Source organism: Gadus morhua, chromosome 13 (assembly GCF_902167405.1).
Source record: "Gadus morhua chromosome 13, gadMor3.0, whole genome shotgun sequence".
In the NCBI taxonomy this organism is placed as follows: Eukaryota; Metazoa; Chordata; class Actinopteri; order Gadiformes; family Gadidae; genus Gadus; species Gadus morhua.
Window position 1 is genome coordinate 27,843,870 of NC_044060.1, and position 66,445 is coordinate 27,910,314.

A 66,445-nucleotide genomic window follows, 5' to 3' on the forward strand; every position below is an offset into this window, starting at 1 on the left:
CGGGGCCCCGAGAACGACATATCCAAGATTTGTAGTTCTAGCCCATAGAGAAAAAAAGTTTTCCCAAATGGACTGTCATTTGGACAAAGCCCCTTCAGAAGTGTTGCCTGCGAGACCTAATGGTTCAGAATGTGGTGGAAAAACAGTTTTTGAGATAGGAAGGTCCTACCGCCCTGAAATTTGAATACCATATTCTAGGGCCTAACTGGGACCCCCGCACCGAAACTTGGCCCGGTCGGACCCCGAGTGCAGGAAGGGGGGGCCTGGACTTTCATAATCTTCGCTCGGTGAATGTAAAGGATGTTTGGTCGGATGTTATGACGAAGAATCATAATGTGAATGGGAATATTCTATTAATGTCTTGATATCATCTTTCGTCTCAACACTTCTGCTGCAGCCGCTTAAAGTCTCACTCCGAGAACCTTAAAATATGAATCAATCCATTAGAAGTATGAAAATATCTTCCCGGTCGTGCAACAGGGCAAACAAGGTGTCCTTTGACATCTACGTTTCGAGACGATTGCAACAGTGCCACACATGATCATATTTGAATATGTTTCGGGGTAGTAATTAGCTGTCGTTTTTGAAGGCCTTTATCAATAATGACCAGCTATAGATTTGCTTCCCGATGGAGATTTTTGACAAATTACATGTTAATTAGCATCTACACGTTAAGCTGAGTCCAATGAGATCAAGCTCGCCCTCTTGCTACACCGAGATCATGTCCTAGACCTAGGTGTACCATGTAAAATACATGTTACCATTAGCTAGAGTGTCATGCTTGGTGTCATTGGACTCAGCTCAATGTGTAGATGCTAAATAACATGTCATTTGTCACAAATTTTTATCGGGAAGCAAATCAATAGCTGCTCATTATTGATTAAGGCCTCCAATTTCGACAGCTAATTACTACCATTAAACATGTTTGAATATGCTCATGTGTGGCACCGTTGCAATCGCCTGGAAGCGTAGATGTTGAAGGACACCTTGTTCGTCCTCCTACGCCACCGGGAAGATATTTACATGCTTCTGATTGACTAATGAATTGATTCAGCTATTCCCCCAGAAGTCTGGGGTCAAAAGGTCAAAAGGAGACGGCACCAGCCCCGTTGAAAAGAATAGAATACCACCCAACACACTCAGGAGATTAATGATATTTAAATTATTATGACCATGAAGTCTTTATTTGCATGGGTTTACATTTCGTTCTGTGTAGCATGGAAAAATCGGAGAAACACTCCCATTCAGAATGCATTGGTTTACATTTCGTTCTTTGGAAAACGGTTCTTTAGTAATAATATTTGAGGGAATATTTTTTTGTTGTTGTTTTAGCAGCGAAATGCACCGTGTGCGTGTGTGTGTGTGTGTGTGTGTGTGTGTGTGTGTGTGTGTGTGTGTGTGTCTGTGCGTGCGTGTGCGTGTGTGTGCTTGCGTGTGTGTGCGTGCGTGTGTGTGTATAACACGCTATTTTATGTTGAAATGCGACGTAATCCAGTGTTCACGAAACGTACACTGTCAACGTATGCTTTTGGCGACTGGGTTGTCTCTCAGATATACGTGTTTCTAACAAGATGATATCATTAAAAGTTACATAAAGTAACAGTTTAATAACACAAACGCAGGAAGCACGTGAGCTGCTAGTTTAGCGAAGGCAGCGTCCCTATTCCTAACAACCTGACGTCGTTGAAACATGCGAGCGAGCCGATCAAATCCTAATAACTATAAAACTAAAGATCAGACACAATCACTGACTGAAGATTATGCAAGTAAAAAGTATATTTCTCGCTAGAAATGTTATTAGAAACACGTTTAACGGTGAATCGGTCCGAAAAATATTGCATTTCCCATTCAGATAATAAAGATCATACACATTCACTGACTGAAGATTATGTAAGGAAAATGTACATTTCTCGCTAGAAATGTCATTAGAAACGCGTTTAATGGTGTATCTCTCCTAAAATATTGCATTTCCCATTCAGATAATAAAGATTAATATCGGCTACGCCGTGTTCCGGAGCCGCGGGGGATTCTGGGAATTGGGGTTGTCAGTTGACAAAAGGGGCTTTTGTTAACTTGTTTTGTTGTTAAGATTAAGTGGGGTTAATGGGTTCGGGATGTTATGTGGTTGTGTGTTGTTCTATTAACATTGTTCGTGTGTTCATTGTTGTCGACACCGTCACCGAGAGTGACGTGACCATCGTTTCGTGCAGCTGTTCCGTGTTGAAGTCTCGTTCAATAAAAACCAACTCTCGTTGTCGAGCGTTCAATAAAAACCAACTCTCGTTGTCGAGCGTGCCCCCCCCCCCTACAAACGTGTCTCCCCCCCCCCGCTCAACAAACGTGTCGCCCCCCCCCTTCCCCCCCCCCCCCCGGTCAACAACAGTCTACTTCCCCCCCCCCCCCCCTAAACAATCGTGTGCCGCGAAAGCCGTGAAACCCAAACCCCGAAACCCGCCTCCACAGCGGCACGCGTGGATACTGTAGGTATAACATGCTATTTTTTACGTTGAAATGCTACGTATCCAGTGTTCATGGAAACGTACACCGTCAACGTTTTTTCTTGGCGACTGGGTTGATGTGTGTGTGTGTGTGTGTGTGTGTGTGTGTGTGTGTGTGTGTGTGTGTGTGTGTGTGTGTGTGTGTGTGTGTGTGTGTGTGTGTGTGTGTGTGTGCCTAACCCCCCACACAGGCTGTCCCTCTCAGAAAAGGTGGACCTGAAGAAGTTACGTTTCTTCACGGACGGTTCCTCTGTCCCCGCTCTGTCGTGACCTCGCCCGTCAGCTCCTCCACGTCCAGAGACAGGTGTGTGTGTGTGTGTGTGTGTGTGTGTGTGTGTGTGTGTGTGTTTGGAGGCGTCAGGCGGAACCTGCCTGGGAAGTATCCCTTCAGAGGCCATAAAAGTATTAGGGAAAGGCTCCTAATGGGAGGGAGGTGTGGGAGGGAGGGAGGGGAGAATAAAGAATGTGCTGCTTTAATTGTAACTTCAACACTCTGTACAACAGTAAACATAAAGGTTCACACGCAGCATCAGCGCTAGAATGACGAGCTTCCTACTGAGCCTCGTGGAGACACAGAGCCAGGCTAGCATGGTTAGGGATGAGCATTACGCTAACCGGGAGGGAGGGAGGGAGGGAAGGAGGGAGGGAGGGAGGGAACGTGCAGCAGTGGCGAAGCTAGACCTCGAGCTTCTAGCTCGAAGTCTAGCTTCGCCACTGCTGCACACCTGGTCTGGGTCTGATTGGACTTTGGAATTAGTGTGGAACGGTGGGTCTAGGGCGGGCTATGTTCTCACCTTTCTCCTTTGTAAAGTGCATTGCATTGCCTTTGGGCCGATATGAAGTTAACTGCGCTCATTCGTTTTGCCGCGGCACTCCAAACAATTAATTTCGTTCCCACATTCGTCCAATCCACTCCAATAGTGGTCCTGCATTGAGTTTGAATCCAACTCTAACGAATAAATGGTCCAGTTTTAAGTTTCATAGAATATTAATACATTCCCAGGGCATGTTAGATAAGTGCACGCCCGGCCACTCGTAACACAACGTCAACTGATGGAATGGGCTATTTCATACATCCTCACAACCAGAAATTGGAATTAATCAAATAAATTACATGATACTGAAATGGCTACTTTTTGGTTGAACATGTTGAACTGAAGTTGGCGCCACTGATTGATAGACTGTCGGAATGGTGGTAGTAAGAGGTTTCGGAATGGCAGCATGTCGGAATGGCGGCATGTCGGAATGGCAGCGTGTAACCGATAATGGCATAACAACGTTAAACGCCATGGCAGCTCGTCTACAGCACAGTTCAATACATACATGTGTTATTCCATTCTCTATGAGGTACCCATTGCAGGTCTCCCAACCTGAACCATACCTTGATCTGCAGGTGTTATGAAGAGCGCTGACTAAATGGCCTACCGTTGGAGGCGGACCTCTTCCCCTTGCGGGCCAGGGTGAGCTGGACCTGCTGCTGGACCCGGACGCTCCGGTCGACGGAGTGGAACCTGGCCGGGCTCAGGAGGCTGTGCTCGGCCGGCAGGGCCAGCCTGCTGTCGTCCAGGACCTGAGGGGGGAGAACGGACTTGAAGCAACCCTCGTCCCCCATCCCGGATCCTTCCGGTGTCGGTCCACGACGGCTGGTCGTCTCCCCCTGTTGTGAGGGCATCACTTCTCCGGTATCGGTTACTTATTGTCGTCCGCCTGTGTGTGTTTTATGGGACAGACCAGGTGCGCGGTCCCAGTGAAGTGCGCCAGGACGGTGTAAAGTTGCTATGCTTTGTTTCAGGGCGTCACCCGGTGTCATTTTACCCGAGGCTCTGTTAAAGCGAGACGCCCCGTTCCGCGGGTTCAGGTGAGAAGCTGAACGACAGTTGAGTCATTCGCGTAGCGAGGGAATGACGGCGGTGGATGACACTGAGTGGTGTTGTTTTTTTACTTGAAATTGTAGATTAAAGCACACACGAACACGTGCACACACACACACACACACACACACACAGACACAGACACATACACACACACATACACACACACGTATTTCTGTGTGTGTGTGTGTGTGTGTGTGAGAGCCATGATGTATTAGATCCAGAATTGATAAGCCCCCTTCATGGCGGTCGACAGACGGCTTCCTTCCTCCTTCACAGGTCTGTCCTGTTATCCCCCCTCCACCGCCATGGAGGACTCCGAGTCCATCTACTACCCCTGCTGGTCGGTGGTCATACTGCAGCTCAATTAAGATCCCTGACAATATATTGCTTGAATTTTCCCGATGGTAACCTTTCTTTCTGTTTTCTTCTTTAAGGCGAACAATTTGTCTGTCTTTTGTTTAATTTTGTTTGGAACTTCGTCATCAAGGAATAATCCTTATATTCGTTTTTACGAGCTGTAGTGGACGACACGTGACCCTAGGGGGCAGTAAGGAAGCATACAAGTCATTCTTTGAACTTTCATGTGTCATTAAAACTACATTTAGATTAACATCAGACTAGCTCTTAGAAATCATACGTTTTACACATACACACAACCCTACATCTGTGTGAACTACATCCTGAGGAACCGACAAAAACGGGGGGCACGTATCGACGTCTGATGTCGCAAAAGGGTTGGTGATGAAATGGCCTGTGATGGATGAGCGGTTTATCACAGCCGGTGTTAAAATAAGGGCCCCTCTTTCGATGAGACAGAGCTGAACATCATAGTCATACAGCTATTAGTTCATAATAATAAAGAATATTCCATATAATGGTTATGGATTTATTTGATTTGTCAAATAAGGTTTAAACGACCGGATATGCACATTTTTAGGTTTGCCACCAAACCAACTGACATTTTTTTTGCACAAGAGTGTTTTCATTTCGTCGATTGACGTAACATCTGTAGTCTCTCTCCCTCTCTCTCCCACACATACAAAATAAACGGGGTCACATGTCGATTATCAAATCCTTTCTTCTTATTTTTCCTTCTCATAAATCTGATTCCAGTATTACAAACAGATTCCGACAAGTTTTGGGTAACATTTTGTTCCATGTGCCACTGTTGATAAATCCGCCATAATAATGCCATAAGTTCACGATGCTCACGTAGCTGCCACGGCTATCGCCATCCGGCTTAAACCCCGCCCTACTATAAGGGTACTGTTGGCGGTGGAAACACGAGCCGTAACTGAGCTGGGCTATACGGCGCCCTCACCACTGGGCTGGGGCGTGCTGGGTCCGGAGCGTACCCGCCGGTGGACCAGCGATGGAGCCGTAGTCGGGTTAATACAGGAGTGAATGGGCTGCTGGAGCACCCGCTCTGAACGTCAAACATCAACGGGGATGGCGTTACATTGTAGTGGGTTGAACCCCCTCTCCGTCTGCAGACAACGCCAAAGGGTCCTTTTCCCGCCAGCGACCGACACCAAAGTGCCCTTGCCAACAGTGGGTATTTGATGGAGTGAGACTGTGTTGCTTCAACAAAGCTCACAGTGGCTGCATTTAAAGATTCCCCCCATGTGTGTGAGTACTGTGACTTTGTCTGGTCAGCTCTTCTCTCCTCTCCATCCTCTCCTCTCCTCTCCTCTCCTCTCCTCGCTCTTCTCCTCCCCTCTCCTCTCCTCGCTCTTCTCCTCCCCTCCCTTCTTCTCCTCGCTCTTCTCCTCCCCTCCCTTCTTCTCCTCCTCCTCTCTCTTATCTCTGCTCTCCTCTCTAGCCCATCCACCCCATTTAGATGTGTGAATCTAAAATAGATGTAGTACAGCTGAACCCCCACTGGGGGAGCCAGGCTTTGTGTACATCCGGGGCTTAGCCCTGGGGGGGGGGGGGGGGGGGGGGGGGTGGTCTGGGGCTCCTCCCCCAGAAACTTTAACATTTCTAAGATTTCTTTCCTGCATTCTATTTCATATTCTAGGTCACCCCATTTTAGGGTGACCTGCTGGACTTTGGCAAATCCTAAATCCCTTCTAGTTCTAGATTTTCAGTTGCAGGGCCCGCTCAAGACAATTATGTTTCATGGAAAGAAACAATAACCACTTAACTATTGAACTCTAGAGATTTTTATGTAAACTACAATTGAGACTTATACATTCGAGAGCAACTTTCAGTAGATTCAAAGTAGGATTGCAGAGAATTGTTTGTTTATTTGTTTGTTTGTTGGCCTTTTAGTAATACTTTTAGCATTAGTATTTTTATGCTGGTGTGCTTGGCCAATAATAGGCCCATGATTTTGTATCGAAGTATTATCCATGCTGTTGCATGTCCTTTCCACTAGATGGCAAAAAACTCAAGAATGGTGACAATTGTTAGCTAATGTACTTTAACACCTTAGAAGTAATTTTTCACAAAAAAAAAAGTAGGCCTATGGGGCTTTTGAGGTGAGATTCTGGGCTTCAGTCCCGGAATGTCCCCCGCACCTCCCCTGTTCCAGCTGAACGGTGGTTTGATCCCCAGTGTCTGCAGCCTAACCTACAGCATCTTATAGAGCAAGATGCCCCCTAGGTTAACCCCTCCCTGTTCCATTACCACATATATCCTTAAACACTGTCTAACCCCTCCCTGTTCCATTACCACATATATCCTTAAACACTGTCTAACCCCTCCCTGCTCCATTACCACATATATCCTTAAACACTGTCTAACCCCTCCCTGCTCCATTACCACATATATCATTAAACACTGTCTAACCCCTCCCTGATCCATTACCACATATATCCTTGAACACTGTCTAACCCCTCCCTGCTCCATTACCACATATATCCTTAAACACTGTCTAACCCCTCCCTGCTCCTGGCAGTTTGCAGACAAATGTCAAACACAAAGAGGGTCTACATATGAGGGCGGGCTGTCGGTCCACAGCCGCAACAAATCATAAGGAAATGACACATTTAAACTCTTCAATCATCAGAGACACCTGGGGACAGGTTGAACCAGAATAAGGAGGAGCTTGAATTTCTTATTTATCTGTCTCTTAATATTATGACTTCCTTATCATTGATCATTATACAGTTATTAAGGATCAATTATTCTTGACTCTGACTGAAGGACCGTTATTCATCTGTCGGTTATAGCCCCGCCTCCTCCCTCATCCACTAACAGGTAGCCCCGCCTCCTCCCTCATCCACTAACAGGTAGCCCCGCCTCCTCCCTCATCCACTAACAGGTAGCCCCGCCTCCACCCTCATCCACTAACAGGTAGCCCCGCCTCCTCCCTCATCCACTAACAGGTAGCCCCGCCTCCTCCCTCATCCACTAACAGGTAGCCCCGCCTCCTCCCTCATCCACTAACAGGTAGCCCCGCCTCCTCCCTCATCCACTAACAGGTAGCCCCGCCTCCTTCCTCATCCACTAACAGGTAGCCCCGCCTCCTCCCTCATCCACTAACAGGTAGCCCCGCCTCCTCCCTCATAGACTAACAGGTAGCCCCGCCTCCTCCCTCATCCACTAACACGAAGCCCCGCCTCCACCCTCATCCACTAACAGGTAGCCCCGCCTCCACCCTCATAGACTAACAGGTAGCCCCGCCTCCTCCCTCATCCACTAACAGGTAGCCCCGCCTCCACCCTCATCCACTAACAGGTAGCCCCGCCTCCTCCCTCATAGACTAACAGGTAGCCCCGCCTCCTCCCTCATAGACTAACAGGTAGCCCCGCCTCCACCCTCATCCACTAACAGGTAGCCCCGCCTCCACCCTCATAGACTAACAGGTAGCCCCGCCTCCTCCCTCATCCACTAACAGGTAGCCCCGCCTCCTCCCTCATCCACTAAGAGGTAGCCCCGCCTCCTCCCTCATCGACTAACAGTAGCCCCGCCTCCACCCTCACTCAGCGTTCGGCGTTTGGGGGTCAAACCCCCGGTCAGGGGTCACCTCACAGAGAGGTCAAAGGTCAAGGGTCGCTCTGTGAAGGTTTAACCCGGACTGTTATAGAAGATTAACCGAGATATAAAACACTTAGACTAATTTAGGAGAGAGAGAGTAAAATAAAACGAGGGGTCCGGAGCAAGAATTGACAAAAGACTTTATCGTGCAGCAAAACAACAACGATAACAGCCGAGTAAATCTGCAGAGCCACTGTCGAACATAGACTCCAGCTCCTCTTTATGCACATACACACATACAAGAATTTCTTTGTTACAATGGAGATTCCCTTTGTTCCAATGGGGTTTCCGCCCAGTCAATCTTCGTCTCAGCATGTTATCAACCGCGCCCTGGTCTGAGGTCAGCATGGATTGACCTCGTTAGCCAAGATGACCCAAGGCTGACAGGCTGAGGTCAACATGACTTGACCCCGCAGTTCCCAGGACATTTCTGTTTACCATCTGTTCTGAACCCAGATTCTGCAAGCACAATGCTTTCCACAATTAAAAATATAAAACCTATTAATAATCATGGTTTACCATAGAATATACTCACTAATTTCTACCACACTGTCAACAGAGTGTTGGTAGTATGTAGCGGTGTGAGTCCCAGCAGTGGTGCTGTGTGGATACATAAACATATATACTGTATATACAGCATATATATATGTATAAATCTGATGTTAGTCCTAGACCATGTCCTGGTCCCGGTCCGGGTCCGGGTCCCGATCCTGGTCCTGTGTAAGTGTGTGTGTGTGTTTGTGTGTTTGTGTGTCTGTGTGTGTGTGTGTGTGTGTGTGTGTGTGTGTGTGTGTGTGTGTGTGTGTGTGTGTGTGTGTGTGTGTGTGTGTGTGTGTGTGTATGTGTGTGTGTGTCTGTGTGTGTGTGTTTGTGTGTTTGTGTGAAAGAATATTGAAATGAAAAGTCATGGGAAAGTAGTTGAGTAGCCCTGCAAAAAATGATGTAACGAAAAGATATCCACAAATCCTAACTTCCAGATGGTGTTTTTTTTTCAGAAGGAGGAGAGAGCTGACTTAATCAAGCACAAGTCACGCCTCCTCCTACTACAAGTTACGCCTCCGTCTTGCAGGACGCAGACAGACCATGGACATATTATAAAATGGACAACGGATTCAAAAATGGCGCCTATTCATTCCTATGTAAACTGCTCAGTGGCGCAGGGCAACATCAAGGAGCGATATGCTTCCGCATCATGGGTCTATGGCTATGCCCTACTTCATGACGTACCGGATGCAGAAATATTCTTGTTTTTTAGCATTGTTAGCATTGTAGCATAATAAGCGAGAGGCCTGACATGTGGAGAAACAAGACCGATACCAAAGTAAAACAGGTAACACACCAAAACAAGACAAGGAAACCGACAGACCATGACATGATCGCCAGCAGAGGACCGTGAGAGTTATTGAGCAGCAGATGAACCAGTCCAAAAATCGGACACGTTAACGGAGCACTGAACTAGGCCCTCTCGGATGCCATTTGTTTCACTACGACTCCTTTCAGCTGCACACCCCTCTTCTCCAGCAAAAAATAATTAGGCTAATAAAACGCTTGAGATGGCGTTTTGAAAAGAAAAAAATACTTTTTTTTAGGACATGGCATGAAGGTAATAATGAGCCTTTGATTGATATCCAGACATTTTTTGCGGAGACACATTCCTGTTCCCCACTTGTATTGGAGTGAACGGAGATATCTACTTCTGGGTCCCATGATTTGAGGGACCCGTCCACAGCCCGCTTAAACAGCTGCAATACCAGGCTTGGCCGCTGAGCACTGGTGGATTGCGGAAGTATGCAGTGTTCCTGGGGTCTTGCTTGAAACAGACCCTCCAATAGATATAATATAGAACACTAGATACGCCATGCCCCTCTCAGCCGCGGCACACGGAGCCGCCATCTTGTGTGGGTCATGGACTGTCAGACAGCCATAGATATATGTGTTCACATCTCTCATTTCCCAAAAAACAACAACAATGCCAGTTCATTGTGCTGCTTTCGGGTGTGTACACCGTCGTTCAGTACACACCAGACGAGAGGGAATCACTTTCAACAGGTGAGATTCATTTTTTTAAGTACATTTTTTAGTCATCATTAGCTAGCTTACATTGTGGAGAACTACGGTGAAAGTGAATCGTTCGCGCTAGTAACCGATGGTTAAACGTCTGCTTATTTTAATATTTACAAAATTCAATTTCCCCTGTAACTTAAGTTTGGTAACCTTTTTTTCCAATTTAACTATGTATGGTTTAGGGGTGTGAACGTATACAAACATGTCTAACGCTTACACGACTGCAATGTTTTCATGTAGGCCTACACGTTTAACCGTTTCGTATGGCGGGGGAGATGTTTTTTTTTTCCATCTGACAGACTGACAGACTGATTGACAGAGTTAGTCCGAGAGATCTTTATTTTTATAATTTTACTGTTTGACTTCAAAGTGATCATCTGACTTTAGACTGACTCCCGCTGTCACGGAGACAAAACTTTCGGAAACAAGAGGGAAACAAAGTGATACTGAAGGGGGAGCAGTTAAATAGAAATGAATAGCCTAAATATTGTTATCAAACTCAATTAATGGTCACGTTGCCCCTCCCTCAAAATGTATCCCTTACCCTAACACAAGACCAAATTTTGAAAATGTTCTAGAAATGTGGAAACAAAGGGCTGACCCCATCTGAAACTATTTTTGCCAAGGAGGTCAATACAAAGTGAAATGATTTGCTCCCCCTTAACCCTAGCTTGAGTTTAAATGGCATGGTTCATTGTGCCAGACAGGCTGGTCTAAGTATTTCAGAAACTGCTGATCTACTGGGATCACTCACAACCATCTCTAGGGTTTACAGAGAATGGTAAGTGCAATTGAGTTGGTAAAAAAATAAAATCTAAATATTGAAAAAATAAAAGGGAGCAAGACAATAGGTCATGGGCCGTATTCACAAAGCATTTTATCTTACCGCTATGAGTGATCCTAACTCGCGCTAAAGCATTTTACATTGGAGTTTTGTCTTAAAAGTTATTCACAAAGCCGCTGAGACCTACTCTTAGTAAGGATGAATCACTAAGAGTGAACTAAGAGTGACGCGCCGTTGCTATGGATTACGTCGATTCTCGTGCACGAGTTTAGAAGCGGTCAGTGCGGTGATTGGTTGTTCAGACGATCCCACTAAATCACCGAAAAACTAGGAAATAGCCTAGGCTAGAAATTAATTCCTATTAATTGTGTTGATCAGGAAACTAATAATAATAATAATAATGCATTGAATTTATATAGCGCTTTTTCCTAGACACTCAAAGACGCTTTACATTGAAGGGGGGGACCTCACTCACCACCACCAGTGTGTAGCACCCACTAGGGGTGATGCACGGCAGCCAATCTGCGCCAGAAGGCTCACCACACACCAGCTCGAGGTGGAGGGTGAGGGAATTAATGAGTCAGCCAATTATACAATTATACAGGGGGATGATTAGGGGGCCAGATTGAATGAGCCTGGTTGGGCCAGGACACCGGGGGAACCCCTACTCTTTGCGATAAGTGCCCTGGGATCTTTTATGACCTCAGTGAGTCAGGACCTCGGTTTTACGTCTCCTCCGAAGGACGGAAACTAAACTAAACATTCCTAGAAACCAAATCAATCCGACGTGGAAGCAGTTCTCTCTTTCAGGAGGACAATAAAAACACATTTTGAAACCAATAGTCAGACACAGACAGGAACAACAACAAGGTGAGAAACACAGAACAACTTTATTAGAAGTTAAATCTCTTTTCCGATTATGGAAATGAAATACAATGGGATTGTTCAATACATAAACCTTGTCATCTGTGTCTAGGAATGGCCTCTGCTAACACTTCCTGGTCTGAGGAGAATTTTTCATGTTCCATCTGTCTGTATGTGTTCAGCAGCCCAGTTTCCACACCATGTGGACACAATTTCTGCAGAACCTGTGTTACAAAGTTTTGGGATGATCAAGTCCAGTACAAATGTCCTGTTTGCAACAAGCTTTTTCAAACTAGACCCTTTCTACGAGTCAATACCCTCTTATCAGAGCTGGCCGCTCAGTTTAGAACATCCATACGAGTAAAAGAGCAGCTTTGTGTTAAACCAGGAGAAGTTCCCTGTGACGTCTGCACTGGGACCCAGCTGAAGGCCGTGAAGTCCTGCCTAGTGTGTCTTATCTCTTACTGCCAAACCCACCTGGAGCCACATCAGAGAGTCGCAGGCCTGAAGAAACATCGACTGGTCGATCCTATGGATCGTCTGGAAGACAGGATGTGTAAGAAACACGACCGACTTCTGGAGCTCTTCTGCCATACTGAACAGGTGTGTGTGTCAGTTCTGCACAGAGGGTGACCACAAGTCACATCCTGTTATACCTCTAAAGGAGGAATATGAAGTGAAGACGGCCCAGCTGGGGAAGATAGAGGCTGAAGTTCAACAGATGATCCAGGAGAGACAAAAAAATATTCAGGAGATTAAAGACACAGTTAAACACAGCAAAGCAGATGCAGATAGAGAGATAGCTGGTGGTTTGCAGGTCATCACTGCTCTGATGCGCTGCATTGAATAGTGCCAAGATGATCTCAACCAAATGGTTAAAGAGAGAATGAAAGACACAGAGAAAGAAGCTGAAGACCTCATCAAAGAGCTGGAGCAGGAAATAGAGGTTCTGACCAATAGAAGCTCAGAGGTGAAGCAGCTCTCACAAACTAAAGACCACCTCCACTTCCTCCAGGGCTACAAATCGCTGAAGAATTCTCCTAGCACCAGGGACTGGACAACAGTGGAGGTCTGTCCTCCGTCACACGTAGGGACCTTGAGGAGATCCCTGGATCCACTTGAGGAGACACTTAACATTGAGATGAAGAAGCTGCGTGATGCAGAACTGAAGAGGGTCCAGCAGTATGAGGTAGATGTGACTCTGGATCCTGATACAGCTAGTCCCAGTCTCATCCTGTATGAGGATGGGAAACAAGTACATGATGGAGATGTAGTGAAGAAACTCCCAGAAGATCCTAAGAGATTAACACATGATATGCATGTTCTGCCTGACCTGAAACCAGGTCTAAAGAAGTGTAAATGTTAAATTGTTGTTTTATAAATTATTAACAATGATTATAATTAAGCAATAGATCACGCCAGGCTGTGGTATGTGCTCATTATACCACTGTTAAGGGGCGTTGTCCGGCCCCGACGCGCAGCGGAGGGCCGGCGACCCCCTTCACAGTGGTATAATGAGCACATTCCACTGACTGAAGTGATCTATTGCTTTTATACAACTAACTGTTACTGTTATGGCGAAACGAAAGTCATGGACACACTACATTTAAAAAGAAACAAAGAAAGTCAAAGTAGCCGTTTTGTTAAAGAATACAAAAAAGTAGTCCCTCCTGGCTGCCGCTATGCATCGACGGTCGCTATGCAACACACTTTAGCGTCCCTCCGAGAGAAGGCTCCGATAGAGCGGTTCGCCGGCAATTTATCCTATGGAGCAGTTCACTCGCCGTGTGCCTAAGCTTTCGTTAGTCTCTCCATCGCCTTGCTCACTCCCGGAGTAACAACATTTACACCCTCTCCATCATCCAACACATGTTTTACTTTGTAACTGTTTCTACTTCCAGGCGTGGAGTGATATGCAAACTTTCACAAAATGATCGGGCGTCATAGCAGTTATGTATATGCTCATTATACAACAGTTGGGAACCAATCAGATCGCTGGAATTAGGTCCCCCGTTGTATAAGTAGTATTTTATTGTTACACACAATTTAATAATAATTTATAATAATAATAATTTTACCATCATTATTAATAATAGTAATTAATAATTACTGTTACATATATTATGTGTGTATTCTATTTTAACTATTTTGTTTAAATCATTATTGTTATTAGGCCTTTTAACGTTTGCTCATAATATTTGCTAATCATTTTTAGGAATGTGTCTGGATTCATATTCGATAATTAAAAAGTTAACATTATTCATTACTATCATTATTATACATGACCTAATCATATAACTAAACAGGTTATTTATTTTTTATTTAAAAAATACATAGAAATATAATGGATATAAAATAACTTAAAAAAAACAGTGGAAAACTGTATATAATAATACTGATTGCTCCAAAATGTTGTAAATTACTACCTCATCAGCGTATTTCTGTCTAGTTAAACGGCCTCTCTGTCTGAGGACAACAGGAAGGTGATGCAGCTTGGAATAACACAGAGGTATCCTGACCACCCACAAAGATTTGACTACCATAGGTGTTGTGTAGAGAGGGTCTGAGTGGGCGCTGTTACTAGGAGGTAGAGTGGGAAGGAGGGGTGGGTATAGGAGTGACATACAGACGAATGCATAGGAGAGGAATGTATGCTGACGCTGCGCTTGGACATAATATACATTCGTGGTGTCTTCATTGTAATGATGGTCGTGTTGATAGTTTTGGTGAAGATTATTGCTCTGCCTGGTACAACGGTATTCAAACAGCATTGGCTCCCCCCCCCTATCACTTCAACAGAATAGGAGTGTATCTGCACCGATCTGCTGGCACTCTGTCCTTCTACAATGTGTCCCCAGATGTAGGAGGCTCCTCAGGCAAACTGACACACATCCACACCTTCCATTCAACGTTCACTCACAACCTCTACCCTGGGTTTCTGTTTTGGGGTTCTGATTCCACAGTGTCTCTGTGTCGGTTGTAGTCTCTCTCTCCCTCCCTCCCTCCCTCCCTCATTTAGTGCATGGCAGGATTTTGTTTTCTACAGATTGAGGGACTGTTGTATAATTTGTGTGGTGATAATCTATAGTCATGTTCAGAGGTGGGTAGGAACGCGCTACATTTACTCCGTTACAAATACTTGAGTAACTTTTTGGATAAATTGAAATTTTAGGAGTAGTTTTATTGCAACATACTTTTACTTTTACTTGAGTAAATATTTGAAGAAAGAACGGTACTTTTACGCCGTTCCATTTGGCTACGTGACGGTCGTTACTTTGTTTTTTTAGATCTTTTCTTTTATTACATGCGAGATCTATTTTTATCACGTGAATATTCCTTAGCCCAAGTGAAGGAGTTCAAGTACCTCGGGGTCTTGTTCGCGAGTGAGGGTACTATGGAGCGTGAGATTGGCCGGAGAATTGGAGCAGCGGGGGCGGTATTGCGTTCGCTTTACCGCACCGTTGTTACGAAAAGAGAGCTGAGTCGCAAGGCAAAGCTCTCGATCTACCGGTCGATTTTCGTTCCTATCCTCACCTATGGTCATGAGGGTTGGGTGATGACCGAAAGGACGAGATCGCGGGTACAAGCGGCCGAGAGGCAATTGAATAACGCCTGCACACACACACAGGCACGCACGCACACGCAGAGTGGTAATCGGGAGAGTTGGGAGAATTCCCTGTGGCCCGTTAACGTTTCGGGGGGCGCCGGGTCAATGTCGCAACCAATTCGCTTTTGTCTAGAGGGGAGTAACTGAGCGCCCCCTCCTGAAGTGGCACAGCCCAGGTCGGCCTTGAACTGCGATTGGTCAGAAAGACGTAACAGCTAATGACAACATTGAACTCTCATGCAGGCTCGAACAGAGTGACACACACACACACACACACACACACACACACACACACACACACACACACACACACACACACACACACACACACACACACACACACACACACACACACGAACATTTTATTTTTAAAACTCTTATTTATTTTATTTAAAAGGATGTTATTTACATTATCTTTATTTGAACATTGCTGTTTTATATTTTGTTGGTGTCTATTTTATACCGTTTGTGTTGCTCTGTTTATTTAAAAAATAAATCGGAGAAACTCAGTACTTGTACTTGAGTAGTCTTTTCACTGCATACTTTTTTACTCTTACTTGGGTAATTATTTTTACGAGTACTTTTACTTCTACTTGAGTAATTATAATCTTAAAGTAACAGTACTTTTACTTGAGTAAATTTTTTAGCTACTCTGCCCACCACTGGTCATGTTGTTGTTTTGGAGGGGGGGTCTTGTGGTCTTTGTGGCCAGCCAGCCGTCACTGGGCAGCACTTATATTTGGTCAAAATGACAGAGTTGACCAAAATCACACCGAAACACCGTACAGTCTGTCCACAACATGGTCAAGTGATAATTGTAGACTATTTTCGGAACAAAGAGAAAAAGTAAAAAGCCAGACGGGGGTTGAAGGAAAAGGGGTCTCCTCTGAAATCTACAAGTTGAAGAACAGAGAACTGAATGATGAAGATGAAGGTGAAAAGAAAATCTGCGTTCTGGTGAATTCTTATGGTCGTTAATAACAATATAAGAAGCAGACAGAAAATAGGTTTGAAAAATAAGGTGTGTTCCTAAAAATAAATCATAAATATATCCGCAAAAATCCATTGACATACAATAGTTTCATATTTCTATGTGTGTAGCTATAGCATAGCAGCATTGTAACCTGATAGCAGGGCTGCACTCTGCCTTTTCATGGGGATAACATGCTTTTTATATCTTGTTCAAGACCCTGTAAATAATGTAATTTAAATGAAAGAAGAGTCTCTCTCTCTCTCTCTCGAATTTGAAAGTGGTTTCCTCTGTTGCCTTTGCTTTTTTTTTTGCTTTTTTTTTCACAATGAAATTCTGATGTCTGAAATCGTGGGCTTTGTTTGACCTTCACTGTTCTTTAAATAAACAAATTCTGTGTGATCATCCCATCTTTGTCCACTGGGTAGTACTTTAGAGTAGGATTTAACTTTTGCTCAGGTGAGCGATGCGACATCCCCCCAGAGAGTGTATTCCCTATAACTTGACTGCATTGTTTGGACACTATTAAATCCCTATATTGTCCCCTCGTTTAAGGTGAGGACCCAAGTGGGGCCACCAGTGGCAAACCAATTATAAGTGACAAGCAAGTGTTCTTGGTCCCCTCGTTGGTACCCAAGGTGAGCTCTGTCTGTCTTCCCTTCACTACCCTTTTCTTGGACTCAGTTGTTCCAAGAACAGCTGACTTTTATGGCCTCTTTCGAAAGCACACAATTTGGGTAGGCCTACAGTCAGTTATATCGCAATTTATTAAAGGGGACATATTAAGAAAACAACACTCTTCCTGGGATTTGGGGGGTTGTTTTGTCTCTGGTGCCCCCACACGCATACAAACTTTGAAAAAAGGCTGCAGATGATTATTTGAGTGAGATATGCATTTCTGAAAGTACCCGGCCTACAGTTACCAAAAGAGTGAGTCAGTTTTGGCACCCCCTCCTACGTAGGAAGGGGGCACATTTAAATATTAACTCCCACTTTCCTACCCCCCTCCAAGCAGAGCATAGCTACGATTTTGTGGACCAGCGGATGAGCGCTGGGCGGAGGTGGAATATCCCTGCAGAAGCAGGGATATACCATACAATAATAGATGTCTAATTTGTCAGTTTTCCATGTGATTGCCTGGCATGGAGTGGGGCGGAGCTGCCGGACTGCCGCCGAGCTCCCCCCCGCCAGAGCTGCCAGACTGCCGCTGAAGCTCCCCCCGCCGGAGCTGCCGGACTGCCGCCAGACCTTCGGCGGCAGTCCGGCAGCTCCGGCAGGGGGAGCTGGCATTAAAACTACAGAAACCAGAAATAGCGCATTCTGAAGGGGCTGATCAGAGGGGAATAGCGGTAGGCTTTACCATGTGGCATTATATTGTATTGTGTTGTGATATGTTAAAACTTTAGCAGTCCAGGCAATCATAGGGGTGAGTAGCTTGTTTGGTTTATCTTTATTTTCTCCTGTTTATCACGTAGGGAGTCAGTGAGAATCCTGTAAACTTTGTTTTCTTTGGTTTGTCGGTTAGGGAAGTTAGTTTTGGGTTAGATTGTTTTTGTTTGTTGTTTTGGCTATGCTCAATCCGAGGCTCCATCAATTGAATAAATTAACTTACGCTGGACTGCAGCCCTGTGTGCCTGGTCGTCCTTGGGAGTGGGGAAAAGAGGGGAGCACCATTTGTTATGTCCGGTTCCCCTAGGCCGGTCGTAACAAAACTGCCTCTAAAACATGTTTTCTGGAACTCATATACCAAGTTTACTTGTTGGGGAAAAACACCATAATATGTCTCCTTTAATGTTAGTTTTTTTATGCAGCCCAGAAATTGACCGTTGTTTCGATTGTTCTCAGTCTCACGGGTGGCTTTACAAGTTGTTTAAAAAGAAATGCAAATGACGATATCCGGTAAATAGAGAGAGAGCCATACTGTGTCTGGGAATGCATGCTTAATTGGGGCACAGACCTACGGACACCTTTAGGCCAATGATAGGCCACGTTTCATCGAAACCAGACTACACCAGCCTAGATTAGGACATTAAATAAATTGTGAATATCTTTTAAAAATGCCAACAGTAAAGAAATGTGCCAAACAACGCCAAGCAATGGAAATGGCCTGAGCAGCCATGGATGTATTCATATTGACTTTTTTGAAAAAGGGGGAATATTAGTTTATTCTGGTCAGTAATGACTTCCGGTCAGTAATGTGGTCAGTAATGATCTTACTCACACTAACAAGAGGTCTAAATAATGAGTAGTAAAACCTCCTGTGTGTTCTCCCGTGTGCTTTTATACGGATCTACTGGTGTATAACATTTTAAGTCAGCCCCGTACAATCCAGCCTCTAACGGACTGCAAGAAATATTCAACCATCCATTTAACATACTGTATGGCCTGGGTATGGGTATTCACTACAAAGCTGCCTTCATTTAACGTTGCTGCAATTCTACAGGAACACACCGTCAACCAATATGGGAAAATCTCTCTCTATCCTCTTCTCAAAAATGTTCCAAAGCTGTGTCCGGAAAGAACAAAATTTTATGCACAGATGCAAAATAAAACATTTTGACCTCAGCCAAATAGGAAGGTGTTGGTTTGCATTTCAGGGGAGAGGATGAGAGCATAGCAGGTGTTGAGTGCATACATTTTTTTTAACACATTGTGGTACCAAATACTTGATACTTTTTCAAATATTTAATTAATCTATTAATTTTATTCTGTAATGGGAGTCAATGCGATTCCCGTGAATCAATCCTTTTTTACCTTTAACCATTATTCAAACATTTAACAAATCATCACATTTTGATCTTTATGCATATTGAAACAGACTTTCGATATTTTTCACACTTGTTTGGATTAAACAGTTTAGGTTTGTTCCCACTTTGTATATTTCCCATCGTCTCATTGACCTCTGTTGAGCCCTTTAGAGCGTGTGACGCAGCAGGTACCTTGAATTAGGCCCCAGTACCAATGGTGCCTTTTTACGGCACTTTACCCTGTAATAAAACCCGGTATTTCAGTTATAAAAAAAAAAGTAAAAACTTTCCTCATTGTTATTTATGTAGCACACACAGCACACAACATAAATAATATGGATAGCAATGCAAGCTCCATGCTGGTGATGCTCGACTTCTTTGCCAACATCGCAAGAACCGCTCCAGATATGGAGTTTGAGAGTGAGGTAAGACCTCACCTTGCTCATAGTAAAGGACTAACTACTTTCTCGTTGTTATATATGTTGTTAGAGCATATATTTTTGACATCACTACTCTGGCATCACTTATAGTACAGTTTAATTGATAAGGATCATTAGCATTTTAGTACTCTGTTTTTCCATTGTAAGTGTTACATTTGACCTACCCATGTAATTAAACAGCATTTTATTCATCTAACTGATTATCTTTCTTGTCTTTATTTCTTTCTTTCAGGTCATGAATGCCTACATGCAGCTACTGGTGCGAGACTTTAATGCGAAGTCAACCGACAGGGCTATGGCAATAGACACATTCGAGATGTCCAACATATGGAAAAGGAAACAACCAAAAGTGAAGGTTAGGGAAAGCTTTCCCTGCTCCAATACTGAACTGATGTGTCTGTACAAAGTTATGAACTCCATAAATAATTGGAACTTTTTATTCTTTTAGCTGGATCCACACATGTACAAGTACATCCTTGGGATCATCAATGAGAACCACCGCTGGAAACTCACTGTAAGTGAAATCTTGCGGCATACATAAAGTCGTAAATTACTCTTACGATCCTTTATTTTATTTTACATACTTATATTCAGTATAGTCTACTTGCCATAAAGTAAGTGGTAAATTCCAGTGTTGCCATGTGTATGTGTAGGTGATTTGCAGTGTGACTTTTAGTAGCATAGATCTCCGCTAATGTCTTTTTATTATTAAAAAAAATAAAGGTCATGATCCCATCACAAAAAAAGGCTCTCTTACTCGATCCTCTTGGGGAATCCAGTACTGACATAAATAGGTGCAAAGATGTAACAAGGTAAGCTGAGATTTTGCTCTTGGATTTCTATTGGGACGTTCATACAGAGTGTATAGCAATCCACTACAGTTACTTTTCATATATTTCAGAGCCTTCATGAGACTTAGGGGGATCAATGTGTCCAGATGGGGCAACCCAGTCGCCAAGAAAAAACGTCTACGGTGTACGTTTCCATGAACACTGGATACGTAGCATTTCAACGTAAAAAATAGCGTGTTATACCTACAGTATCCACGCGTGCCGCTGTGGAGGCGGGTTTCGGGGTTTGGGTTTCACGGCTTTCGCGGCAAATTGTGGACACGATTGCTTAGGGGGGGGGGGGGGGAGGTAGACTGTTGTTGACCGGGGGGGGAAGACACGTTTGTTGAGGGGGACGACGACGACACGATTGTAGGGGGGGGGGGGGGGGGGGGCGACACGTTTGTTGAGGGGGGGGGGAGACACGTTTGTAGGGGGGGGGGGGGGGGCACGCTCGACAACGAGAGTTGGTTTTTATTGAACGCTCGACAACGAGAGTTGGTTTTTATTGAACGAGACTTCAACACGGAACAGCTGCACGAAACGATGGTCACGTCACTCTCGGTGACGGTGTCGACAACAATGAACACACGAACAATGATAATAGAACAACACACAACCACATAACATCCCGAACCCATTAACCCCACTTAATCCTAACAACAAAACAAGTTAACAAAAGCCCCTTTTGTCAACTGACAACCCCAATTCCCAGAATTCCCCCTGGCTCCGGAACACGGCGTAGCCTATATTAATCTTTATTATCTGAATGGGAAATGCAATATTTTAGGAGAGATACACCATTAAACGCGTTTCTAATGACATTTCTAGCGAGAAATGTACATTTTCCTTACATAATCTTCAGTCAGTGAATGTGTATGATCTTTATTAATCTTTATTATCTGAATGGGAAATGCAATATTTTAGGACCGATTCACCGTTAAACGTGTTTCTAATAACATTTCTAGCGAGAAATATACTTTTTACTTGCATAATCTTCAGTCAGTGATTGTGTCTGATCTTTAGTTTTATAGTTATTAGGATTTGATCGGCTCGCTCGCATGTTTCAACGACGTCAGGTTGTTAGGAATAGGGACGCTGCTTTCGCTAAACTAGCAGCTCACGTGCTTCCTGCGTTTGTGTTATTAAACTGTTGCTTTATGTAACTTTTAATGATATCATCTTGTTAGAAACACGTATATCTGAGAGCCAACCCAGTCGCCAAAAGCATACGTTGACAGTGTACGTTTCGTGAACACTGGATTACGTCGCATTTCAACATAAAATAGCGTGTTATACACACACACGCACGCACACACACACAAGCACACACACGCACACGCACGCACAGACACAGACACACACACACACACACACACACACACACGCACACGCACACGCACACACACACGCACACACACACACACACGCACGCACGCACACACGCACACACGCACACACACACACACACACGCACACGGTGCATTTCGCTGCTAAAACAACAACAAAAAAATATTCCCTCAAATATTATTACTAGAGCTGTCAAACGATTAAAATATTTAATCGTGATTAATCGCATTAATGTCATAGTTAACTCTAATTAATCGCGATTAATCACAAATTATTTTTCTATGCTACGTATCCCTTGATTTTTTTGTCCCATAATTCTTCTCATTTTATTTCTCTTATCAACATGGTGAAGTGCATCGGCTTGCCTTGTGCAAATGATTTTTTATTGATAACAACATTGGCATATACACTGATCAAAACAGGACGATACAAAAAAAGAGCCTATAGTGCAATTAAACGACTGCTTTGAACAAATGTCATTTGAACATAGCAGTCAGGCTACTGCTTCTTTGTTTTGAGCCAAAGAAAAAAAAAAAAAAAAAAAGTTTTTTTTTTTTTTTTGAATAAAATAATTGCGTTAATCGCGCGATAAAAAATTTAACGCCGTTAAATTTGGTTTGCGTTAACGCCGTTAATAACGCGTTTAACTGACAGCTCTAATTATTGCTAAAGAACCGTTTTCCAAAGAACGAAATGTAAACCAATGCATTCTGAATGGGAGTGTTTCTCCGATTTTTCCATGCTACACAGAACGAAATGTAAACCCATGCAAATAAAGACTTCATGGTCATAATAATTTAAATATCATTAATCTCCTGAGTGTGTTGGGTGGTATTCTATTTTTTTCAACGGGGCTGGTGCCGTCTCCTTTTGACCTTTTGACCCCAGACTTCTGGGGGAATAGCTGAATCAATTCATTAGTCAATCAGAAGCATGTAAATATCTTCCCGGTGGCGTAGGACGAACAAGGTGTCCTTCAACATCTACGCTTCCAGGCGATTGCAACGGTGCCACACATGAGCATATTCGAACACGTTTAATGGTAGTAATTAGCTGTCGAAATTGGAGGCCTTAATCAATAATGAGCAGCTATTGATTTGCTTCCCGATAAAAAATTGTGACAAATGACATGTTATTTAGCATCTACACGTTGAGCTGAGTCCAATGACACCAAGCATGACACTCTAGCTAATGGTAACATGTATTTTACATGGTACACCTAGGTCTAGGACATGATCTCGGTGTAGCAAGAGGGCGAGCTTGATCTCATTGGACTCAGCTTAACGTGTAGATGCTAATTAACATGTAATTTGTCAAAAATCTCCATCGGGAAGCAAATCTATAGCTGGTCATTATTGATAAAGGCCTCCAAAATCGACAGCTAATTACTACCCCGAAACATATTCAAATATGATCATGTGTGGCACTGTTGCAATCGTCTCGAAACGTAGATGTCAAAGGACACCTTGTTTGCCCTGTTGCACGACCGGGAAGATATTTTCATACTTCTAATGGATTGATTCATATTTTAAGGTTCTCGGAGTGAGACTTTAGGCGGCTGCAGCAGAAGTGTTGAGACGAAAGATGATATCAAGACATTAATAGAATATTCCCATTCGCATTATGATTCTTCGTCATAACATCCGACCAAACATCCTTTACATTCACCGAATGTAAAGGAAGATTATGAAAGTCCAGGCCCCCCCTTCCTGCACTCGGGGTCCGACCGGGCCAAGTTTCGGTGCGGGGGTCCCAGTTAGGCCCTAGAATATGGTATTCAAATTTCAGGGCGGTAGGACCTTCCTATCTCAAAAACTGTTTTTCCACCACATTCTGAACCATTAGGTCTCGCAGGCAACACTTCTGAAGGGGCTTTGTCCAAATGACAGTCCATTTGGGAAAACTTTTTTTTTTCTATGGGCTAGAACTACAAATCTTGGATATGTCGTTCTCGGGGCCCCGGGAAATGTGTGTAAACATTTTAGCATCCCTAGCTATCTCGAAAAGGCCGGAAAAGGGGCGTGACCTCCAACAGTACAGTCACTGTACATAAGACAGAGGTTAGTTTCTAGGCCCCATTTTTTGCGGGATGGAGGTGTACATTTGTGGCTTAATGTGTGTAGACACAGCTGGCCTGTGGCCACGTCTTTGAAGTCTGGGGTCAAAAGGTCAAAAGGAGCCGGCACCACGCCGCTTATGAGATAACAAAAAGTGAATCTGTATTTCTCTCATAACATTTTGTCATTATTGAAGAGAGGCCTGATTCTCAGATATGCATGTTGGACTGTTAGGGTATAGGTCTGGGAAGAACTTCAGGCCAAAATCTTGCAAGCGAGCCGCTGGGTGCAGGTGCAACGAGATGGAGCACTTGCTGAGTCATTTCCTGTAGGGCTGGAGCCACAGGTTGAAGCGTATATGCGTCCTTTGAAACCCCCTTTGATATATAAGAGACCCCAAGGTACAGTTTACTTAAATGTTCTCGCCTCAGTCACCTATTGCATCACTTCCTTTAGGGCTTCGGCCTCCTAATTGATCATTGTAGTATAATTGAATGCCCTCTTTCATATTATATGATACTTCCACCACTGGGACGTGGCAACAACTCTCCAAATCCATATTGGGGGGGGGGGGGGGGGGGGGATGCTTTTGGACAGTAGGGGTGTACACTAGACATAAATAGGAAGCAAACTCAGGAGAAGGAATGACCTCTCACAAATATTTATTGAATAAATTGTTTCAAATAACCCTGCCTCGTTAAATCAATGAACTTGGTGTTTTGCTTTCAAAAATAGGTTATAGAAGAAGTCTAAACTGCAGAAAATAAAAACATCCAAGCTGCCTTTTAAGGATACCTCGGAATATCTGTCTATTTTTTAACCGTCGGACCCCAGTTTACGACAAAAACAACACCATTTACGGCAGCTCCTTTGCCGCGTGGTTTTTAGAGCCATGTAAGGATTAGAGGGGGCGGTCGATAGCAACCACCATAGCAACCATGACGGTCAAGTGACTGGATGCAGCCCCGTTGAAAAAAATAGAATACCACCCAACACACTCAGGAGATTAATGATATTTAAATTATTATGACCATGAAGTCTTTATTTGCATGGGTTTACATTTCGTTCTGTGTAGCATGGAAAAATCTGAGAAACACTCCCATTCAGAATACATTGGTTTACATTTCGTTCTTTGGAAAACGGTTCTTTAGTAATAATATTTGAGGGAATTTTGTTGTTGTTTTAGCAGCGAAATGCACCGTGTGCGTGTGTGTGTGTGTGTGTGTGTGTGTGTGTGTGTGTGTGTGTCTGTGTCTGTGTGTGTCTGTGCGTGCGTGTGCGTGTGTGTGTGCTTGTGTGTGTGTGTGCGTGCGTGTGTATAACACGCTATTTTATGTTGAAATGCGACGTAATCCAGTGTTCACGAAACGTCGATGTCAACGTTTGCTTTTGGCGACTGGGTTGGCTCTCAGATATACGTGTTTCTAACAAGATGATATCATTAAAAGTTACATAAAGTAACAGTTTAATAACACAAACGCAGGAAGCACGTGAGCTGCTAGTTTAGCGAAAGCAGCGTCCCTATTCCTAACAACCTGACGTCGTTGAAACATGCGAGCGAGCCGATCAAATCCCAATAACTATAAAACTAAAGATCAGACACAATCACTGACTGAAGATTATGCAAGTAAAAAGTATATTACTCTCTAGAAATGTTATTAGAAACACGTTTAACGGTGAATCGGTCCTAAAATATTGCATTTCCCATTCAGATAATAAAGATTAATAAAGATCATACACATTCACTGACTGAAGATTATGTAAGGAAAATGTACATTTCTCGCTAGAAATGTCATTAGAAACGCGTTTAATGGTGTATCTGTCCTAAAATATTGCATTTCCCATTCAGATAATAAAGATTAATATAAGATACGCCGTGTTCCGGAGCCGCGGGGGATTCTGGGAATTGGGGTTCTCAGTTGACAAATGGGGCTTTTGTTAACTTGTTTTGTTGTTAGGATTAAGTGGGGTTAATGGGTTCGGGATGTTATGTGGTTGTGTGTTGTTCTATTAACATTGTTCGTGTGTTCATTGTTGTCGACACCGTCACCGAGAGTGACGTGACCATCGTTTCGTGCAGCTGTTCCGTGTTGAAGTCTCGTTCAATAAAAACCAACTCTCGTTGTCGAGCGTTCAATAAAAACCAACTCTCGTTGTCGAGCGTGCCCCCCCCTACAAACGTGTCCCCCCCCCCCCCCCTTCAACAAACGTGTCGTCGTCCCCCCCCTCAACAAACGTGTCTCCCCCCCCCCCCTCCCCGGTCAACAACAGTCTACCTCCCCCCCCCCCCCCCCTAAACAATCGTGTCCACAATTTGCCGCGAAAGCCGTGAAACCCAAACCCGAAACCCGCCTCCACAGCGGCACGCGTGGATACTGTAGGTATAACACGCTATTTTTTACGTTGAAATGCTACGCATCCAGTGTTCATGGAAACGTACACCGTAGACGTTTTTTCTTGGCGACTGGATTGGATGGGGATGCGACACAGTCCCACACCCTCGTCAGACTGACAGTACCTCCTGCGGGCCCTTTGTATTGAAAGTAAGTGTTAGGGGATGGGCCAACTATGATTTAAATAAAATTAACACTGTCTGTCAGTGACAATGTATCCAAAGCCAATGTCATTCTTAATGGTAACATAATGAGGGGAAAAACGGTCTGTCTAGTTACTGGACCAGATGAAATGAGACGGAGAGGTAATAAAGTCTGTCGGCACGAGGACCTTGGATTTATTAAGTAAAGTGGCAACGGTTATACAGAGTCATAAAGCGTGAGAGATCGAATATGTCTAAGTCCCTAATCAGCGCTGATGGTTCGTCCAGAGCTTCGCCTCCGTGGAAGGTCTGCTTCAGAAGACGATGAAGAGTCCCTGTGTGATACAGTCTTATGCTGTATCCTCCTCTCGATGAGGTGTGTGCGTTTGAGGTGTGTGTGGTTCTGTGTGTTTTTGCTTGACCTTGGCTCTCAGGCCCTGGTATATGCATGTGTATCTCTTGTGTTCCTCCTAACGGGGGGGAGCTCCTCAAAGTGTCTCCTGTGTCCTCGAAGTATTTCTTGTGTGATCAATTAATGTGGCTCTCCCGTTCTTGAGGATGACTGGTGCATTGTCTGAGTGTCTACCATTTGCCTGGATGGGGAAATGGGGCCTTCGGCTCCGGCCTTGACCTGACTATATTATCATGTTTGTGTTATGTGTTCGTTGGGTTAGAGCAAGAGTTGACTATATTGTAATGTGTCTGCCATGTGATGTGCTCATCAGGCTAGGGTAGGAGTTAGCTATATTTGTAATGTACATGTGATGTACTCGGCAGGTTATTTTGCCCAACATATCCCCCTCAAGTCGTCGCAAGACGACTTTTACTCATTAGGGGTACGAGGGATAGGACTCCAGCGTGGGACTACCATTATAACACCATTAGAAATAACAGAAAGAAGGCAAAATGATCTTAAAAACAAACAACCATGAGCATGGGACTAAAGCAACTCGCTGGACCGGGTGTATGGGGAACCACGTGGGAGAAACGCTACCCCTGCTTCAGACTTGGGTATGCCCACCTAGGGGGTGGCATCCACCCCGGCCTTACATCGCGAGCAGACAATACCAACAATACTGGCAGCAGATGATACACAACAAAACCAACACCAAACCATAACAACAACAACAAAATGCAACAATAAAACTAACAGCAAACAATAACGATATAAACAAAAATGCAACAATCACACAAACACAAACACTACACAATAACAATCACAGGAAAGAAATGCAACCATGAAACGTGTCCCTAAATAATAATAATAATATCAGAAAGATATGAGGTACACAACGAATGGCAATCCCCCTCAACCCATCCCTAGATGACCACACACTAAGGATGTGAGGAGGAGTTAACTGGTCGTGTAACAATAAGCAATCACACGCATGGGGTATTCAGGGTAGGCCCGGGGCACGGGAACAACTCAGAAACCACGGAATAGTCCTGAGCGTCATCACGGGCAGGTGGACGCAAGGCGCCACCTGAGCATTAGACCCTTTTATTCAACTGCGCTCAGGACCTCATCTGATAAACGGGCAATCAAGGCCCCTGGAATCTCGCCCGTGTGTATCCCCGAGCTCCATCTAGTGGGACAGCGATATAAACAACAACATTTGCGTTCCCGGCGTCGGTTGCGTAGACGCGGGCATAGATATGGGAGCGGCTAAAAACAGTGAAGCGTACAGAAGCGAATACAGCCAGGGGCGCCCTCAAGCCTTAAGGGAACGGGCCGCAGCCCCTGGTACCGGAACGCAGATCCCTGGTCCGGGCGACTTGGGTGCATCAGGTGGGAGGGGGGTGGTGCCGTTGGCGGGGACGGGAATGGGGCAGCCCACCTGGAGAGGTTACTAGCACGTCACAGGCGGGGGGGGAGGGGGGTGTGGTGGTGGGGTTTCAGCATACGGTGGTGGAAACAGGACGCCGGGGCCGTGCACCTGGAGAGGCCACTAGCACTCACGGGTAGATGTCCGGCTCGGCGGGGACGCAGTCGATGGCGGGGGTTGGGAGTGTGTAGGGGAGCTCGTACTCAAAGTCAAAGGTTGCAGGGTGAGGGAGGCCATACTCACAGTCAAAGTTTGCAGGCACTATCTGGTCGTCCAGGGGAAGCTGGTCCGGGAAATCCAGCAGGGGCATGAGGGGGGGCTGCTTCGGAGTAGGGAGGGGGCTGTTGTTTCTCCTTTCCGAGGGCCGTGGTGATGAGGCGTGAGCAGAGGGTGCGGGCGCAGGGGATGCAGCTTCACCCGCAGCAGACCACAATCCCGACAAAGCAAGCCAGGGATGACAGGACGGCCATAAGAAGGCCCTTCCACTTGCCGAACATGTCAGTCATCCATTTCTCCATGGGGTTGTCGACCCCAGAGTCCTCTGCCATCTGGACGGAAAGAGCTCGAAGGCCGGCCAGGGCCCTTGTCACTGACCCGTCAGGGGCCGTGTTGTTGGGATAAAAGTACAACATGTTGTCCTTATCATCCCACACACCCCTCCTTGCTCTGCCAATAGCATATCTATATCTATATAGTCCCTTGACCTTATCCGTGGAAAAATTGACAAACCGTTGCTGATTATAGTATATATTATTTATCCAATCAACATTTTTGTTAATAGTGGACCACCAAAACAGGACTGATTCAAACCCTGCCGAAATTTGATTGCATCATTCTTGGGTAGTTCGTCGGCTCCGGGCGTGTCTGCATCTGGCTCCTCCTCCGGCCCTGGAACTTTGTGTTTCTCTTGCTGGAATTACAAACTTATGTACAACAGTTAGATGTTCAAACATATTTTCCTTAATTCTATTTCTAATTACTCTAATGGAAGTCCCTTTTGGGACCCTCGAATGTTAAGTGAAGGCATGGGTCGACCCTTAAGCATTTCATGCGGGGTTAGATGCGTCGTTCTGTTAGTTTTCATGCGATAACTCATTAGTGTCAGTCGTAGTGCATTAGTCCTTTAATTTAGTACTCTAATTTAATTTTTGTTAATCTTTGTCTTAAGCGTCCCATTCCTCTCTCCACCATACCTTGTGGTTTGAGGATTGTAGACACAGACTAGTCTTTGTTTGACATGCAGATTTTAAATCACTCGTTTGAGTGTTTTCTGAATAAACACTGCCCTATCGCCTGAGCTAATTTGTGACGGAATTCCAAACCTTGGCATGACTTCTCTAGTCAGAACCTTGATTACCGTAGCCGCACTTTGGTCTTCTGATGGGACTGCTTCTACCCGTCTGTTGAACACTGTTTTTTTCCAAATATTTCACACTCATTTAGTTGGATGTCAATCATTGTTTGCAAGTATGGTGAAGAAAAACCTTGTTTTCAAAAATGGTCCTAATTCTCCTCAATACCTCCCCCCTTGCGCAATGGTCAAAACCATGCGCATTAATTGATAAGCAAATCTAAGAACGTCGTTGGTGCAACCAACGTCGAAACGTCTAACCTTAAGCATCAGCAAACTGAAACCAATCTTTTGGGAAGGGAAATCGAAACCAGTATGTCCAAATCCAAAGCCCAATATGGGTGGGTTTACCATCAGCCGCCTGAAACCACGCTGCTCCAAAGTCATGCACTAAACTGAAAAAACGTACATGCGTTAGTGGGCTTCTATACCACAAAGGTAAAATAAAATAAAATAAAACGCGACATGCCCCGTTTCAAGACGACCTCTGCTGCCAGAGCTGACATATCTGACTCCTGTTCCCCCTCCACCTTTCATCAGCCGGCTTCCCCTTGCAGTTCGTCACTACATGTTCAAGTGAGCCAATGCTCACAGTGACTCTGCCAAGTAATCGTGACGGTGCCTGATTTAGGTTGTCCCGGGCTTCAAGGTGGGATCTTACCCGTCGTTGGCTAACCAGCCTTCCATACTGGCTTATTGCAGGATGCCGTACCTGGGATACGATCAATCCCCACCTATATGGTGGTATAGATCGCAAAGTGGAGGGATGGAGACAGAGTCGTCAGCCGCATCTGCCTTATGCAGCCATATGTGTGCGTAATGAATACACATCAGGGCGACTATAAAACAAAAGATAATTTATCAGAGTTAAAATTATTAAAGTGTTGCAGCAGTATTAGTGGCATTTGAAGGTAAACCCACTACTTCCGAATCCAATTTGACAACATAGCATGTATGACTCCTTCCCAGCAGATGTGGCGTCAATCCACCTACTGTCCTTTACTAGGGAGATGTGAAAGAAAACAAAAATCACAATATTAAAACTTGCATTTTCAATATTGGGCGACTCACTTCTGTCTTAACCGTTACTCAAAATCACAATTCTTTTCATAATCCTACCCGATTGCCCTTCACTATTTATTTAAATTGGACAACCTAATTAAACCTTTTATTCTACCTATTGCTTGCATTTAGTGTTTTCCATATTTTGATTCACTACTATACCAAACCCAAACCCTCTACGTTGTCCTTATCTAGTTTATTAAACACTGAATTGATACATTGTTTCTATAGTAATTAACCATGTTGTTCTATCTGAAGCATGCTCTCAGTATCGCCGTGTGTATTCCATCACTCTGAGTAGGGGAGGATTCTCCCCTACCTCGGCAGCCCTGACACACACACGAGAACAGGCTCACACACACCCTTCCTTATTTTATTTTACTTATTTATTTTAAATGACATTTGTCATTGTGGATAACCTAAATTAGAAATTTGGATAATGTTTTATCATACTTATTTGGTCTAATTTTTAAGTATTGCCGATAGTTTTTTCTAAATTATAAGATCACTTTTAATAAATTGTCTATTACTTATCATAATCTCGAAGGAAATATTTTATTTGTGTTGTTATCTTGGCACCTAGACCTCGTCAGGCCCAAGCACCAAAATAACATCCACCTATCCACGCAGAGTCCATGGGTTGGGTCTGCTCCTCCTTTGATGAGTCACTTTACCCTGGCGCCATTGAACCCATTGACTCCTGTGGAGTGTGGTGTGCAGACAATTTTTAACGCTAATTGCTCATGTTTTGGAGTCTAGATAATTATCCCTAAATCCTGTGATCACCATGTAACTTGCTCAGGGACACATCAACACTCAGCTAGGAGGAGATGGGGATCGAACCAGCAACCATTCGGTTACAAGACACCCTCTACTTCCTGAGCTAAACCGACCCCCAGCCTCCTCTCCGCTGATTTATTACCTCTGCGTCGGTCCGCGTCCGCCCTTTTTGCTGTCTTTACATTCCTCTCTCTTCTTCAAACACCTTCTCCCTCTGATCCAACCTTTTGTCTCACCAGTGCTCTGCGTACCAAGATGTAATGAGCTATACCACATGGTGTTCCGACGCGATGCAGAGTCTCCAAGAGCCACAGAATCACCAATCCCAGTGGTGGTTCTATGTTTTCTCTAAAACAGTGGACATAGGTTACATTCAGGGACCAAATACAGAGTACATCCAAGCACACAAATAATCTATTCAGTACAATGCAAATTCAGTCTCTTTCTCTCTGTTGTCTCTCTGTCCAGCCCCCACCGGCGGATTTTCCTCACTTACGTTCCTTCTCTCTAACTCTCTTTACCTCTCTTTACCTACTTCCTTTGCTTCCACAAATCTCCATAACCATTTTCACTTTCAGTAATCCTTTCCTTTCCTTTCTGGTTTATTCGTTTTTGGACAAACTCCAAAGCTAGATTATTAATCTTAAAAGACCATCGAAAGATATCATTCTCCCAAAGAAAATTCTAACCGGAAAGCCTTCTCCAATCTCATCGCCACTTCTCGTTGCCAATCCACACACTCTTCCTCTTCTCTCTCACTCTTCACAAATCACTTCATCTGACCCCTCTAACTCAACTCAATGTAACTCTTTCTCACTCACTCACTCACTCCTCACTCATTCGCTCACATATACAACTTAAAATAAGAATGGAGCTATACCTATGACTTGGAGCTGTCATAGGTATTAACTGCGTGTGTTCCGAGAATCCTAAAGTTTTGGTGAATTTTCCTGCCATGGGGAGGTGAGAGGCATAATTTGGACCTACGCAAGTGTTAGTGGCTCCAGTGTGGGCCATCATTGGCATGCCTCTATAATTTATCAGAACCTGCAGTATTGGTTCCTCATCAGCTTGTTTTGTGATTGCTACAAGCTGACCCTCCCCCTGTGGATTCTCTGGGCACCCCTAGTATCCCTGACCCATGAAGGGACCCTGCTGTCCCTGGTTGTAGTTCCCTTGATCTTGCCTCCCCTGATAACCGTTGCCCTGTTCTTGCTGGGATGGAAAAGGGTTAGTAAAACAATTTCTCTTAGTATGTCCTTCCTGGTTGCACCCATAACATATTAACAGGTTAAGGCCCGGCAGTATTTTGTTTTTTTTCGCCTAAACACATACCCAAATGGAAAAGCTTATAACACAGTAACCCTAGCTCTAGTTTCTGTAGATATGTTTATTTGGCATGTGTCATACACACAACCTAAATGACATCAGTTCAGACATGGCTCTAAAGCAATTTTTTTGTCTTCGAAAATAATGGGTCATATTTGAACTACAATAACTAGGATGTGCTTTATGTAAGGCATATGGCAATATGCCAAATACCTTCTACATCATGCCAACTACACCTGGAAAAAAATTTGGAGTTCTAGGCCTAAAGCTTTGGGAGTTAATGGAGTTTTTATGGTGTGTGGTCACTGGCGGCCCAAACCTCTCCAAAATGTCTCCAAAATGGCCAAATTGTGCCAAATGCATTTACTCACTTCTGTGACACTGGAAACATTACTGAAGCATTTTGGTGACTATAAAACCTTTCTCCATGATTCAAAACATAATTTTTTCACACATTCATTTGATATGGCCATATTGAGATATTGTCATGTGATGAGACACTACCGGATCTCTCACGACCACCTTCAGTAGGAGTGGGGGCCGGGGGTCTGCCTGTCTGGCTTTGCGGCTCCCAATCCGCATCACTGTCCTCAGACATTGACCTACAAACACAATGCAATGCACAAATGTCACCAAATATAATGAAGAAATATATAAATGCAATTCAATGGGGTGTTATTTACATAGAAAACAAATAAACATTTCATTTATATCATTTCTGTCATTTTTTCATTTATATATATAATGTATACTATATAACTATACTGCATTGTTCACTGTAAGCATAAAAACCCACACACAAAAATACACATAGATGGCGTCACTCACCGATCTAAGACGTCGTCCAATTGTTGCTTGAACATCTCCTCTATCTCAGAATCATATTGGCTGTCTTCGCTGTCCTCGGATGAAGCCAAAATCAAAGCGAGGGCTTCTTCATGTGTGTAATATTTCGTTTTCTTCGTTGATTTCGCCATTGTAAACGGCGAAATCAATGTGATCAATGTGTGCGGCGTGCGTCCTGGTCCGCTGGAGGCTCGCTCATGCGCAAAGCGAGTTGTCTGCCGTGATGACGCAGCTGTATATCTCGGCTCATACGTATCACACCTGGACACGCCTGGTAGCGTTGGAAAGGTAAACTCATTGGCTAGAAGCCCAAGTGACTGATATATCAATAGCCAATACGCTGTCCCTATACTAAAGCCGCGTAACAAAGTAAACAAAGCCCATTGGCCCTTCGAACTGGGAGCGCTCCATCTACTTCACGGGCTGTACCGGGGTGAAAACTGAACAGAAAAAGACGGGGACACTTTCATTTTGTAGCCAGCAAAGTGATGAAAACAAGCATACCCAACAACTCCATACTGGAGGTAGAGAAAATATCCATGCGGCTTCGAAAATCTGGATGTTAGTTGACGAACAAAGTTTGGAGATGGTAAACAAATGGACTTTACACGACAATATTCACAAGCTGGAATAATTTTATGAAAAACCATGTGGATGCTTTTGATCAGTGGATTCTCACGGACATTTGGAATATAAATAATTGAGGAATGGACACATATTACGGTTCTCGGATTGCTTCAAAGGTAGGGAGTCTCTCTGTTTTATTGGCATTTCCGGTTTACCATGCTGGTTAATATCAATATTTATGGTTTTGTGCTCATGATTTATAAAAAAAAAAAACCGGATGAATAAATTGTGGAGATTCTACCCTTTCTAACGATGTATAGAATGTCTGTAATGATGAAAGTTGAAGCGGGTTATGTCGCTGTGTAGTGGGAACATGTGGTCAACAAACACAAATCGCCCACCTGTGGGCGAATGGGTCTTAAGAGGTACAGGTTAAGATAACAAACCAGCAAAATTCGGGTTTACAGTGTAAAATATGAACTTAAATAAAGCGAATAGGCATTTAGGCGCCTACAACAGCTTCTGATATCTTTCTCACCACTTCCGAGGTGTACCGGTGCCTTGTTATCTTGACTCGAAAACCAAGAGATTGATCGGGTTGATGATTTATTTTGTTGAACAATCAAGCAGTAAAAAGTACGATAAACTGTGGTTCTAAGTGGTTCTAAGTGTTGGTGTTTCTGGTTTCGTTGTCGTCAATGATGGTATGCGCAAGCACCGGGCACTCCTTCTCCTGGTTTGGCACACCTTTATGCTCCCCTTGACCTATAGGGGGGCATACACACTCACGTGACCACACACTGTTCCAACTAGAAATAATCAATACAAATTAAATGTCCAATACCTATTGCTTCCAATATGTGAACCAAACCAATACGAAGTATGAACAAAACATATATATGGCTCCTACACACCGGCCTCTAATAGTGTACATAGGCATCTATTACAAAATTCAAACAAAAAGGAGCCTAAATCTACTCTAAGTTAGTGTAAATATGTATATTTTACGGTGGCCGAGAGGGGTCACAACAAATGCAAACGCCGCAACGCCTGCATATACAGAAAACACCTGCAAATTCAGAAAACACCTGCAAATTCAGAAAACACTTTCATCGATTACACAACACGTGCGCTGCAAATGCCAAAACACATGCAAATGCAGAAAACCCCTGCATCGACTTCATAACACGAGCAAATAGGGAAACGAACTGCAAGTTATGACAACGGAAATGTGTCCCGGGGGACCATAATCAGTGACGGACCCATATCCGGTTGGCGGTTCTTTTCAATTACGAAGGTGTTAAGTCGTTTGATTGTGCTACAAGAGGTACGTGTTTCTCTTTTATTATGATATTGAAGTGGTTTTGTGTGTTTTCAACAATGACTAAATATGTTTTCAACATATTTAGTCATTGTCCCCATAACGTATTAGATAGTATTAGACAGATAATTGTTAAACGTTCTTCAAACGTTGTTAGCTGGAAGCTAGCTGGCTAGCTCGCTCCCGGTCACTAAATAGCATTATTTGTGGTATTTTCTACATTGTTGTCATGACGTGGTAATGCAAGAGAAGGCCTGATATCGGAACTATTTATTTTTTATATCTTTCAGATTGACATGTTCTGCCCGTTCTGTGCGGTGCAACTGGGGGACGCTCCCAAGTTTTGCCCGTCATGTGGGCAGAATCTGGGGTTCCTTACACAGCTCCCATCAACTCCATCCACCTCGTCAAGCGAAGGCTGTGGGCCTACAGGTAACATCCCTCACTGTGCTTCCATTACTCTGTGCTGCATAAAAATGTCCCATGGTTATAGCTGTCAGCAAGGCCACAATTTATCAACCCCCGCTAAATAACCATAGCTAAAATGCATCAGTGTGCACCCCCCCGGCTGCACGCTGCTCCGGGTGTAGTAGTACTACTAGTAAATACTAGTACTACTAGTAATAGTGGTATCCCTGGATGGGATGAATGCAGAGAAAGAATCCCCCCAAGGGGATTAATAAAGTATACATTATTATTATTATTATTATTATTATTATTATTATTATTATTATGTGTGTGTGTGTGTGTTAGTGAAGGAGACAAGGAAGGAAGGAAGAGCAGCTCAATTCTTGAGGTTCAGGGAGGTTAAAGAGGCTGAGAGGAGGACCTCCTTTTCAAAGCTTAAAAAGAAGCAGGCCATTACAGTGAAGGTAAGTTAATACAGAGGTTTTAGGTCGTAATGTGACTATTTAAGACCCAGTAGTCATGTTTGTTTTTTCTTTTTTTCTCTTCTTTTCTGATTTCTGTAGATTTCGATTGGCATCATGTCAAGGACCAAGAATGGTTTAAAACCTCAAAGAGGGAAAACCATGCCGTTAAATGTTGAACCCCAGTGGTCAACAACCCAAATCTTGCCAGCTGCTTTAAAGAAGCAGCAAGATTTTAATCAAAACGCAATGGTAGATGGAGAATATGTGCTTCTCTATCCTGATGGATCTCAGGTAGAAAATATACCTGGTACAGACAGACCTTTTGTTCTTGAACATTATAAAGAGGCAATTGGGAAATCTTACCAGAGGATTACGCTGTACATCTGCCTTCTTCAGGATTTGAGTAAGTATTGAAATGAACTACGGTACACGTATGTAAATAAATAAATAAATAATAATAATAGCTAGTTGGTGGTAATTGAGTGAGTCCTTAATGGGATTCAAAGAGGTTGTGAAATTGCCACATATTTTGGATATATCTAGCCTAATAATGATCTTTTCCAAGGTTATGGAGATGACTCATCTTCAGAATCCGATGATTGTGAAGCATTTGGTCGGCTTCCAATGAAAATGTAAGTTTCTCCTGCTATTTTGAGACATGTGCTAGCGATTTTTGAATATCCATGTATTTCACAGCATTCATTTTTGAAATTGCTCTAAGGAATAGATCAAGCATGTGGTCCTCTGTATAACATATGGACAATTACTTATATTCTGATTTAAATTAAGTGATTCAAATTATTTGTGTGTTTTAGGTCCCCAAAACAATCTCTGCCAACAACATCCAGGGCATCTGGTGGGCAAGTATGTATTATTATCAAATGTTATTAAGTTCCATGTTACCAATGTGGTGATGTAATTATTGTTAATTTGTTTGGTGTTATCTCTATCTCTTTCGTCAACAGGCCAATGGAGCAGGAGCAGGACCCAAAAAGACCACATCACCAAACACATCATGTGAATTCTACAAGTAAGTCATAATGGATTAAATTAGTTCTCTTCAGTGCAGTAATATCTTTTTTGGCTTTTGGTTTTGCATGAAATATTTGACTGCGGAAAGTAATTGATTACAGTACCAAAAATAACACATTTTCCAGTAATTTCACAGCAATTTCATTGTTCCTTTTATCCACAGTACATATACAAATGTATATGCACCAGTTGTCATTGACAGCAGTTCCTCAGATGTTGAGGAAGTCGACTACTCTCAGGTGGAAGACAGGTACTTTGATACAAATAATGCTGTTAGCCTTGTTATTTTTTTCTTTCCCTCAGATGAAATATTAATCGGCCCAATTACATTGGGCATTTTACCTGGTTTCTGTTGCCATATTAAAGTAAATATTTGAATTTCATGTTTTTACTTAAATGACGCCTTAACAGAAAAACAATCTGGCAAAAATTATTGAAAGCTTGCAACGTGTGCTTCATGCTTATGCCCATCACATTTCCTCACACTCATATGGTGTACTTACTGTAATGGGCCCATAAAATACAAAAATATTAATATTTTAACCATGTTCATAACCAAGAGGAGGCAGCGTTAATGTTTCCTGCCTCACACATGTTCTTTTTTTGCAGAGAGCAAGTTTTTGGACTGACTGCTGCTGACGTTTTGTCCAATCTGTCAGAAGCTATTGACACGAGCAACTGCAGCAGGTTCAACATCAACCGTGCCAATGTCTGGGATGGGGCTCTGAGGGGATTTAAGCGGTCCTCGTTTGACCCCACCGGTAGCCTTTTGGTGAAATTCACCGACGACATCGGGCAGACTGAGGACGCCGTTGACACAGGAGGGCCTACGCGGGAATTCCTCACACTGTTGATGGACGCCATTAAAAACAGGCGTTTTTTTGAAGGCAGGGAAGATGGCAAATACCTGTCATTTGACAGCAAAGGTAATTTGGTTTTTGCCACATTTTGACAGTATTATAAATCAATTTGAACTAACCCTGCAACAATCGCACCGTCTTCATTAGCTGCAGACGGTGATGAGTACTTCCATGTTGGAAGAATGGTGGCCATGTCCATTGTCCATGGTGGTCCAGGGCCTCGTTGCTTTTCCGAGAACTTCTACCACTACCTAGTGGGTAAGGTGAAGACTATTGAGGCCCCAATTGCAGACGTACCTGATCCTGATCTCAGGAATGTTCTCCTTGAGGTAATTGTTTTGTGTTTATAAGCATATTCAATAAAAAGAAAATATTATTTTGATGAACAATCAACAATATGGACACCCCAGTAGCTTTACAACCAGTGTGATACTGGAATAAAGCCAGTGACTTCCATGTTTTGTGTCACTTTTATGTACATTCCAATACAAACCCCTGTCAAAGAGGAATTTAAAATATTCTATAGTCTCATCCTTGGTGATTATTTTTGGTGATTCTCAAGTATAACTATTTACAATATCAACACAAATTATATTTGTGCAGTTTTGTCTGTTCATTGCTCTTATTTTACTCTAGATTAAGAATGCAACAACCTTGGAAGAACTCTTGGAACTTAACGATAAGCACGCTAGCATGCTTCAGACAGCAGGATGCTATCGATGCCTGAGGACACTGGAGGATAAGGAACAAGTTGTAAATGATTACATCCAGTGGTATTTTACCTACCGCAACCATGTTTCCTTCCAGAGGTAGGTCACTCTGACTACTCTGTAGGAATTCCAAAGAGAATGTGAATGAAACTCAAATGAATGTCAGAAATGGTTAGAGTCCTACTGGCAGTGTGACTGGCAATAGCATTAAGAACTTACCATGATCTGCCTCTTCCCCTCACCCCCAACCTGGATATAGGTTCAAGGACGGCCTGGCTACCCTGAACCTTTACAATGCTCTGGAACAGCATCCCTCCCTGTTCCAGCCTTACATGGTTTACAGCGCGGAAGACCTGAAAGCAGAGACTCTAGAGGCGCTGTTCCGTCCACAAATGAGCCCAACTGGTAGCTCAAACCGCCAGGAGGAGGAGAGAGTGCTTGGCTACTGGCTGGACTACTTAATCGCTGTAAAAGGTATTTTTTGTATGTTATTTAAAGTGGCTGTTTTAAGTGAAGTCCACAAATGGATGATAAATCTTAATGTGTTTCATTACTCCCCACTCCCACAGAGGAAGCATCTGGGCTGTCCCTGCAGGACGTTCTGATGTTTGCAACAGGCCTAAAAGAAATCCCAGCAGCAAAATTAACACCACAGCCTCAACTCACGTTCCAGAAAAACTCAAGGTTTCCTGAGGCTAATGTCTGCTCAAATACATTGAAACTCCCGATATTACCCTCATATGAGATGTTTGAGGAAGCCATGAGTTATGGAATTAGGAACTCCCCTGGATTTGGTCTCTTTTGAGACCTGCAACTGTTTTTATCAGACATGCAACTGTTTTAACCTGCATTTCAAAGTTCATTGTGCAGTGGCTGTTAGTTTGTCACGGTCTGTACATATAAAGCTATATAACATTGTTTAAAGAAATTAAATTATTTTCATAAGGTGTACGACGTTTGTCTCTTCTGAAACATTGTGAGAATTTAGACTTGTTTTTCTTTGCATAAATTGGTCATGAAATGTAACCTGATCTTGCATGAAAGTCACTTTTAGCTTCAGTGTATTTGTTTATACTAGGTGAACCCCAAAAAGTCATTGTGGTGGTGGAAAAGGTTTTAATTTAACCATGGGTCAAACTTTTGAAACATTGAAGATGTCCATAACAATACACACTGGAGGTGTCACGTTAAAATTGTACCAGGGGCGAAAATTGTACCGGCCTACGTCATCGTTTGTTTACATCCTGACAACCTGCCCGGCAACAGACGACGCGATGCAGAAAACATGTTTCCAAACGACGAAATAACATGATAGATAGCGATAACACTTGTTTTTACTTTATATTTGTATTGTATTTAATTGTTTAATCGAAACAATAAAAAAAATTGCCCGCAAAACGGGCGATCGCGTCAAATCACGTAGGAAGGTTCTTGAACATTCTAGACTATGTAACCTGCTTAAAACACTGTTTACTAGCTAAATTCGATTAAACAATTCAATACAGTACAAATATAAAGTAAAAACAAGTGTTATCTAGCGATCCGTTATATGTATTATGTTTCAAGAACCCTCCTACGTCATTTGACGCGATCGCCCGTTTCGCGGGCATAACATTTGTCATTTGACGCGATCGCCCGTTTCGCGGGCACATTTTATTATATCGATTAAACAATGAAATACAATACAAATATAAAGTAAAAACAATTGTTATCGCTATCTATCATAATACAGATAGCGGTCCGCTATCTGTATTATGTTATTTCGTCGTTTGGAAACATGTTTTCTGCATCGCGTCGTCTGTTGCCGGGCAGGTTGTCAGGATGTAAACAAACGATGACGTAGGCCGGTACAATTTTCGCCCCCGGTACAATTTTAACGTGACAGAGGCAGCGCTGTATGAAAGAAAAAAAAAAAGTGGCATAGCTACACTCATTGAGTCTAGCTTCCCTGCTTACTAAGCAGGTACTGCTTAATGTGCCGGAACGCTGATCCACTGTCGCCTAAAATAAATGGAACATGAACAAAATAACTGAATAGAAAAAAAACGATGTCCATATTATTGACATATTTAGTCCAATGAACTACTGTCCAACACTGGGGGAATGTGCTGCTGGTCAAGCATGAGGAGGTGGGGCGTCCCAGTTCAAAGCGAGCACACCATCCAACAAGGCAATTCTAAAGTCCAGCCATCTCCTTAAGTGCAAGGTAATTGTCAACAGCAGCTGGCCAGTTGATGGGTGGAGCGAGCTGGCTCTGTCTCTCCAAGTTGGCAAAATATGCTTGGAGATCATCATCTCCACACAAACTGTTTGTAGGTGGCAGAAGGTCTTTGAACTCCTGTAACACTTGGGGATCTACTTGGAATCCACAATCCCTTCCACCAAACCTAAGGCCGCACAGAAAGCACAACAGTGAACTCATGAATAGTTATATTTCAATCTCGAAGGCTAGGGTATAGGCAGTCAATCATGATGGCTTTGGTAACGAATACAAAGACCTACACAGTGAAAATGCAACCTAGCATTTAATGAAAATGACAGTACAGGTGCTATATACAAACCTGTGAGGCAGGTGGTACATGGTCTCCGGTTTTCCAGATGGACAGAGAGACTGACGGACAGGCCTGATGGTGTGGTTGTTCCAAAGCTCTCGGTGCTCATCAAGCTCTTTCTGAAAAATGCCCAGGAAGACATACCGTACAAGGCACTTGTGTTCATGGGTGCCGTTGAAGTAGTGCCTGTCTCTCAGGTCACTAAATAGATCCATCCAGAACTGTGTCCTAATAATGGAATGAGAGTATACAAAGTGATTTACCTCAGTGTTGTATAAATGTTTCTAACACAAACATAAATAATTAAATATTAAGAGCGCGTGCGTGTCTGCCTTCTTCTATTGACACCTTCAAACTTACCTCTGTTTCCTGAAAATGGACCACCAGCTTTCAATCCTTTGATTGGCAGTTGAAGTGCCATACATGTGGCTGAGAGGTCCCGCAAATTCATCGGTGTGGTCCTCTCTTAATGAACATTGGATGGCAGCCATGTCTCCGTTTTCTGTCCCACAGTCTGTCCGAAGTCGTGCTGGAACTACGCCACAGTTCGAAACACACTGCAGGTAATATTGTGCTATTACTGCAGGGTTGTTGTTGGTGCTGCCACTACTGAGCCACATAAGCCGCCTGGAATACCCATCGATGCAGCCACTGATGGCAATCCCAAAGGGCTTAAGTTTGTCGTATCCATCCGCGTGCCACACCTGATTGGGTCCTGCAGCGCAATAGGATCGCCTGAAAAATCGGCGCCTATGACGGAGAGATACTCTTTCTGGATTGAGGAATCTGAGTGCTTGCATAACATTATCTCGTCTGACGGTCAACGAATGCGTCTGTTGCAGGGTCTGCCACATAGCCCTGTAGCCCAAAAGCTGTCCTGAGCCATTCAGTTCAGTCCTGATGGCAGAGTTCAAAGTCTCCATCGGAGCATAACTTGCCCTCCGACTAAGGTTGAGCTGTTTCAGCCTTCTTTTGAGAGTTTTCAGGCTCATTACTATCCCGTGTTTTGTCTCCAAAAAATCGCAGATAACGGTGTAGGAGTGGCCCTTTCTGAAGAGGTCCCGGATAAGGTCTTCCTCAGAGGCCTCAACTAAAGTCATGGACACACAAAGACACACACAAACACACACACGGACGGGCACACACAAACACAGACAGCAGGCTGATTAATTGATATAACTAATATGATTTAATGGGGGTTGATAAATTGTGGCCTTGCTGACAGCTAAAACCATGGGACAAATTTCTGCAGCACAGAGTAATGGAAGCACAGTGAGGGATGTTACCTGTAGGCCCACAGCCTTCGCTTGACGAGGTGGATGGAGTTGATGGGAGCTGTGTAAGAAACCCCACATTCTGCCCACATGACGGGCAAAACGTGGGAGCATCCCCCAGTTGCACCGCACAGAACGGGCAGAACATGTCAATCTGAAAGATAAAAAAATAAATAAAAAATAGTTCAGATATCAGGCCTTCTCTTGCATTACCACGTCATGACAACAATGTAGAAACGACCACAAATAATGCTATTTAGTGACCGGGAGCGAGCTAGCCAGCTAGCTTCCAGCTAACAACGTTTGGAGAACGTTTAACAATTATCTGTCTAATACTACCTAATACGTTATGGGGACAATGACTAAATATGTTGAAAACATATTTAGTCATTGTTGAAAACACACAAAACCACTTCATTATCATAATAAAAGAGAAACACGTACCTCTTGTAGCACAATCAAACGACTTAACACCTTCGTAATTGAAAAGAACCGCCAACCGGATATGGGTCCGTCACTGATTATGATCCCCCGGGACACATTTCCGTTGTCATAACTTGCAGTTCGTTTCCCTATTTGCTCGTGTTATGAAGTTGATGCAGGTGTTTTCTGAGTTTGCATGTTTTTTTCTGAATTTGCAGGTGTTTTTCTGAATTTGAATGTGTTTTGGCATTTGCAGCGCACGTGTTGTGTAATCGATGAAAGTGTTTTCTGAATTTGCAGGTGTTTTCTGTATACGCAGTTGTTGCGGCGTTTGCATGTGTTGTGACCCCTCTCGGCCACCGTATACTCAACTATAATCCAAATGCTACATTTTCTTGGGCTTCTTAAAGTTGATCTTGATTAACCATGAAAGGAAGAGACTTTTAAGATCTTCCATCAGGTTAACTTAGCAGGTTTTGCAAAGACTATATTTCTAATGTCAAATGTATTTTAATTATTGATTGATGGTCAATTTTAACATTTTTAGAATAGAAATAGAATAGAATAGAAAGCCTTTTATTGTCATTGCACGAGTCAAGTACAACAAATTTCTTTTTAGTAAGCTTTCCCAATTGGTGCATTCAAGAAAATAAATAAATATATAAATAGAACAAGAACAACAGTATACCAAATAGAAATGTAAATAATGTAAAATAAATAATAAAGTAAAATAAAGTAAAGTACAATACAGCAGTGGGAGGTTAGGGGGGGGTCAGTCAGTCGGGGGTCAGTGCATGTGTGTGTTCAGGGTGGATACAGCTTTAGGGAAGAAGCTGTCTCTGAACCGTGAAGACCTGGTTCTGATGGACCTATAGCGCCTGCCAGAGGGCATCAGGTCAAACAGGTGAAAGCCAGGGTGGGAGCTGTCCTTTGTGATTCTCTCCGCTCTGCTTAGGCAGCGGGAGATGTATATGTCCTTCAGGGAGGGGAGGGGGCAGCCAGTGATCCTCTGTGCGGTGTTTACCACTCCCTGGAGTTTCTTCCGCTCTGCCTCAGTGCACTGTGAAAACCACACTGAGATACAGAACGTCAGAAGACTCTCGATGGTGGAGCGGTAGAAGGTCACCAGCAGCTTCTCTCCCACGTTGTTCCTCCTGAGCACCCTGAGGAAGTGAAGCCGCTGCTGAGCCTTCTTGACGACCAACGCCGTGTTGGCAGTCCAGGAGAGGCCAGCAGAGATCATGGTGCCCAGGAAGCGGAAGGTGTGGACTCTCTCTACACAGTCACCGTTGATGTAGAGGGAAGCCGGGTCTGCTCTGCTTTTCCTGAAGTCCAGGATGATCTCCTTAGTTTTTGTGATGTTCAATGCCAGGTTGTTGTCTGAACACCACGATGCTAACTTCAGGATCTCATCCCTGTAGGCAGACTCGTCTCCCTCTGAGATCAGTCCCACCACCGTTGTGTCGTCCGCGAACTTCACTATGGTGTTGCTGAGGTGGGTGGGACTGCAGTCGAAGGTGTACAGAGAGTAGAGGAGTGGGCTCAGCACACACCCCTGTGGAGAGCCTGTGCTGAGGGTGCGGGTGGAGGAGAAGTGGGGACCGAGTTTCACCTTCTGGGGTCGATTTGTGAGGAAGTCACTAATCCAGGAACAGGTGAGCGTGTCGAGACCCAGAGCTGACAGTTTGCAGACCAGGATAGCCGGGATGATGGTGTTGAAGGCTGAGCTGTAGTCAATGAAGAGCATCCTGACGTAGCTCTCCCGGGGTTCCAGGTGACTCAGCGCAGCATGAAGGGCTATGGCAATGGCGTCCTCGTGGATCTGTTCGCTCTGTAAGCGAACTGGTGAGGATCTAAGGTGGGGGGGAGGTAGGCTTTTATGTGGTGTAGGACCAGCCGCTCGAAGCACTTCATAATGATGGGTGTGAGTGCTACTGGGCGGTAGTCATTCAGAGTGTCCGGTGCTGATTTCTTGGGTACGGGGATGATGGTGGAGGACTTCAGACAGGCTGGGATGATGGCCTGTGTCAGGGAGAGGTTGAAAATTGTTGTGAAGACCTGTGAGAGCTGGTCAGCACAGCCCTTGAGTACCTTCCCAGGAAGTCCTTCTGGTCCGGCAGCTTTCCTGGGGTTGACTCCACTAAGCACACGTCTCACATCCTGCACCTGTACAGTCAGTGAGTGGGTGCTGTGAGCTGGTGGGGGCTGGGGTGGTGATGAAGCTGAGGTCTGTGATGTCCTTGATGTCTCGAAGCGGGCAACGAAGCTGTTCAGTTCTTCTGCCAGCGAGATACTTGAGTTCACAGTTGTGGTGTTGCGTCCCCTGTAGTTTGTTAACTGTTGAATGCCTTGCCACACCTGGCGTGGGTTGTTTTCAGAGAGGTGATCCTCTATTCTCCTCCTGTAGTCCGCCTTTGCCTTCTTAATTGCCCTCCTCAGGTTGGCTCTAGCAGCGCTGTACTACTCTCTGTCTCCAGACCTGAAGGCGGCGTTGCGGACCTTGAGGAGCGTCCGGACCTGGCTGGTCATCCAGGGCTTCTGGTTGGGGAACACACAAATGCGTTTGTCCACTGTGACGTTTCCCACGCAGTACTTGATGTAGGAAAGTACAGATTCTGTGTGGACAGCCAGGTCCTGGTGTTTAAAAACATCCCACTCGGTGTGTAGGAAACAGTCTTGTAGTTGGGAAAGTGCATCCTGAGGCCACATGGTGATGGTTTTGGTCTGTGGTGGTGCACTTCTCCTGGAGGGGTGTATGCAGGGGTAAGGAGCAGAGAGAGGTGGTCTGACTGGCCCAAGTGAGGTAGTGGTATGGCTCTGTAAGCATGTTTAATGTTAGTGTAAACATGTCCAATGTGTTTTTCCCTCTGGTCGGACACTTCACGTGCTGATAAAACTTCGGCAGGACAGACTTTAAGTTTGCCTGATTAAAATCACCGGCTATGATGTGAACACCGTCGGGGTGAGCACGCTGTTGAGTGTTTATGGCTTTTAGCAGTAGAGAGAGAGCTATGCCAACGTTGGCAACGGGAGGAATGTAAACAGCCGTGATTAGCACTACTGTTAACTCTCTGGGCAGAGAAAATGGGCGACATTTAACTGTAATGTACTCTAAGTCCGGGAGCAGTGTGTGTCTATAGATGTTGTGTTTATAGACCAGCTGTTGTGTATAAAGATGCACAAACCACCTCCTCTGCTCTTACCGGAGTCTTTGTTGCGATCCCAGCGGTGGACGGTGCGCCCCCCCAGCTGTACGGCTGCGTCCGGGATCGACGGGTGAAGCCATGTCTCAGATATTACAGACACGCAACAGTCTCGTACATAGCGGTTACCGTTGGCGAGTAGTTCCAGCTCGTCCATTTTGTGGGTCAGAGATCTTGCGTTGGAGAGGAACATACTCGGTAGAGGAGGCTTATGTGGGTCTTTCCTCAGTCTTGCCAGGAGGCCTGATTGACGTCCCCGCTTCTGCTTCCTCTCCCTTCTCCGTCGGCGCCGCCTGCCGCAGCTGATTACGATCCACGGAGAGCCTGGTGGTCTCGCTACCTCGTCCGGGATGTTGTTGTGGCAGTGAAAGTCGGCTGTGACCGGTGATTTTCTGTGGAAACCAACGTCCAGTAAAGCCTGTCTACTGTAGCAATTGTTTCCTTGCGTAGTAGACACAAACAAAAACGTAAATAAAAGCGTAAAAAACAAATAAAGCACCGAAAGGGAAGAGCCGTTGCGACTGTGCGCGCCTCCTCCTCTTCCGCCGCTGCGACCGTGCGCGCCGCCATGGCATATGCAAAGGTCAAAGGTCTGAGCGTGTGAACGTATGGAGGGGGGGGGTTGTGGAGGGGGGGGGTCGTTGGAAGGGGGAGGTCGCTGGATGGGGGGGGTCGTTGGAGGGAGGGGGGGTCGTTGGAGGGGGGGGGTTGCAGGCAACCTGTTCATTGGGTGAAAGCAGAGTTGTATGCCGGCTCACCTTTAGATGTTGTGTGCGTCAGCGTGTAGTGGTCCTGAGCGTACGAGAGACACACACACACACACACACACACACACACACACACACACACACACACACACACACACACACACACACACACACACACACACACACACACACACACACACACAGTGTTGCTGGTGAGTAGTGTAAATAATTCTTATGAAGGTCTGTTAAAATAACCACTTTCTCCATGCTTTTATTTTGATACTGTATTTTGCCGTCATGGGTCTTTTATTTTGACGCAGGAAGTTTGAATCTACAGTAGGTAACTTGACTTGAAGGAGATCGCGCGAAAAGGTTATTACGTGTAATTACGGAAGGAATTCAGGCTACAAACGGTTGCTCTGCATAACAATTTGTAGTAATTAATAAGTGCCTAGCTGGAATGGGAACAAGGTATTGTGTGTTTAATTTGTTTAAGACTTTATATTACTTAAAATGTATTTAAATGTGTTGTTGCTGTACAGCCGCGCTAATGTTATCTTCATGGCGATAGTTGTATATGTGTAAGAGCTAATTAATGTTATTTATCTGTCCTGTAGCTCTTACGGTGTTTATGAAGAAAGATGTGAAGAAAGGAATATTTATGCTCAAAACAAGGCTGACGGCTGAACGTAAATAAAGGCTTCTGAAACATCTGTAAGCTTCACCATTGTCCGGCTGGGGTTCGCTACAGTAAGAGCTTGACCCACATCGATTCGACGACTTTTTGCCGCCATGACGGGTCACGACGGAGGGTCTTCACTGCATGCCTGCTGCTGTTGCTGCTACATCGCCCCATGCTGTTCACATGGAGTCATCGAGCAGCACATGTTCCTGCATGTCAACGCATGATCCACTACGGCAATCCGGGCAGCGGTCTCGTGGATTCGGTGCATTGGTCAAGTACAGTCGCATTCATTGACGCAGAACTGAGCATTACCCAATATCATATGGTCTACGGTACTTCCAATGAGGTGAGCTACACATTAACAGCTTCTTGAACTGAACCAGAGAACATTTAATGCTCACCTGCTCATCTGCAACGAAGGAACTGTTGATACGTTTATACAGACGGACACATTCATGTGGACTCTTTATAATTAAGGACATTTAAAAAAAAAAAAAAAAAAAAAAAAAAAAAAAAAAAAGGGGGAAATTGAACTGCATTTCATGCTATCTGAAAATTTTGCTTATAATGTTATTTACCTGAACATTTACAGTTATTTGAGTGTCTGCACATTGATGTAACTGCTAGTTATTTTTGTACTGGGGTTCTGATATTCTATGTTTAAACTGCTTAAGAGTTCGATCTTATCTGCTTCAGGGTTTTCATCTGGCTTAATAATTCTGAGTTAGGAGTTGATAATGTCAAAGTCAGGTTATGATAGTGACACAGAGGAGCAAATGGCTGGTTCTCAGCATGAAGTTCAGGATTTGCAGAGGGAGCTCCACTCAGTGGCAGACTCATCATGCCTGAAGGAAACGACTGAAGTGGTGGAAGAAGGTCAGAGTCATCTCCAAGGTAAACTGGATGACCCACCTGGAGGTCCCAGACGTTCCGAACGTGCACGGAACCCTACCGAGAAGATGCGTGCACTACAAGCGGAGGAGGCCAAGAAAATGGAGAAAGGGCTGCTCTCCATGTACGAGCAATGGAAACTCAAAATACGAAAAGCAAGAGATCAACTGAAGTCCTACATGCCAGATGATGAGCTCTGGCCTCTCGTGGAAGAACTTAGGAAAAGTAAGGAAGACATAATGAACATATATTCTGAAATGCGAGATCTTGCCACACCTTCCACTGATATCAGACGACGAGTCGATACTTGTGAATCAGTCACCACAGAAATCATTATCATTGCCCACAACAGAGCAATAGATGATGAAGTTGAGTTTAACGAGAAGCAGGAAAGACATCGCCTTCATGAACTCCTCCACCGTGACTATGCAAAGTCTGTCTATGGATCCGCCGCGTCCTTGACAAGTCATAGCAAGTCTGACCATAACTCCATGACTTCCTCTATGGCGGCCAAGCGTGCGGATGCAGCAGCAGAACTAGCAGTGAAGGAAACCAATTATGAGATGATGATAGCCGAAGAGAGACAAAGGGAAGTGATTCGAGAGTTAGAGGAACAACAGAGGATAGCTCTAGAGGCACAAAGGTATGAGTTGGAGCGACTGCAGGCAGAGAAGGAAGTGCGAGCAGCTAAGGCCAAGCTGAATGTGTACAATAAGGAGACAGAACATAAAGCTGCTGACTGCATCAACATTGAAAAGGATAAGGAAGCAACGAACGTGCCTGTAACTGCCGTCTCGCCATCCAATGTTGCAACACCCTCTCATAAAGACATTTCCTCACTGGCTCAGGTCTTTCAAGACAGCATAGCCTTGAATAGGCTCCCTGTTCCAGAGCCATTCGTCTTCAATGGTGATCCAATACGATTCACTGAATGGAAAGCATCGTTTTCTTCGCTCATTGACCAAAGAGCTATCACTCCAGCTGAAAAACTCTATTATTTGAAGAAGTATGTTGCCGGCCCAGCACGCCAGGTGCTAGATGGCACCTTTTTCCGAAACGATGATGAAGCCTACCAGGATGCCTGGAACAAGCTCACTCGTCGCTTCGGCCAGCCCTTTGCCATTCAGAGAGCATTCAGAGAGAAGCTTACCAATTGGCCTAGGATACAACCTAAAGATGCCGAGGGACTCAGAAACTTCTCTGATTTTCTAAATGCCTGTCAAGATGCCATGCCTCATGTCAAGGGTCTCGACATATTAAACGACTGCGAGGAAAACCAGAAGCTTGTCTATAAACTACCAGACTGGGCAGCTTCACGCTGGAACCGACAAGCCACACGAAGCCTGAACGATAGGCAAGAATTCCCAAGTTTCAAGGACTTTGCAATATTTGTGTCAACTGAAGCTGAGATTGCCTGCAATCCAATTACGTCGCTTTATGCTCTTCGCTCATCAGACTCTAACGCTGAAAAGAGAAATCTCAGAGACACAAAGACAAACCAGGCCAGTGTTTACACCACTCAAGCAGCTACGGACATCTTCAACAAAGGGTCAGAACAGAGAAAAACATGTATTCTCTGTCAAGATAATAGACACCAGCTTCATGCGTGTCCCAAGTTTACAGAAATGTTGTTGGTAGAGCGACGGAACTATGTAAAGGAGAAGAAACTCTGCTACGGATGCCTAAAATTCGGCCACAGCGCAAAAAGCTGTCGTCATCGCCACTGTTGCGACAACTGTAAAGGAAAACATCCGACGGCCCTCCACGATTACAACTATGGGAAGGAGAAGTCTTCATCAGAAGCAGCAACAAATCAAAGAGCTGCTGCAACGTCGCTCAGTGTTGCAGGCGAAGGCTCATCCTACACATCGATGGTGATGCCAGTGTGGGTGTCATCCAAAAACAACCCAACTGCTGAGAGACTTGTCTACGCTCTACTTGACACTCAAAGCGATACAACATTCATCGACCAAGAAGTGAGTGACAGTCTAAATGCTGACAAGTATCCAGTGAAGTTGAAGCTGACGACCATGAGTGGAATGAACATGGTTCTCTCAAGTGAGAGTGTTTTCGGCCTCTGTGTAAGGGGATACAGCTCTGCAATTCAGTTTGATCTCCCAGTTGCCTACTCAAAGGACTGCATACCTGTAAACCGTGCTCATATTCCCACTTGTGAGACGGCTAAGCAATGGAGTCACCTCAGAGAAATAGCAGAAGAAATCCAACCTCTGAAGGACTGTGAAATAGGGCTCCTGATAGGCTATAACTGCTCTAGAGCCATGGCACCAAGGCAGGTTATTCTAGGAGGAGATGAGGAACCTTATGCTGTACGGACAGACTTAGGATGGAGTATTGTGGGGCGCTCATCGCAAAGCTATGATCCGCCGAGCTCAAGTCGCCTGTGCCACAAAATCTCCATTAAAGTACTGCCTCCGGTAACTCCGGCCGACGCTATTCGCATTCTGGAATCTGACTTCAAGGATGATAGTGAAGACAGCAAAACAGTGTCACAAGATGACATCACCTTCCTCAACAAGCTAAATGAGGGCATACAGAAAAACAAACATGGCCATTACCAAATGCCTCTACCCTTCAAAAACAGACCCAGTATGCCTGACAACAAAAACTCAGTCATGATACGCCTCAACCACCTCAAAAGAAAACTGCAGCGGGATGAAAAGTATAAGGAGCAGTATGTCAAGTTCATGGAGGAGATCATCGAAAGGGGAGATGCAGAGCAGATCGAAGACGGTGGGAGTGAAGTTGAGAGATGGTACATTCCCCATCATGGTGTTCGGCACGCAAAGAAGCCAGATAAGCTTCGTGTAGTGTTCGATTGCTCTGCCAGACACAAAGGAACCAGCTTGAACGACCATCTCCTCTCAGGGCCTGACTTGCTGAACAACTTGAGCGGTGTTCTTATCCGCTTCCGACGTTACCCTGTTGCTTTGATGTGTGACATTGAAAAAATGTTCCATCAATTCCATGTGGATGAGGCTGATCGCAACTACCTGCGCTTTCTTTGGTGGAAGCAAGGAGACTTGAACTCACCGCCCAGTGAGTTCCGTATGAAGGTGCATCTGTTCGGTGCAGCCTCCTCCCCTGGATGTGCAAACTTCGGGATGAAGCATCTAGCTAAGGAGAATGGCGACCTCTACCCTAAAGGCTCACAGTTTATCATGAGGGATTTCTATGTTGATGATGGCCTCACCAGTGCTGGCAGCACCGAAGAAGCTGTTCAGCTTGCCAGAGAAGCTCGTGAACTCTGTGCCATGGGTGGACTCCGATTACACAAATTTGTGTCAAATGAGAGAAATGTCCTAGAAAGTATACCGCCCTCTGAAAGAGCAATCAATGTGACGAATATGGACCTCACGTTCGATGAACTGCCGCTTGAGAGAGCCCTGGGGATTCAATGGGATGTGGAGTCCGACCATTTTCGTCTCAGTGTCAGCCTCAAGGATCAGCCGGCAACACGTCGCGGCATTATTTCTACAGTTGCCTCCTTGTATGATCCTCTCGGGTTCGTGGCGCCAGTTCTGCTCAAAGCGAAGATCATTCTTCAGGAGATGTGTAGGCGAGGCACAGGCTGGGACGATCCTCTCCCTGACGAGCTCCGTCCAAAATGGGAAAAATGGAGAGATGATCTAGCTCAGTTGGATAATGTCACTATACCCCGCACTTACTCACCAGCTGGATTTGGGAAGGTTTTGAAGACACAGCTGCATCATTTCTCAGATGCTAGCTTGAAGGGTTATGGTCAGTGTTCATACTTGAGACTACAAAATGAGGAGGGAGACGTTCACTGTGCCTTAGTTGTAGGAAAATCACGCGTCTCGCCATCAAAAGTTACAACTGTTCCAAGATTGGAACTGACGGCTGCAGTTGTCTCTGTGAAGATGAGCAACATGCTCAAGGAGGAATTTGGATCAGCTGACACTGAGGAGGTCTTCTGGACCGACTCTAAGGTGGTCTTGGGATACATAAAAAACGAAGCACGACGATTCCACACCTTTGTGGCTAACCGTGTTCAGAAGATTCACCTCAGCTCAGACCCTCAACAATGGAGATATGTTCCAACCAATGAGAATCCTGCTGACCATGCTTCCAGGAGCTTGACTCCCAGCGAGCTTTTGTCATCCACCTGGTTCACTGGACCCAAGTTCTTGTGGCACAAGGAAATGAAGCCGCCGGCAGATGAAATTCCAGAGTTAATAATTGGAGACCCAGAGGTCAGAAGTGCTTTGGTACTTAACACAAGAACTACAGAGCAAGCGAGCCTTGTTGATCGTTTATCTAAGTTCTCATCTTGGTCACTGGCTATTCGAGCTGTTGCACGCCTTTTAAGGCGCATCAGAAAGAACAGATCAAACAACCTCACCACTGTAACAGAACGAGAAGATGCAGAACATTGCATAATCAAAGACCTGCAGAAAAACGTGTACCAAGAAGAGTTGAAACTGCTGAGCAAAGGGGTCCCCCTACCCTCTCACAATTCACTACACTCTCTTGATGCCTTCCTCGATAAAGATGGTGTCTTCAGGGTGGGAGGAAGGCTGTGCAACTCTTCTCTTCCCAACTCCATCAAGCACCCTGCAATCATTCCCAAAGATCATCACATTACAAAAATGATCATTGCTCATCACCATGAAAGAATCGAACATCAAGGTAAAGGCCTCACCCTCAATGAGATCAGGTCCCACGGCTACTGGATTCCAGGAATCAACAGGGCAGTAGCATCGCACATTCGTCAATGCGTCACCTGTAGACGGCACCGGAAACCAACGGAAGAGCAAAGGATGGCTGATCTACCCCCCGAACGCGTGGAACCATCACCCCCCTTCACCTTCTGTGGAATGGACTGCTTTGGTCCATTCCTCACGAAGCAAGGAAGAAAGGAGAACAAGAGGTATGGTCTACTTTTCACTTGCTTTAGCTCCCGTGCCATTCATATTGAGATGCTTGATGGCATGTCCACAGACGCCCTCATCAATGGCCTCCGATGCTTCATTGCTATGCGTGGTGCTGTTCGTCAGATCAAGTCCGATCAAGGTAGCAACTTCGTTGGAGCCAAAAACGAACTTAAGGAAGCTCTAAAGGAAGTTGATGCAGACCGGCTGGCTGTATTCCTTGCTGAAAAACAATGTGACTTTTGCATGAATGCACCTTATTCAAGCCATGTCGGAGGTGTTTGGGAGAGACAGATTAGGACGGTGAGAAGCGTTCTAAGGTCCACGCTTGCTCTTTCCTCTGGAAGGCTAAATGATGCTTCACTGCGGGCTTTTCTCTATGAAGCTATGGCAATCGTCAACAGTCGACCACTGACTGTTGACAACCTCAGTGATCCTCATAGTCTTGAGCCACTCACACCTAATCATCTTCTGACTATGAAAACTGTCAGGGCCTTACCACCTCCAGGCGAGTTCGTCAGAGAGGACATGTATGGCAAGAAAAGGTGGCGACATGTTCAATACCTGGCGGAACAGTTTTGGAGTCGATGGCGAAAGGAATACCTGGCCAACATCTCTCTCAGACAACGTTGGCATGCACCGAAGAGAAATCTTCAAGTTGGAGATATCGTAATGATGAAAGGAGAGGATGCACACAGGAACGAGTGGAGATTAGGTAGAGTTTTAGAAACTACTATTGACAAAGACGGACTAGTAAGGAGAGTTAAGATCTGCCTCGGTGACAGGAATCTTGGCAAGAAAGGAGAGCGTCTCCATAAGATGTCTGAAGTCGAGCGCCCTGTCCAAAGGCTAGTCCTGCTATTGGAGACTAATTAAACTTGTTCTCTCTTTACATAATTTGTTTTTTTTTGCACTTTCATGAGGAAGGTCATTTTTTTTGTTAGAAAATCATTCGTGTTTAATGTTAACTGTATACTGTTCCATTAGGGACTCATGATTGGTGGGAGTGTAAATAATTCTTATGAAGGTCTGTTAAAATAACCACTTTCTCCATGCTTTTATTTTGATACTGTATTTTGCCGTCATGGGTCTTTTATTTTGACGCAGGAAGTTTGAATCTACAGTAGGTAACTTGACTTGAAGGAGATCGCGCGAAAAGGTTATTACGTGTAATTACGGAAGGAATTCAGGCTACAAACGGTTGCTCTGCATAACACATTTTAAATGTGTTGTTGCTGTACAGCCGCGCTAATGTTATCTTCATGGCGATAGTTGTATATGTGTAAGAGCTAATTAATGTTATTTATCTGTCCTGTAGCTCTTACGGTGTTTATGAAGAAAGATGTGAAGAAAGGAATATTTATGCTCAAAACAAGGCTGACGGCTGAACGTAAATAAAGGCTTCTGAAACATCTGTAAGCTTCACCATTGTCCGGCTGGGGTTCGCTACAAGTAGTGCCAGCACTGCGGTGTACTTCCATTGAACCGTCCAATCAAAGCGCTCTCACCGCCGCCGCCATTAAGCCATATATATATATATATATATCAGTGGCGGCTGGTGGTTTTTAAAGTGAGGGAGGAAGGACTGCGCGCTTGGTTGCCATTGGCCTGCTTGCACTGTTGGTGTATGGTGGCATAAGAATGTGAGACTCAAGTTGTTTCAGGGTGTTTTGGTGAACTACAAAATAGCAGGGAGGGAGTTATGTGAATAAAATGTATACAAAGCCACCAGTGGCCACACCGTAATTTGAGAAGGAAAGGATGCAAAGCATATTAGTCAAATCAGGCCTACTATTGATTTGTAAAAGTAAATAAAAAAATCTGGGCCTATCATTGGGCCTATTTTTGCCCTCACTGACTGAAGTTATTTAGCTATGTTAATTTTCAGTTACAATTGTTTTAAGAAAAGACTCAAGAACCAAAGTGATGCCATTTAAAATGCATCATGCTCTGAATCATTCACTAACACCCTTTCCACAATATCAAACAGAGCGGTCAGAGTAACAAACTAGTAAAAGAACAACAAGAACATTATTTCAAAACTATTTACATGGGCTGTAAGTCTAACTATTCAGATTGAGGGACTTCATTTATAGATCAGGTCAATCCTCCTTGCTGTTTGCGTTGCGAAGACAACATCAGTGAAACCATGAACAGCCCACGTTGGAGATTTGCTATTGCAATGTTCTTCATGGAAAGAGGGGTCGAATCCAAAGGAATAGCTTTAAAGAGACTTTATTTGTATAAAGTATTTTCGGTATGGTAAACTGATGCTCTGAAGTAAAGAGAGATTGAAGATGTGTTCTAAGCACGTGCGAGAGTGTTCTCCTAGCTGATCCTAGCCACAAACCCACGTATGTCTAATCGCTGCCGGGAGAGTTCTAATGTTTTCATGGCCAGGTGGGCTTCTTTATGGACTCAGCGAGGACCGGAAGACTTGGAGAGGAACCGGTGTGACGTAATCCTCGGTTTTCCTCGCCTGGTCTGTGAAGCTGCCCTCTGTGGCTAAAGTATCTATTGCAGCCTTCAGTAATGTCCTGCTTTCCCTTGTGGCTATGTGTAGTATTTACGGCTTATATATTTGGTCCTACCCCCTATTGGTTAAGTGAGGGAAATACAGCTTGTGTTCCTAAAATACGTAACACTATTATTCATAAGCAAACAAGGCCAGCAATAAAGTCGATTGCTTGTAATGCTACCAGTAAGCCATGCGTACCTAGCAAACCATGTAGCACTCACAACACTGACATTGCCATTACTTCTGGTGACTTTGATTTTGGGAAGTAGTCTACCTCTTTCTTTGGTCGCTAACTTAGCACTGTAACTGAATGAATGGAATGATTTTTGTAATAAGACGTTAACAATGTCCTCCGTTTCCAATGTTTCCATTGTTCATTTAGGATCTCGCTATCGCAGGTTTCACCTGCTCTGCGTCTCGACTGAGCACCGCGGCAATGCAGACCGGGTTTGTTATCGATAGCGTTGCCAGATTGGGCAGATTTCCCGCCCAAAGATAATTGTCCCAGCCTAACATGGTTAGAAGTAGCCCAATTGGGTGGGAAATCGGACCAATCTGGCAACGCTGCTCAACGTCCAGGGATCCTGCTTATTGGTTCATAGCGCAGACGGATAGGTTTTTGCGCGAATCAGACCCCTTAAGGTCCCACCCCCTCAGAGGAGGATTTTCCTCCTCTCTCCCATTGAAACCCATGTTATCCACCGGCCGCCAGTACTTTCGGGGAAATGAATGGGAGTGAACGGCGGCGGAGGGAGGACGTTCCTCCCTGAAGTAATTGTCAATAGGCGATAGGGGGTGCCAATGTCCCTTTACCCAGGGAAACGAACATTATATATTCAAAGGCAATAAAGTAGTTATATTTAAGGGCATTAATTCATTACAATAGTCTGGGCAATCTACATTTTTTATTCTCAACAATGTTAGGGAGGATATTCCTCCCTCTCCTCAATGGAGAAGCCTCCACTGATATATATATATACATATACATATACATATATATATATATATATATATATATCTGGGGCCGTATTCACAAAGCATTTTATCTTACCGCTAGGAGTGCTCCTAACTCGCGCTAAAACATTTTACGTAGGAGTTTTTTCTTAAAAGTTATTCACAAAGCCGCTGAGACCTACTCTTACTAAGGATAAATCACAAAGAGTGAACTAAGAGTGACGCGCCGTTGCTATGGATTACGTCAATTCTCGTGCACGAGTTTAGAAGCGGTCAGTTCGGTGATTGGTTGTTCAGACGAGCCCACTGAATCACCGAAAAACAAGGAAATAGCCTAGGCTAGAAATGAATTCCTATTAAGTAGTTATAGTGCAGTTAGCAGAATACACGCATGATGACAATTTTGTGCAGACCACGATAATGACGTTGTAGCCTGCACGTTCAAGAGAGAGAGAAAGCAAACAATAAAAATACGTAAAATCTAAAAGAAAATAAATGTTACGAACTACCCAAGTGTTGACTGATTTGGGCCAAGGTGTTTACCTAAAATGTGTTTTCAAAGTGATCCCTAAATGCCAGTTCACTCGGTTCCACACGGCCAAATTCCTTGTAATGTTGATCGCCATCATCATCATCATCATCATCATCATCGTCTGGCTGTGGAATGTTCCTCCGCTTGCAAAGGTTGTGTAGAATGGCACATACAGTGATTACTGTGCTTGCCCTCTCTGGGGTGAGGCGTATTTCGCCGTGGAGGACATGAAACCGACGTTTCATCTGCCCAATTCCTCTCTCCACAACATTTCGTGTATGTTTGTGTGCTCGCAAAGAGCCAATACGATGTGTTTTACGCATAGGACTAAGCGTAATCTGCGTAATCACTTACATGTTACACTTTAACTGTGCTCCCGGTTGTGGATTAAGGTAGGGTGTCTAGAGCCACGTCTTGCATGGATAGTCACTGTCACCCAGCAAGTGACACCCAACTCCTACATCTCAAAAAGCTGCCTCAGACCGCTCACCATTAAAATGCGCGAATCATGGGTAGCTGAAGATCCAGGCCACTTTGCAACAACATCCAGTAGGCTATGTTAAAATTTACATCAAAAACAACCTGCGTGTTGATGGAATGCACTTTCTTCCTATTGACGAACACGTCCTCGTCTTTTGATGGCGCAATTATTTTTATTTTTTATAAGTTATATATATTTTTATTTATTTTTTATAATTTATAATAATTTATAATTTATAATTTTTATAACATTTTATTTCGGGACTAATCGGATTATTCCTGTTAGTCGGGGATGTTATTGCATCGCTCATTAACTCCACAATAAGTTGAATACCCTAACATTTCGTCTCGCAGGCATTTTAAGATTCTTTGTGAATAGGTCTTACTGAGTTAGGAGTCCTCTTGAGGACTTTTAAGCTCTCCTAGACTTAGGTGCTACTTTTAGTCCTAAAATACTTTGTGAATTGCTCTTAGTGAAAAAAGTTAGGAGTCCTAAATTTAAGAGTGACACGCCCATTATTTTTAGGAGTTACTCCAAAATTCGCCAGTTAGGACCTACTTTTAGCCCTAAGATCCTTTGTGAATACGGCCCCTGATATGTATATATGTATATTTAAGCAATAGATCACGCCAGGCTGTGGTATGTGCTCATTATACCACTGTACATGCACAAGCACATGCCACTGACTGAAGTGATCTATTGCTTTTATACAACGGTTACTGTTATTGCGAAACGAAAGTCATAGACACACTACATTTAAAAAGAAACCAAGAAAGTCAAAGTAGCCGTTTTATTAAAGAATACAAAAAAGTAGTCCCTCCTACTTGCCTTCCAAATGCACGACGGTCGCTATGCAACACACTTTAGCGTCCCTCCGAGAGAATGCTCGGCTAGAGCGGTTCGCCGGCAATTTATCCTATGGAGCAGTTCACTCCCCGTGTACCTAAGCTTTCGTTAGTCTCTCCATCGCCTTGCTCACTCCCGGAGTAACAACATTTACACCCTCTCCATCATCCAACATATGTTTTACTTTGTAACTGTTTCTACTTCCAGGCGCGGAGTGATATGCAAACTTTCACAAAATGATCGGGCGTCATAGCAGTTATGTATACGCTCATTATACAACAGTTGGGAACCAATCAGATCGCTGGATTTAGGTCCCCCGTTGTATAAATGTATATATATATATGCATATCATATGGTCCCCGTGGTCTGGGGGGGGGGGACCAACCAAGGATCTGTTAGGGGCTGATCGGGGTCCCACGTCGACGCAGCCCAAGAGGGTCTACGGACCCCTCACGTCCTCGCGGACCCTCCTTGCGTCCACAGCAAGGGCCTGACGCGCGCCTCCCCGATACGTTAACCCTCCGTCGAGGCGACGCAGCAGCGAGGGCTGTGATTGGTCCGCTCACTAAAAGCCGCCGCAGAACCGAAGCAGGTTCACGACTGCCTGGAAGCGTCTGCGGGGTCATCGTTGCGTCGATGTGGAACCATAATCAGCCCTTTAGCCGGTGGCTAATAAGCAATAGCATTGACCCCTCTCATGTAGGGGGCGGACGCAGAGACACTCAAAGCCCCGTACCCTGCAGGGCGAAGCACTCCTGGACGGAGAGGGGCGCCCCCAGGAGGGGGGGGGGTCTCCTCCTCCATCATGTGACCACAGCCACAGCCCGACGAATTACAGTTTGCAATTCGTAAACACAGAGAAAGAGAGAGATTTGATTTAGATTTTTCAAAAACACTTTTTTTTACAATCAACCGAGAGTACAATACATCAGGAAATGTGCTATTTGTTCAGTCTTTAAAAAATGTTGGTTTATCCAACAAAATCCTGTGCAAAGTGCAACTCATCATTTTCAACAAAGCAAATAATATTATTGTAACACCGGCGCTGTTTAAAAGCATCTACATCCCCAAACGCCTTATAAAACGTATACTCCAGCCAGACTCTGGCTCTGAGATGAGATAAACAACGGTCTTGGGGAACAAACAGCCGTTACTGTTATCAAAGACATCGACGACTCGTTGGAACAGCCAGAGCTAAAGTCCCTCAGGCCCGTTTCGTCATTCCTCTCCTCTCTGTTTCAGTCGAGCTATCCGTTCACCAGCTCCACTGCACTAAGGCCTTCAGCAGCTTTGTGAGAGACAGCATAGAGGAGGTGGACCCCCGATGCGGTCACCTTAAACAACGGTCTCTCCTTCAATTCCAGACGACCCAGGACAGCGTCCATTGGGCTCCGGGGACGGGGGTTAAGGCTTATTCATTGGAGGCTTCTTTTATGTTAAAGGATGGTATGGATGTGTGAATGGTTTTATTATGTCTTATTTATCTTTATTTATATTCCTATTTATTAATTAATTTCAACTTTTTGCACTTATCTGCCAGCACTTATCTTTACCCTGTGTGTTTTTAATACTTCTTGCATGATTTTACCATGTTTTATGCTTTTACCATGTTTTTTATATATATATATATGTATATGTGTGTGTGCAATTTTGGGGTTCCTTTATTTTTCACCCATGACTTCTACTGAGATTGCAGTGTGCTCCTTTTTATTCCTATATTTTGTATAAATGCGCATGATTCACTATTAATGAGAGGATGTGTATGGATGGGTCTGGATGCGTGTGTGTGTGTGTGTGTGTGTGTGTGTGTGTGTGTGTGTGTGTGTGTGTGTGTGTGTGTGTGTGTGTGTGTGTGTGTGTGTGTGTGTGTGTGTGTGTGTGTGTGTGTGTGTCTCTTGTTTTGCCCTCTACCCCCAGCACCTTGCCAGGGTTGACAGATGGTATAAACTCCTCTCCATCAAACCACGCAGACGAGAAGTTGCAGTTCACTCTTTATGGTGAGGTGAAGTAGGGTAAAACTGAGGAATGGAAGTACAGCATTTCAGTATGAGAATGACAGAATGCTGTAAAATTAGCTTAGCTACTAAGTTAGCTTGCTAACGTAAGAATATCCATCCATCTAATTTGTTTACAAAGTTTCCTTAATCTCATTATACATCAAACCCCCTTAACATATCAATACAGATAACGTACCAACGATGCTTACAAAGGCCAACTTGAAACCAGAGGAGACGCAATTATGAAGACGAGTGTGAGTACCATGCTTTCCGATCAAGTGAATGTAGTGTAATGGAGTGCAAGGAATGCATATCAGAACGTATTCCAGAAAAATACCAAAGTTCCCCAGTAGATGGCATCACAGGACCATCAATAGACTGAATTACACTGAAGACTGAATTACACAGGAGAAAACATACATGTAACAGAACACATGTGTTTATATATATATATATATATATATATATATATATATTTATATATATATACTTCTATGCGTGTGTGTGCGGGCGGGGTCCTCAGATCCCCCCTTTTATTTACTCTGATGTACTTTTCATCCTTTCCAATAGAAGTGTGTTTCTATTGGCCCGTTGGCTGTGTCACCGTCAGCAGTTACCAGGGACCGTCCTGCCGTCGCCTCTACCCACCACGGGACCACCACCCTCTCCGGCTACCCACCACGGGACCACCACCGTCACCGTCAGCTGGAGGCCTACCTACACCAATCGCACCAACACCACACAGCCACACTACCACGCACACAACAGACGCACGCTACCTCCCACACCTACATCCCGTTATAGACCCCCCAGCCTTCAGTATAGACCCCCACACACCCACCATCACCACAATAGACCCACACACACATATCAAACCACAGAACACACCAGACCCACACCAACACACCCACACACACAACCAGTCAGACCACAAAGACCACCTCCACCATCCACCCGTCCACTCCTCCCACCACCACCAACACACACCCGGTACATTGCACCAGATGGCCCAACCCGTGGAAAAAGACAAAGTATATTTTAAAATACTCCAGGCCCTGCACCACAGGGACACAGCGGACAGAGCGGTGTCCTCCCGGGAACTCCCCAGGGGGATGTTACGACAGGTCCACAAATGATCACACTTCATCAAACCCATCACCCACAGACACCACATCACAAAGAAATAATGACAACACCAACACCTGGATGCACAATGACATGTAGATCCTAAAAGAACACTACACACACACAATAGACCAACTCACACAAACACCCCAGCCCACCAACACACTCTCACTTAAGATCGCTACCAACTGGGCACACAAGAGCTTGGGCCACAGACTATTACCCACCACCTTCCATCAACTAGAACACACACTACTCCATACACCGTCCGCCCCTCACTCACCACTCATCACCAACCCACACCCCCTCAACCTACTCCCCCCCTCCCCCATACCGACCAGTCCCCATACCACCCCACCTCGAGCCTGGACCTTCCCCTCACCGACACCTCCACAGCCCACACTCAGCCACACAGACCCCCCCCCCTCCCCCCTCCCTCTGCCTCCCCAACCAGCACCCACACACACCCTAGATCACTCTATTCAGGCCCACGTCAGTCAGAAATCCTATCACCAGATGAACCTCCGTCGCAGAGGACCGAGCAACAACCAACACACCACCATACACCACCCTCTCTCCAGAGTTCCCCCTCACTCCATCCAGACACTTGCATCCAACCTCTCCCACTCCCAACCTACGCCACTCAACAGCCACATAGTCACTGATCTCAGTCCCCTACTAGAAACTCCCCATGACACCTTCACCACTCAGCCTGACAACATACACTGGACACCAAACACAGCACAACACATCCTGGGACTGTAAGCTCCCCGGGGTCCGGGGCCCCGGACCCTGACTACATCATGCAATCCCAATCTGAAGCCCCCTCTAATAACACCAAGTCTCCTCCGCCGTCCGTCCAGTCCACGAGCACACCCTCACAGCGCACTGTGCAGCTTAGACTCCACCACGTCCTTAATTCGGCCTCGTTAAGTCACCTCACCGTCACTCCCGAGCGCCGACGGCCGAGTGGAACCACCGACCCGAAGCCTCGACCGAACAAGACGATGTTCAAAAGGACCAGACACGATCCCACGGGGCATAAAGTTAGGGATTGGACTATTTGATCCATCCAGCCCGTAGTGATCATCGGTGACTCAACCCTGAGTCGGTTCCTTCCCCACACTCACACAGACGTCCACATGGAGAGTTATCCCGGTGCCAAATAGCAACACGTCACACAGGTCTGAGATAAACATCCAAGATCCACACAAAGATTGCGGCTCTCTCTGGGCCTCAACCACAGGGACAGCCTGTTGGAGCCGGCCGCCAGGACCCCCACAACAACCTCACCGGCCCCCGCGGGGCCCTGCTCCCTCTGGGTTCCCCTGGGGCCCTCACCGGCCCTGGAGGTGAGGGCCCCACTCTCTCAGGCCTCCCTCTCTCTCTGTCTCTGTCTCTGTCTCTCTCTCTCTCTCTCTCTCCTCTCTCTCTCTCTCCTCTCTCTCTCTCTCTCTGTCTCTGTCTCTGTCTCTGTCTCTGTCTCTGTCTCTGTCTATCTCTCTCTCTCTCTCTCTCCCTCTCTCTCTCTCTCTCTCTCTCTCTCTCTCTCTCTCTCTCTCTCTCTCTCTCTCTCTCTCTCTCTCTCTCCCCCTCTCTCTCTCTCTCTCTCTCTCTCTCTCTCTCTCTCTCTCTCTCTCTCTCTCTCTCTCTCTCTCCCCCTCTCTCTCTGTCTCTGTCTCCCTCTGTCTCTGTCTCCCCCTCTCTCTCTCTCTCTCTCTCTCTCTCTCCCCCTCTCTCTCTCTCTCTCCCCCTCTCTCTCTCTCTCTCTCTCTCTCTCTCTCGCTCCCCCCGCTGAGAAGAGGGAGACCCCCCAACCCATCTACGAGGCTAGACACACATACACACACACACACACACACACACACAAACATCGAACACACACGCAAAAACACACACACACACACACACGTACTTACATAAACAGACACACACACAAAAACACGCACGTACACACACACACACACAGTCTTAGCGTGTCAAGATGTAACCCCCGTCATGGCCCCCCCAGCGTCTAACATAGCGCTGTTTGACTCAACATGGCCGCTCTGACGGCTGCAGACTCAAACGCTTCACTCTGTTTCTACTGGTTTAAGCCTGCGCCCCTGGAAGACGGTTAACTATTGAACACGTTAGCATCGTTCATTTTTGTTATTTAACACCCACACAAACACACACACACGCACACACCCACACGCACACACACACGCACAGTTCTGGGAAGTCTAATTCAGTCACTGTGGTGAAACGATGAATTAGGTTGTACAAACCTACCTTGAAGGAACCTTTCATTATTACCTGTGTCTCCTTCACCCTAATCCTGTTGGCCAGAAGGTGAACTGCACCGAGATGGATTCACCGCCTCTTGGTTAAAGGTTGTATTTGCGATTCTGGTTGCCCTGACTTCCGTTGCGAGATTCCAAAAAAAAAGAGCCAGCTAGCCCCTCCCTCCTATGTTTTGAAAATGATCATGGACGTGCATTTTCATGAACGTGCATGAAAATGCAACAGGAATTTGTAGCTACCACTTCGCGTGCACAAGCGCGAAACACCACAACACTGACTGGTTGGAACACTGTATATTTTGATTTTGAGGTGTTGGTAGTACCATTTGTTTCTGTGTGCGATCTCGGAGCCTAGGCTGCCTAGAGAGACGCGTTTTTTTGACAGCCTGCTTATGGGACGGGCAGCTAGCGGATCGTGAGGAAGAAGCAGATTAATGTGATACTTTATGTTTCAATCAGAATCGCTGATACAACCTTTAATATGAATAAAATTAGGGCTATCAAATTAACGCGTTAATTTCGATTAATTAATCACAGAAAAAAAAAAAAAAAAAAACATTAATCGCACTTCTATAGTGCCCTTTGACCCGGTGCGTCATTTGCGTTGAAACAGAATGGAGGCAGACGAGAAGACGCTGCTCGGCCCCGTGCACGGAAAGTTCAAGTTTAAACTCCCGGACGGAACTGTAGATAGCAACACCGTTATCTGCAATCTCTGTAGTAAGGAATTTTCCAATCACCGGAGTTCATCAACCCTTAAATACAGGCACGTGCACAGACATTTTGGGGGGCAGGTGCTCAAAAAAAAAAAAAGAGCACCCATCGCCAAAATTATTTATGAAATTAAAAATATTAATAATAAATAAAAAAAACACAGAAGGAGGTTTTCAACTTATATATTTATTTGTGTTAACAAAATAGATCAAATGATCAAATTGAATAAATAAATGAATAACAGGCATAAACAGACAAAACAAGGCCATATTGTATAAGCAAATAGTATGTTAAATAATCGAACAATATTCTAACTTAAAACTTATCAAAACTCTGCTCTGGATAAATAAAAGGATCTTCACAGGAGCATCTTCCTTGGTGCCATGTCTTGAAAGATTTGTATCACTTCACTGTGATTAATTTCAATGTCTTGCTCAATGGCAAGCAGGAGAAGGTCAGAGAGTCTTTCTTCCCCACAGAGACTCCTGAGCCTGTTCTTTATAATCTTCAGTTGTTAAAAGGACCTTTCCACTGAAGCTGTTGTCACTGGCAGTGTTGCATAGATCCTTACCATCTTCACAAATGTTGGAAAGATGAGCTGGCCAGAGTTCTCCTCCACAATGGCAAGGATTTCTTGCAGGTTCTTCTTCAATCTCATCACTCACTTGTGATGCAGTTGTGCTTTGGTTGAAACGCACTGGCACTTTCCGTTTCCTCTCCTGGCCAGGCACAACGGTAGGTAAAGGAATGTTGAGAGCCTCTGCCTTCTCTGACGCACCTTGAAATATCTCGGCAAACTTCTCCTCAGACCTCAATGCTTGTATTGTGTGAATAACACCATCAATTAGCTTGTAGGCTGTGGAGTGGTCCAGTCCTTCTTCTTGCAGAGCGTTTGATGCAAGAGCAGTGACTTCAAATGCTGGGGTGGTGATTTCCATGCAGAGGATGAATGCGAAGTTAATCGCATCGACGGGGGCTTGTGAGCACCCGGGAGCATAGGCATAGAATACGTATTCTACGTCTATGCCGCAGAGCATGTCGGGCGAAATTCTCACAAGAACTCAAATAAATAACCCCTCAGATATCAAAACACATTTGGGGAAATTGATGACAAAGAAACTAATTTGTATTCTAAAAATATTGATGAATGAAAAAATAAATAAAAAAAATAATAATAATAATTGGGC

General features: G+C 44.6%; 3 protein-coding genes across 3 annotated transcripts; 2 read left to right on the forward strand and 1 right to left on the reverse strand.

Annotated features, from left to right (window-relative positions):
* Positions 1–37,507: 37,507 nt before the first annotated feature.
* LOC115556653 (G2/M phase-specific E3 ubiquitin-protein ligase) lies at positions 37,508–40,112 on the forward strand. Its single transcript, XM_030373824.1, has 7 exons — positions 37,508–37,589; positions 37,755–37,841; positions 38,201–38,517; positions 38,599–38,780; positions 39,088–39,260; positions 39,421–39,635; positions 39,731–40,112. The coding sequence occupies exons 3-7, from the start codon at positions 38,445–38,447 to the stop codon at positions 39,964–39,966; spliced, it is 879 nt and encodes a 292-aa protein (XP_030229684.1). The 5' UTR covers positions 37,508–37,589; positions 37,755–37,841; positions 38,201–38,444; the 3' UTR covers positions 39,967–40,112.
* A 932-nt stretch (positions 40,113–41,044) lies between these two features.
* On the reverse strand, positions 41,045–43,770 carry LOC115556650 (uncharacterized). Its single transcript, XM_030373823.1, has 5 exons — positions 43,432–43,770; positions 43,000–43,141; positions 42,074–42,803; positions 41,723–41,941; positions 41,045–41,548 (listed from the first exon to the last, which is right to left on the reverse strand). The coding sequence occupies exons 2-5, from the start codon at positions 43,133–43,135 to the stop codon at positions 41,338–41,340; spliced, it is 1,296 nt and encodes a 431-aa protein (XP_030229683.1). The 5' UTR covers positions 43,136–43,141; positions 43,432–43,770; the 3' UTR covers positions 41,045–41,337.
* A 3,774-nt stretch (positions 43,771–47,544) lies between these two features.
* Positions 47,545–52,547, forward strand: LOC115557794 (uncharacterized). The gene is made up of 3 exons (XM_030375894.1): positions 47,545–47,791; positions 47,938–49,744; positions 52,434–52,547. The coding sequence occupies exons 2-3, from the start codon at positions 48,743–48,745 to the stop codon at positions 52,545–52,547; spliced, it is 1,116 nt and encodes a 371-aa protein (XP_030231754.1). The 5' UTR covers positions 47,545–47,791; positions 47,938–48,742.
* The last annotated feature ends 13,898 nt before the right edge of the window (positions 52,548–66,445 follow it).

Excerpts from the sequence above, each read along its gene's own strand:
- LOC115556653 (XM_030373824.1), top strand. The coding sequence starts at position 38,445 with ATGGACGCCATTAAAAACAGGCGTTTTTTTGAAGGCAGGGAAGATGGC. Across the intron at positions 39,261-39,420 it reads AACCATGTTTCCTTCCAGAG|GTTCAAGGACGGCCTGGCTA; the intron begins GTAGGTCACTCT and ends ACCTGGATATAG. Across the intron at positions 39,636-39,730 it reads CTACTTAATCGCTGTAAAAG|AGGAAGCATCTGGGCTGTCC; the intron begins GTATTTTTTGTA and ends CCACTCCCACAG.
- LOC115556650 (XM_030373823.1), bottom strand. The coding sequence starts at position 43,135 with ATGTTCTGCCCGTTCTGTGCGGTGCAACTGGGGGATGCTCCCACGTTT. Across the intron at positions 42,804-42,999 it reads CGAAGGCTGTGGGCCTACAG|TTGAGGCCTCTGAGGAAGAC; the intron begins GTAACATCCCTC and ends CCATGACTTTAG. Across the intron at positions 41,942-42,073 it reads TCCATTTTCAGGAAACAGAG|GACACAGTTCTGGATGGATC; the intron begins GTAAGTTTGAAG and ends TTCCATTATTAG.
- LOC115557794 (XM_030375894.1), top strand. The coding sequence starts at position 48,743 with ATGTCAAAGTCAGGTTATGATAGTGACACAGAGGAGCAAATGGCTGGT. Across the intron at positions 49,745-52,433 it reads ACATTTCCTCACTGGCTCAG|TTCTGCTCAAAGCGAAGATC; the intron begins GTCTTTCAAGAC and ends TCGTGGCGCCAG.